We start from the raw sequence: 72089 nt of genomic DNA, 5'->3' as shown, positions 1-72089 counted from the left end.
TTTCAAGTGGCATTCCAAGCCAATATCAAGATTATTAAGATGTTTTCATGAAAAAGAATGTGGATACTCTTCTAGAGCATTGATCCTTGTAATTGTTGTTTTACTTATTCTTTAAATATTACCTAGAATAAACTTGTAAAGGAGAGTTTGAATACAGAAAAAGACTATCCGCATGAGTTTATATATTAGGGCCACTGTATTAATTATCTTCTGATTTGCTAAAAACACCCAAGAATGCTACAATGCCTTTCACATTCTATCAATTCTTCTTCTAACAAATAAAATATTCTAATTGATGATTCTATCTTATGCATTCACTATATCTTCTCTTTTCCAAAATTATAACAAAAATATGTAATATTAAACTATCTTAAAAGACTACATAAAACATTCCATAATTCAATCACTAAAATTCTCCAAAACTAACTATCATTCCTGGTAATCTACTTCACACAATTCTAGACTCTAGAGACTTTTTCTTGTGGAACACTCTCAACTCTTGATAATCAATTTATTATAATTCTTCCATTCATATCCATACTTCATAAACATCGTCAATTCTTGACTTTCCAATTCTCTACTTATAATTCAGCACGCAATAAATTTAATTTTTCATTTGATATCATATAAATCAAATCTTTCTTTCATTACAAAATTTCACTTCATATTATTCAAAACCTATTCATTACCCTTCTTCTATAAAGAAAATAAAAACAAGGGGTAGTACCATGCTTACCCCGGCTCATAACTATCACAGTCTGGCTATTTCTACTTCTTCTTCAACTGATATATACTTATTCTGAAATAAAGATTTCAACCAACATTTCTTATTTAATCACTTTTTATGACTAAATCATCCATCCTACCTCTTGAATTGAGTGCCCTATGGATGATTAATGAATTTTATCAATATCTAATCAATGTCCTACAAAAATCAATTTCTATCCATTTCTTAATCTATAATTGCTTAATTAATCTTCAAAAAGGAACTCAACTACCATTTGAACCAATCTATAGTTTATTGTAAAATGAGTTGGTTGAACTCAAGAAATACATTAATAGAATTTTGGTCAAAAATTTTATACATCATTTAAAATCTCTAAAAGAAGCTCCTATTTTAATTTTAAAAAAAATAAAAATAGATCACTACAAAAAAGTATAGAATATTAAGGACTCAATAAAATCACCATTAAGAATAGTTATCCTTTATCCTTGATATCAAGACATCTTGATCAATTTAATCAAAGCAAAATCTAAACTAAAATAGGTCTATAGAGAGCATACAACTTGATATATATCAAAGAAGGACATAAATAGTAGACAACATTTTGAACCAAGTATGGATATTTGAATATAATGTCATATCTTTTGGATTCACAAATATTTGAGCTGATTTTTAATATCTTATAAATGATATCTTTTAAAAAAATTAAATGATTTTATTCTCTATTATTTAAATAATATCTTAATTTATTCTAAAAATATAAAAAATCATAAATTTTATAATTGGCATATGTCACAAAAACTTAGAGATATATGATTATATGCTAAGATGAAAAAATATATATTTTATACTACTCAATTTAATTTCTTAGGATACATCATTTCAAATGATGGCCTTATAATGAATCCTAAAAAAGTTTAAACTATTGTGGATTGAAAGGTGTCAAAAATAATAAGAGATGTCTAATATTTTTTGAAATTTTCCAATTACTTCCAAATCTTCATTAAAAACTTTTTTAAACTTGTAGCTCCACTTAAGTTGTAGTTCCACTTATATATTTAACATGTAAATATAAACTTCAGTACAATAATGAAGTTGAAATATCTTTTGAAGCTTTAAAAATAATATTTAATTCTATACCAATCTTATATTGTATTGACTTCTCTAAGGCATTTTTTATGAAAATAGATTCATATTAAAGACATGAATCAAGATAAAAAAAAATCTCAAAATATTCTTATATAATTAAAAAAGAATGAATATTTATTCCAAAAATATTATAATATTAAGATAAAAATAGCTATTTTCAAAGATAAAAAGAATATAGACTCTTGAGAGTAAATTAAAAACAAGAAAGATATTAATAAGAGTAAAGAAAGCTTCACTCTTAGCTCTATATATACTATCTATCTAGAAGCTATGTAGCAATATTCTATAGGACCTCCAACATATGTCAAATTTATAAAATATATGTTTTAACTTCTAAGGCAAATTTTTCATATGTGTATTACATTGTTAGCTTATACTATAAGCTACCAATACATCCAACATGTAGTTAGTTTGTTGGCCAAGTTTTTAACCTACTACTTACGTATAGATATGTGCAAAAGTGAAATTACATGTATAAAGCTTCTAAGAAGCTATACTATAACATATTATCAAACTATATTACTTTTATTTATTCATAATATCTATATAAATATTGAAGTAAATATATATATTTGTGACTTTATCTCTTCTTTTAGAAATAAGTTCTATAAAGAGAGGTGATCACATGTTGATGAAATCCAAGATGCGGCAAATTATATTTGCTACATACTTTGATCTTTGTTCCCTTCAAAGATAATTAATAGGTCCTTTCAAGTACTAATAGTATCTCATTCTAAATCAATTAATAATGGCTCCAAAGTTAAATCTCTTGGCTATTAGTTCTCCATCTCTTTAACTCCACAAATACATAGAAACTACAAATAAGGATAAAAAATCAAATAGAATCTTTTTTAAACTACAATTCTTTTATAATAAAGATTTGATATCTTTCATCTTGATTTTAATGGATGTTGTCAATAATAAAGCATCAATTTTTTTTGACGTATTTATAAGTTTCTTTGTTGGATCTCATATGAATTTACTAATATCATATCTATACTAATGTACAAAATATTCTAATCTATTTTACTACTGCCTCGAATCTAAGACTTTTAAACTTCAAACTCTTTATTATTATTCACTTCTATAAGAAGGAGTGGTATTTCTCTTCTTTTTCATATATTCACTACTTTATATGGTTCAAGAAGGGACATATAGAATATGGAGAATGCAGTACTTGAGCGGTATATTATGTACTAGATATTGAACTATTATATTATGACAAAGTAATATTGTATTGAGATAGCAATATGATTTAGCAATGAGCAAGATAGTAAGGCAAAGTTGTGAGGTGGCATTGAAGGACTTAAGTGCACAACTCATTGTTACAACAAAACTGGACTAAGTGCAGTACATTAAGGCAAGATCATAAGAGGGTCATAGGAAAGGCTTACAAGTTGCAGAGAGTAATCGCAAAGAATAGTACAAGGTGACACTATAGTCATGAGGCAAGGATACTATGAGCTTAGAATGCATGATGATTTTGCCAGAGGGGTGCTTAGTATGAAGTATTTGTATTTTGCACAAGGGATGTGATGCAATAATTTGGTACAAAAAGTGACAAGAATAATAATCATTGTAATAGTAGTTGGTAGCTAGCAATGGCCTATGATGATTTGCAGCATTCTTTTGTGGCTCAAGGCATCAAACCATGGCTTTAGAAGTGCGCAATGATGAGAGTGTATAATTATAAGATCCATGGTAACATGCTTTCTATGGTCAAAGGATCTATGGTAACAAAAATATTATAGTTATAGGCCTCATTGTATAATTATATGGCATTAAAGTATATACATGTATATATATATATATATATATATATATATATATATACATATTTCTAAAAATTTAAGTATCAAGTTTAAAAGCTCACTCCAAATACATATGGAGTTCAAATTTGATTATTTTTTAATCAATTTCGTATAGAAGAAGCCTAAAGAATTCATTGGCATATTTAATTTTAAGAGTAAAGATCATTTAGAGTATTGAATTAGCATTAATAAATTTTGATTACTTTCTACGTGAGTTTTTGATTTTTACTTACTTCTCTACATTTCATTTTATTACAATTATCTTTTACTGTAATGATTTTTGTGATTTGTGACCATCCACTGTAGGTGGATGTTGATTGCTCTTGTTCACTTTTGATTTTTTCTTATGTCTTGTTGAGGATAAAGATCCAATGTGGATTTTTGGATTTCATTTTTGATACCTTTTCCTACTTAAGGATATTGTTCTCGAAGGTTTTTTGTAATTATTCCATTTTGTATTTGTACTAGTTTATATTGATAAGCATATTGTAGGAATTTAGTCGGATTGATGACCAATAAGATCATTCTTTTTGTTGGTATGTTGGACTTATAATAATCTAGAAGTGATTACTAGTGAACTGCAAAGCTTGGTGATTTTACAAGCATAGGTTGCACTTTTAGCCTTTAAATAGTTACAGGTATTCAAGTAATTTCTTTTATGGTATATAATAGAAATAAATATTATCAATTTCCTGCACCAAATTACTTAGATAGTAATCACAATGAGGACTTTATGCTAATGATAGATATTAATGAGGCTTTTCAGCTTGTTTCAATATTGGGTACTACTTAGAGGCTTTGAATCCTAAGATTTTGATATAACACAACTAATGAATGAAAAAAAGAAAAAAAGAAATATTATAGTAGAACTTATTTTAAAATATTGTAGCAAATTAGCTTAAAAATATAGATAATAGTCAAAAAGATAATAAAACTAAAAAGTATTACTACTGATTTTTTATAAAATAGACTTCTATTTATTTTATAGGATCATAAATATAACAAAATAAATTAGATTAGAAAATTAAATAATATAGATACATATGAAAAAAAATTTAAAAATAGATTTTAATAAAATTTATCTTAAGAAGCTAGGAATTGATACTCAAAGAGAATTAATTATCAACATGTTTTGAAATAAGTTTCTATGGCACAAAACCATGCACATATGGTGACTCTAAGGTTCTTTTATAGATTAGATCATAGAATTTGAGAGAGACTAGAAAAACAATTTTTAGGCATTGGTTTTATATCATTTAAATCATTATTGAAATTTTGAAGAATTTTCAAAGTTAATGATGTTCTTGATGGGATTAAAATTTGAGAAATAAAAATATGTTTATAAATTTGAAGGTTTTTTTAATTCTATGGTGTATATACAAGTGAAGTTTGAAAAGCATCTTGGTGTATTGGTTATAAATGTGTATGCAAATTTTGAAGTCAATCAAATAATTAGGTTGAAGTATATGAAGGTTTTTGTGGATTGAGGTTTCAATAATTGGAATTTGAGGGACAATGAGTGTTTCTAAGATCTTTAGCAATTTTTTAATTGAATTGAAGTAAAATTTTTTATATAAATATTAAACTTAATTTCTAAGGTTTGGATAAAATTTAAAAGTAATTTAATGATTAAATAAAGAGATATTAGAGTTAAAAATTTAGCATTTGGATTGGAAGAGAGGCCATCCAATATCCGATTAGATTATCTTGTATTTCTTTCAATTAGTTAGTACAATTTATTTTATTTTTCTTATGCTTGTTTTTAACTAAGATACTAAAAAGTGTGTAAATTTTGAATTAATAATAATAATAATAATAATAACATCATTAATTTTTGAGGTTCCATTTTGCTATAGGATTTATTAAGAGTTTATTTAAGATCTAAGATTTGATTTAGAACTTGATTAAGATTTGATTACGATTTCTCTAAAGTTTATCTAGGATTTATTTAGATTTTAGGATTTCATTAGGATTTTATTAAGATTTGATTTAAGATTTGATTAAAATTTAATTAGAGTTTCAATTAAGATTTAACCTAAGATTTAATTAAGGTTCAATTAGGATGTCAATTAGGATTTAATATAGAATTTGGTAAAGATTTAATTAGAATTTTAATTAGAATTATATTATAATTTCTATTTTTAGTATTTTTTTAGGATTATTTTTTTAAGTTTTTATTTTTTATATTTTTTAAAAAATAATTTTTATTTTTAAAAAAATTTATTTTTATAAATCTTTAAGATTTCTTATTATTTTTCTTTGAGGTTATATCATGACTATTTTGTATTTTCCTTGTAACTTCTTTTAAATTTATTTTGATAGATTCAAGTTTGATTGGGTTTATTAGGAATTACTTGAAGTTTATTTAAGGTTCTATTAGACTTGGTAGAATTGTTGTTGCATTTTTATTTACCTTCCACAACTAAGTTTCTAGTGCATTGTCAAGCAAGAATACACATAATACAACATGTTTGGTGAATTCAATGTGAAAAGCTTGAGGTGGAAGGTGTTTGGAACTATTTTTGATTTGTTTGAATTATAGAGAAAGAACATAAGAAAATAAAAGAAAAGGCTTTTGATAGTACTTCAAGTAGAATTGGAAGTGGAATTACAAATAGAAAATAAGGTTTGTATTTTGATTCCAATTCCATAAGCATATTTGAGACTTTTGTCTTATTCATGCTACAATAATAGGTTAAAGATTGTAAAGACTGTATGACAAATAAAGATTTACAAAGAATTGTAGATAAGATTGATTAATTTAAAGGAAAATATATTACAAAATATTTAAGGTGTTGTAAAAAGGAGATGGAATTCAAGTATGTTTCAGAAAAGGAGATGATTTAAACATTTGAATTGATTACTATACTAAAGATAAGATATCAAGTAAAGTCCATTATAAGACATTTTGGAGGTTTATAAGATTTTTTTTACAATCATTGAAAGATGAGTTTTTCTTAGAAGATAGTAATTGAGTTAGAAAAAAGTCATTTTTTGAATGGATTGAAAGGCTTAAAAAGAATATTTGTGAAGGTAAATTTTATCTATCAATCTAAATTAGAAGATGGCCTCAATTAAGAATTGTTTATAATTGGTGGTATAAAATAGAAGTAGTAAGAACAAGAACAAAAAAAACACAACACAAAATAAGTGGAACAAGTATAATCAAGCAATTATAGACTACAAAATAAGTCAGAGTTTGTTTATTGGATTTTTATCTAATAAAAAGTAAAAGTAAAAAATAAAAAATATATTTTTAGATAGATAATATTTTTATCTTTTTAATAAAAAAAAAAACATATGAATTCAAGTTATTATGATTAAGTTATGATGGACTAAAGATAGAAGATAAATAATAAAAAAGTTAAGTGAATAATTTTTAATTCAAGAATAACTCAATTAAGAGATCAAGAGTTCGAGCCTCACCAAGGCACACAATTAGTGTATATGGATTATTAAAAGAGGCCACAAGGCCTTAGTCTTATCTTCCTATCTATATTGAAGGTGCTACAACCTATACGGGACTTAAGCACCTCTCTTTCTACAAAGATTAGAATAGCTATTGGTCCTCCTATTTCTTACTAGTAAAACTAATCTTTTTATATTTTTGACTTTTTATGGTCTTTAAAAATACCTAATTAGCCTAAGAACCTTGTATGGCCTTCAAATCTTGGATTATTTCTTTATAATGGCTCACAAGATAATAAAATTCAATTTTACTAAGATCTTGAAATCTTTTTAAATAATTCCTAAAAAATTCTAAAAAATAATATAATATTTATATAATTATAATATATATATATATTTAGATCTATATTTATCTATTTTAGTAATTTTTAATAGTAATAAAAAAATTTATATCCACTAAAAATCTTATTTTCTATATAATTAATTAAAAAGACATGAAGTCTCTTTTATGCTTCTTCTAACTACTAACTAACATTTATAGTTTTTTTAATAAATAATATATATAAATATAATACAAATACAAAAATTGATCTTAATAAGTAATCCTTAATACTCAATAATAAGTAAAAATACTAAACCAACTAAGATAATTACTTCTAAGATTAACTAAGACTCCAATTCTACAACTAATATTTTAATTTTCTATTTATCTAAAGCTTTCTATACTATTCACCATATATTGTAATTTTAAGCATTCTAAATACATCTTTTTATTCTAAAATAACTAGTGAGTTGATTTAATGACTCACAATCTTCTAGCGGCAAAATTATTAAGAAAATTTGAAAAACAATATTTTTATTTATTAAAGAAAAAAAAATCATTGGATCTAAATAAAGTGGAGGTTTTTCTTCAAGCAGTTAATAGAAAGTTACAAAAAAAAGTTGGAAATCTTACTTAATGATAAAAAAGAAGATGAAGAATTGACAACTAATTTGAAAGAAGTAAAAGAGGCAATAGGATTGCTTACAAAAAGAAAAAGAAGAAAGAATAAGTTAGATATTCAAAGACCATTATAAGCATGTAAGATAAAAATATCTACTACCTATCTAACATCTATAATTCATCTTTCAATGGTTACACAAAGAAAGAAGAAATAAGCATCGATGAAATCATACAAGGAATGAGAGATTTGCAAATAAAACTTACAAAACTTATAGAAAAGGATCAATCATTAAGGGTATCAACAAAACAAAGATTAGGACCAATGAAAGGTGTAGTACATATGTGCATGTGGTATGATAGTATGGATCATTTAAGAAGGAGATGTGAAGTTTTTATAGAGGCATTACACAAAAGAGTTGTTTTTTTTTAAAGATGGTATGAGACACTTAAAGAAAAGTAGAAAAAAATTAGAGACAAACTTTGATAAGAGAAGAGATGAAGGTATTTACAAAAGAAGTATTTAAAATCTCAAGTAATAAAGCATCAACATATTGGATGAAAGCAAATTCAAGTAAATATTTAAACATAAAACTTGAATTTTTTAAAAAATATAATTCTTTGTGATCAGGTATAATAAATTATGCTCAAAAGAATTTTTTTCTATAGATAATTTAAAATATTTTGGCAATTATATTTGATAAATTACTAGATGGAATGATTTAGTAGATGGATTATCAATACATGCTCATATTATAAGGAATCAACATGAAGCATTAATAGAAAAAAAATAAAAAAAGATAAAAATTACAAAAGGTCATCGAAAAGAACTACAAAAAGAGAAAAAAAACACCACATCAAAAGAATCCTATGCATAAAAAGACAATAGAGAATATTTGAAATAAGACCAATCTATCTCAAAACTCCAAAATCTTTCTAATCCACAACAACATTAAGCCTCATTACAAAGTAGAACAAAAAAGACCAGAACAAAATTAAACAAAACTAAGCAGAATAGGATACAAAAGAGAAAACTAAGCAAATGGAAATAGAATAGAATAGAATAGAACTCAATAAAAAGATGCAAAACCAAATTTTACTAAGAAAAAGGATCGAAAGTCATACTTGACTAGATGCTCTAAAAGGCCTTGACTAAACTTATATATACTTTATTCTACCACCCTGGACTTTCTAAAATATTCTTAGATGATGGATTCTACATAAATAACCATCCTAAAATCCATCTAAACGGTTCTACAATGGACCCCACTTAGATAATTGTCCTAAGTCATTTCTACAAGATTCTATAATAGGCCCCATCTAGATAACCATCTTAAGGCATTTTTAGAAGGTAATACGATGAATCTTACTTAGTCCACTAACCTTGCCTGAATTCTAGAAACTTTGATAACTTCTCAAATATGATTCCAACTAACTATTCTTATATGTCAATAATACAATTATCTTATCTATATCCTATTATAATTAATCCTCCTCCATTAATGTGAAATGTCCTTATTTTACTCAAATAGTATCTCCAAATTGTCTCTTGGCAATGGATGAGGTTTTGTGCAGATTTTTATATTATATTGTGGATGGAATAACCTTTTGGAAGAACTTTATATTGAAATTTTGGACGTCTACTCCCACGTCAAAGGTAGCAATATTCCAAAATGTTGTTCACTTCATATTCTTATTAGACTTCAACTACAACCGGTAGTGGTGGTAGTGGTTGGTGTTGATTCAAAAAGTACTTTAGTTCACAATAAAATTCCTTCAATTATAAAATATGAAAGACTAGATGGACTTGAATATGTGGCGAAAGTATGACATAGTGTACGATATCAAAAATCACTAAAAAAATGTAAAAAGATCCAAGCCACCAAAGTACTAGTTTATAGATTAAGATTGATGTAGCAAGCAGCAAGTTGGCATTAGAGAATAATACATCATCACCCTCTCAAAAGATCTTGTATTGCCGTCGGTTATCTCTACATTATTTTTGTTGATTTTATGTAGTAAATAGGTGGTACCATGCTTCTTGTAAGGCCATTATAAGCCATTGTATAAATTTATTTATTGTTAGGTTGTTGGTGTTGATAGAATGATCAAAAGTTGTTGGCACAATCAGATACTTATCGGTGTTGAGAAAAAATAGTGAATGACTAATACTTGCTTGAATACTTTCATTATAAGTAAACTTCAAGGGCATTAAATATTTATCTTAATCATTATAATGAATTACCACAATTGTCTATAACATATCTTCTAAGGTCCGATTTGCATACTTTGTTTGTCCAACTGTTTTAGAATAAAAGGTTGTAGACATGGCAAGTCGTGTATCTAATAGCTTAAATAAGACTTACTTAAAATTTCTTATAAAGCGTAGATTTCAATTTAAAATAATAACATGAGATAATCGATGGTGACAAAAGACAATATCAAAAAAGACTTGTATAAGTATTAAAGCATCAACATCCAAGCACATTGTAGCCAAGTGAAGTTGCTTGAAGAATTGATCTACAAAGATGTTAACTACAGTGTGATTATAAGGCATCTACGATAAATACTTAATGAGATCCATAATCACCTACTCTCAATGTGCCATAGATAGCAAAATTGGTGGCAATAGTCTAAGAGACATTACATTCCATACTTTATTATGTCGATATAACTTGCAAAAGCATACAAAAGCTTGAATATCACAATCCAAATCTGTCCAAAATCATGTACTTTAGATCCATTCTAGAGTCTTTTCTTATTTTAGATGTCCAGATATTAGGATGTTATGTTCCTCTTGAAGTATGTATGTCTCAAATATAGCATTGTCAAGTACATAATTTTGCTTCTTGAAATAGAATAAGCCATCATTAAGATTGTAATTTTGATACTAAGTATTTTCTATCTTCAGTCGATCACTAACCATCTTGAAATAAGTATCCCAATACATAGGTTCATTCCATTTTACCTCTTTGGTTAGGTTTGAAATGACACTACTAATGGTAGAAACTTTTGCCTTGTTTCTCAATTCAGCCTTCAAGTCTGATCTCCTTGATAAATTAATTAGTATAATAGATTGTCGCCCTTGCTTGTATTCAAGCTAAATACCAAAAAAGCTACAACTATTCTTTTCAACGATGATGTCATGATTTCATATTTTCCAAATGTAAATCATATAGCAAGGATCAATGGTCAATCCAAATAACCATTGGCTTCTCCAATAAATAGTGTTGCCACATCTTTATGGTATATACAATTGTTAATTGCTCTTGATCACATGCATAGTAATTACACTCTACCCTTTTGAGCTTGTGTGATATATATGCCATAGTTAAAAGCTCATATCAAAGTTTTGTTAGAGGACTGCTCCAATTGTAAAGTTGGAAGCATCAATGTCAAGTGTACAAAGAATGTTGAGATCATATGGTGTCGTATTGTAACACGATTATATGATGAAAATATAAATAAAAAAGATTTATTAATATTTAGTCAACTTAGATGTTAGAAACAATGGCCAATTCCAGTGCTAATATTTAGGGGCCAGTTAATGTCACCCCATTACAAGCTATACCACCGAACATGACAACAACATATGCTCCACTAATGTCATCGAATCAAGTACCTTCCGTACAAATATGACAATCAAGATTATTTTCTAACCCTACATGGAACAAGCCTAGTAGGTATATACCGATGGAGACACCCAATATGCCTGATGAAGGTAGAAGAAGACCACTTCGTTGTTTCCATTGTAGACAGATTGATCATTATGCTAGTGAATGTTTCAATCCCAGAGCTAGTGACAATTACGTGCTAGTATGTGGAAATAGCAAGCAGTCGGGACATACTTATCAGCAATGTAATACTCCGTTCAATTTCAATAATCGAGATCAACAGATCCAAAGCCAACGAAAAATTGAAGAGATAAATCTAGGTCCTCAAGATTCTCCGATAAATCGGGTGGAATGTGTCCAAGCCGTTCTTACCAAGACTTGGCAAAAGGAAAAAAGACCAATGCAACATTCGGTTGAGCTTGATGTGAAGGGCCAATTTGACCCAATTACAAGGACATCCAATCCAGGTCTTGTTACGGGCCTCTTACCCAATATGAGACCTGACTCGATTGGGCAACCCAATGAGGTCCCGAATACGGAGGCTTTGGTTCTATTTCAAGCTGTTCCGTTCTCTATGCCGTTTTGGGAGAAACGTCCTTTCCGTAGAAAGATTCTCTTAGAGGTGGGAATTCCATGGAAGCACGGTCTGTTGTTCCAATTTCGAGTCCACGGCGGAAGAATAGGGGACCTCACAGAGTTAAAGGAAAAGAAAAAAAAATGAAGAAGGCATTCAAAAATTGGGATTTTTTGGATTGGAGAGCTAGCTTCAAGCTCCTTCGAAAGGTGTAAGACTTAATTTCATAGGATTTGGGAGGACTTACAATCGTTGCTCAAAGTCAGTGTTTGTATTAGTGAATTGGGTTTCATAGGATTTGAGAGGATTTTGCAATCGTTGCTCAAAGTCAGTGTTTGTATTGGTGAATTGGATTTCATAGGATTTGGGAGGACTTTGCAATCATTACTCAAAGTTAGTGTTTGTATTGGTGAATTGGATTTTTGTAATAAAGTAACGGTTAGTACTCTTGACTGTTTTGTGAAATTAAAGAGACATCTGTGGTTGAAATTTTAGAAGTGTCTAGATGGTTGAATATGCCAAGTGCATGCAAAAATTTGTGTTAATCTAATGGTGCAAATAGAGGATATTTGATCATTAGTATAAAGAGGTATCAAAAGTTGGCATATTGAGGTTGTTTAGGATTTTTATAATATCTGGAGTTCTACCAACTGGAATAAGGTGAATTTTGACGTGATAAGTTGAGGACTTAAAGGCGGAGCTGTACACAAAGTTTGAATGAGAATTAACGATTAGAGAAGGAAAAATTACAAGTTAAAGTTTGTCATCAACTTTCTAGGCAGCAGTCAAGGGACATCAATGTGGATTTATGGCGTTTTCTTGCAATTTGTAAGTTGGATTGGATTGAACTTCTTAAGCATTTAGAAGACTTGTAAAGACACTAGTAGTAGAAGTTTTACAACAATCGGATGGTCAAATTGAGAATTACAGCTTGCCGAAGCTCACTGTCAAGGGTTAGGATTTAAAAATAAATAAATAGATAAATATAAAAATAAATAAAATAACAAATAATAAATAATAAATAACAAAAGAATTTGTACTTATAATATCTAAAAGCTATTACAAATAGTATTTTTAAGCACTTTGTATTGAGATTAAGCTTTTACATTGAAATCCGAAATAGTTTGTATTTACATGGTTGAAATCCACTAGACTACTCGGATACTTACAAAACATCATTTTATCTTCCACAATCAAACGCCCAGTGCATTCTCAAGCAAGATAGTATGTAATATGACATAAGTGATGAACTTGATGTAAAACGCTTGAAGTAGGAGGTATTAGAATTCATTTATTTTTATGTTTATTTTATGGAGAACAAGAATTAAAATTTTGAAGGAGCTTTGGGAGGAGCTTCAAGTGGAGCTTGTAGTGGAATTTCTTCTAAAAGATAAGGTATGTACATGGATCCATCCGTTGCTAGTATGTTTCAAGCCTTATCATTATCTATGCAGCAACAGCAAAGCAATGATCGCAAAGAAGCTTTAGCAACCAAAGCATTGCAAGTAGTGGTCAATATAATTGATCAATTTGATAGAAGGGATATTTCAAAGTATTTAAGATGTTATATTTGGAAAATAGAATTAAATCAGATTTTTGAGAAGAAGATGGTTGAATCATTTGGACTTGCTATGATATCGGAAATAAGAGAGCATATTACATCAATTATGGAGCATTATGGAAATTCATAAGAGATTTTTTCACATGCATTAAAAGACGAATATTTCTTGCAGGACTTTAATCGTATTATTAAGAAACTATTTCTAGAATGGATTGAGTGGCCTAATAAGAATTTGTGAGCAACAAAGCTACTAAAGAAATTTGAGAGGCAATATTCTCAATTATCAAAGGTAGAAAAATTGACATTAGAGCCGAAGAAGGTTAAATTATTTCTTCAAGCTACTGATAGAGAATTACAAGGAAAATTAGAATTGCTTCTTAAAGACAAAGAAGAAGATGAAGGATTGACAACAAAGTGGAAAAATGTTGAAAATGTGGTGGGTTTGCTTGCAAAAAGAGAAAGGAGGAAGGATAGGAATAATATTCCAAAAGCAATAAAAGCACCTAAAATTCTAGTACATACAACATGACCAACAATGCCTACTGTTCAACCTTCAACATCTTTATTGAAGAAAGGAGATGTGGGGATTGAAGAAATTATACGTGGAATGCAAGATCTTTAAATCAAATTGATAACAGTTGAAGAAAATACTTCTAGAAATAATTTGAAGAATGTTTCAAAAGAAGGGTATGTACAAAGATGTATCTGGTGTGATGACGCTTCACATACTAGAAAGGATTGCAATGAATTTAATAATATGATACAATAAGGAGTTATTTATTGAAAAGATGGAAAGATTACATTAAAGGATATAGATGATCTCTTTCAAATCAATTTTGACAAAGGAGATATGAGAGCATTGATTCAAGATTATTTAATAGAACATAGAATAGCAACATGAGAAAGTGCAAGTTATGGTACTAGAGTAGATGATGACTTTGGTAGAAGTATAGAAACTAGTGAATTTTGGACTTTTGTCATTTCCACAATACAAAAAGGAAAAATACCTTGGAAAGCATTATTGAGGACTGCAGCTACAATATGAGGTGCAAGAAGTTGAGAAGATCCTGTTGAGTTTCTTTCAGTTCATGCATATATTGCTAAGAACCAATATAAAGCTTTGATGGAAGAAAATAGACGATGAAATTTTGATGATACAAGAGAAGGAAATTCTTCTAAGAGTCAAACTTGAGGAGACGAGGCTTGTGAGGTGGTTTCACAAGAATTGCCTATAAAGGATACTTCAGCATCATTGGAAGAAAAAATAAAGGAGACAAAAGATAAAGATAAATCAATTGCTTATAAGCTACTTTCTGATATTGAAATAGCAACAAATTTAAAAGGGGTACTAAAAGAACATATATTAAATGCTAAGGTGGAATTTACATTAAAAGTAATTTTGAGAATTGCAAAGAAGGAGTTTCATGATGTTAACATTGACAGCATTAAGTAAAAGAGGTAATTAATGGGCGAAGCTGGAATGAGTCATGCTATTGATGTAAGATTATATAAAGATGAAGAAGAGGTTGATAATGGTTACAAGCAATCAACAAATGAAAAGAATGGGTATAATCAACAAGTACATTTCAAAGATTATAGTGATAAGAAAATAGAAGCTTCAAGCCATTATACTCAAAAGCATTGGATAAGGGCAAATACTAAAGTATTAGTGAAAGTAGGAGATATAGAAGAACCAATTGTTGCTTTAGTCGACCATGATTTTAAAATAAATCTTATGTCTAAGGATCTTTATAAGAAGCCGAAATGGCCAATTAATATGGAACATGGATAGACAATACAAGCAGCTAATAACACATGAGACAAATAATATAGAGCTTGTCCAGATGTGAAAATTTGGATTGGAGATGTTGCGACAGAACAACATTTCTTTGTTCAAGATACAACGTCTTATCCTTTGATTTTAGGAAAACCTTATATTATGGCAACACAGATGGAAATAAAAGTACTTGACCATGGTTCTGCTTATGCAAGGATACATAGTGAAGATGGAAGGAAAGTTGTACAATTTCTAACAGTACCTCCTAATCATGAATGAAATCGAGATAGGTTGAGGGAAAAACCATTGCTAAGGGTTGTTGAAGAATTTAAGGATTTTGGAAAAGTACCACTATGAAGCGGGATTATGGAGGTACAAAAGAGGAGGTACTTTTGCGAGATGTAGGTGCCTTTGATGCGAGTTTTATTGATATTTTTGAGAATGGAAATATTATGTATAAGAAAGTTGATGATTTTAAAAGAAAAGAAAGAAAAATATTATATACTATTGAAAGGGAATTACACAAGTTATGAACATTAGAAGATTATGAGAAGATTTTAGGTGTTTATGAAGAAAATGGATTGGAGGATTCTTTGGAATTAATTACATCTATTGAATTAGGAGATAATGATAAGATTGTGGAAATTCATCCAAGGGAGGGTTATACTATACTTGAATCTTTTCAAACACTAGAAGTTATTATAGAGACAAAATATAAAATATTAGATTAAAAGGTAAAACCTGTTGCCGAACCTTTACTAGAAGATTCTAAGGAGCAAATAGAAGAAGCATCAAAAGAAGAGAGTTTAAGAGAACTAAAGAACAATGGACATCAGTTTACAAATGAGACTTTTGAAGAATTGAAGATTGGATGTGATGGTTCTTTATTTCCAATAGAAATTGAATGTTTTAAAAACATACTTGCAAAACGAGGTAAATCATTTTTCTTTGGGTCTTGTGAAATAGAATGTATAGATCCTAATATTATTGCTCCTATGGTTATCTTTACGGTACCTCATGTACCTTGGAACTTAAGGCCAATTTTTGTGCCGAGGGCACATTTACCTAAATTGGTGGAATTATTAAAAGAAAAGATGCAAATGAAAAATTTGGATTCTTCTTTTGCTCCATATTCTAGTCATTGGTTTAAAGTGCCTAAAAAAAATGGATCGTTACTTTTTATTCAAGATATGTAGCCAATGAATGCAGTAACTATAAGAAATGCAGGTATAGGACCTTTAGTAGATGAGTTTGCAGAAGCGTTTGCGGGAAGGGCAATTTATTCAATGGAAAATTTATATTCGGGTTATGATCAATTTCAACTTGTGCATGGGAGTAGAGATCTAACAACAATGAGAATGCCACTAGGATTACTTAAAATGTGTACTCTCCTACAAGGTACTACTAACTCACTTGCACATATGATGAATAAAATGAACAAGGTATTAAGAGACTTCATTCCTGAAAAAACTATATCTTTTTTAGATGATATTCCTATCAAAGGATGTAAAAAAGGAGAAAAAGATGAAACTTTAGATAAGAGAGGGTGTCGCAAATATGTTGTTGATCATAACCAAGATTGTCAAAAGATTTTAATTCAACTTGAAGAGGTTCATCTTACACTATCACGAGCAAAATCTACATTTGGAGCACAGGAAGTTCTTATTCTTGGATATTTCTGTGGATTTTGTGGGAGAAAGCTTAATCCAAGCAAATTTGATGCAACTGGAAGGATGAAGGATTCATGTCACTCTTTAACAGAAGTATGCAGGTTTTTAGGAGCTTGTGTATTTTATCATGTATGGATTCTTCATTATATTCATGTAACGAATCCATTGTATGAATTATTACGTAAGGGTTATTGATTTAAATGAGAAAGAAAATATACTAAAGCAATGTAGAAGCTAAAGGTATTATTGGTGACACCTCCAATTTTAAGAAGAATTGATTATGACTGTAATAGACAAGTAATTCTTACTGAGGATACTAGTCCTATTGCTATTGGATGGGATGTGGATCAAGATGATTCATGTGGAAATAGATTTGTAGTTCAATTTAGAGCTAAAGTTTTAAGTACTCATCAATGTACATATTTACAAGTCAAAAGAGAACTTTGGGGAGTTGTTTCAGCTATGAAAGCTAAAAGAGATTATTTGATTGGTGTAATAATAGATATTGAAACAGATTGCTTGCTATTGCTTGGAATGATTACTAATTGTTCAACGCTAGATATTGCAATGTTAAGATGGATTGCTAATATTAAGTCATTAAATCCAGAATTTAAGCATATTGCTAGAAAAGACAATTTAGTAGCAGACATGCTATCTAGAATAAGATATGAAAGAGAAGACAAAATGGTTGAAGACATTGATGATGTTGGATCAAAATTCTATTCAGTATCAAATCTTAACAAAGAAGACAAGCTATTTCTTAAAAAATTTTATAAAGGAGAATTCTTAGATATTAGTCATTACTTGAATACCTTGACTAAGCAAGAAAATTGGTCTACAGAAAAATTCAAATAAATAAGAAAAAAGGCATATGGATTTTTGCTTCAAGAAGGATTCTTATGAAAGAGACGAAAGAAAGGAATTGGAATGCCACAAAGAGTGATAGGCAATAAGGAAGAGAAACAAAAATTATTAAAAGGGTTTCATGATAGTTTATAGACACGACATAGAGGAATTTGGGCTACTTTTGCTAAACTTAAGGAACGATATTGGTGGAAAAATATGTATCGAGATGTGCTCTTATTTGTAGAGTCATGTAAAATTCGTCAAATATATTCTAATATACGACATTGAGATGGTCTTCATCCTACATATCCTCTAGCTATTCATTTTAAATGGGTTGTTGATTTGGTTATCATGCCAATTGAGTTATGGCAAATGAGATATTTCATCTTAACTCGTGAAGATTTATCAAATCAAGTAAAAAGAAGAACATTGATAATAAAATCTATAAAAGGAATTTGTAGATTTTTGCTTGAAGATGTTATTTGCCACTATGGATGTGTAAGAAAAATCACTACAGATCGTAGAGAATTAAATGTACAAGAAGCTTGTGAATTCTTTGAAAGATGTGGAATTAAACTATCACTGACTACTGCTTATAATCTTGAAGGAAATACAAAAAGTAAGCATGGTCACCTATCGATTGTGAAAGCATTAGTTAAAGCTTGTAATGGGAAGGTTAGAGAATGGCCACGACTTTTGTCATTTGCATTATGGGCTGATCGAATAACTTATAGCTCAGTAACGAGATATATACCTATTGAGCTTATGATAGGTCAAAAATCAATTATGCCAATTAAAGAAAAAGTACCTACTTAGAGTGTGCTACCATGGAAAGATGGATTGACAAGAGAAGAACTTCTAGCTATTAGAATTCAACAATTAGAGCAAAGATCAAAAGATGTGCAAATAGCATTAAAAAGGTTAAAAAGAGCGAGATTATAAAATAAGGCATGATTTGATAAATAGCATCGATTGAGGCCTAAAACAATTGAAGAAGGTGATTGGATTTTGGTCTATGATAGTAGCTTGGACAATCAACATAGTACTTTAAAGAAGTTTTTAAAGTGATGGTTTGGACCGTATGTGGTAATAACTATTCATGATAATGCAACTTACTCATTGAGGGAGTTAAATGGAACAAGGTTAAAAATACCAATTACAAGAAAGTGAGTAAAAATATTTAAATAAAGATAGACATAAATAAATATAGAAGACCTTGGTCAAGACATAGATATTCCTCAACATGAAGATGAATTTGACTTGGATAGAAAAAGTAATGAAGAAGATTTGGATGAAGATTTGGAGAGTATATTATAAATCAAATAAAAACTAGGTTATTTGGTGCATACGAAAGGATGCACAGGTTTAGAGGGAGTGGATGTCGTGTTGTAACATGACTATATAGTGAAAATATAAATAAAAAAGATTTATTAATATTTAGTCATCTTCGATGTTAGAAACAATGGCCAATTCCAGTGCCAATATTTAGGGGCCAGTTAATGGCATCCTATTGCAAGCTATACCACCAAACGTGACAATAATATATGCTCCACCGACGTCATTGAACTAAGTACCCTCCGTACCAACAAGACAACTAGGATCATTTTCTAACCCTACATGGAACAAGCCTAATAGGTATATACTGGTAGAAATATCCAATATGCTTGATGGAGGTACAAGAAGATCACTTTATTATTTCCGTTGCAGACAGATTGATCATTATGCTAGTGAATGTCCCAATCCCAAAGCCAATGACAATTATGCGCTAGTGTGTGGGAATAGCAAGCAGTCGGGGCATACTTATCAGCAATGTAATGCTCCATTCAATTTCAATAATCGAGATCAGCAAATCCAAAGCTAAGGAAAAATTGAGGAGATAAATCAAGGTCCTCAAGATTCTTCGGTAAATTGGGTGGAATGTATCCAAGGCGTTCTTACCATGAGTTAGCAAAAGAAAAAAGGACCAATTCAACATTCGGGTGAGCTTGATGTGAAGGGCCAATTTTACCTAATTATGAGGACATCCAATCTAGGTCCTGTTATGGGCCTCTTATTCAGTATGAGACCTAAATTGATTGGGCAACCCAATGAAGTCCCGAATACGGAGGCTTTGGTTCTATTTCAAGCTGTTCCATTCTCTATGCCATTTTGGGAGAAACATCCTTTCCGTGGAAAGATTCTCTTAGAGGCGGGAATTCCACGGAAGCACGGTCTGCTATTCCAATTCCAAGTCCAGGGCAGAAGAATAGGGGACCTCACGGAGTTAAAGGAAAAGAAAAAAAACAAAAAAAAAAAAAAAAAAAAAAAAAAAAAAAAAAATGACATTCGAAAATCGGGATTTTTTGGGTTGTAGAGCTAGCTTCAAGCTCCTTCAAAAGGTGTAAGACTTAGTTTCATAGGATTTGGGAGGACTTGCAATCATTGCTCAAAGTTAATGTTTGCATTGGTAAATTGGATTTCATAGGATTTGGGAGGACTTTGCAATCATTGCTCAAAGTCAGTGTTTGTATTGGTGAATTGGATTTTTGCAATAAAATAACAGTTAGTACTCTTGACTGTTTTGTGAAATTAGAGAGACATCTGTGGTTGAAATTTTAGAAGTGTCTAGATGATTGAGTATGCCAAGTGCATGCAAAAATTTGTATTAATCTAATGGTACAAATAGAGGATATTTGATCATTAGTGTAAAGAGGTATCAAAAGTTGGCATATTGGGGTTGTTTAGGATTTTTATAATAACTAGAGATCTACCAACTGGAATAAGGTGAATTTTAATGCGATAAGTCGAGGACTTAAAGGCAGAGCTGCACACAAAGTTTGAATGAGAATTAATGATTAGAAAAGAAAAAATTACAAGTTAAAGTTTGTCATCAACTTTCTAGGCTGCGGTCAAGGGACATCAATGTGGATTTATGGCATTTTCTTGCAATTTGTAAGTTGGATTGGATTGAATTTCTTAATCATTTAGAAGACTTGTAAAGACACTAGTGGTAGAAGTTTTACAACAATCGAACGATCAGATTGAAAATTACAGCTTGCCGAAGCTCATTGTCTAGGATTAGGATTTTAAAATAAATAAATAAATAAATATAAAAATAAATAAAATAAATATAAAAATAATAAATAATAAAAAAAATTATACTTATAATATCTAGAAGCTATTAAAAATAATATTTCTAAGTACTTTATATTGAGATTAAGCTTTTATATTGAAATCCGAAATAGTTTGTATTTAGATGGTTGAAACCCACTAGACTACTTGGATATTTACAAAACATTATTTTATCTTCCGCAGCCAAACGCCCAATGCATTCTCAAGCAAGATAGCATGTAATATGACAATGGTTACAATATTAGTGCAATAATGAGTGCTTCCTTTAACCTATTCAAAGCTCTTTGGTGCTCCAGTTTCCATTCAAATAAGACACCTTTCTCCAATAGGTTTATTAATGAGGCAATAATTTGTACAAATTGCCAAATAAAATGGTAATAATATCCAACAAGGCCTAAAAATGAGTAGACTTTAGAAGCATCTTCTACCGCTTTCACCTTATCCTACTCCATGTGCATACCTTTGAAAGACACCCCATGCTCCGAAAAGGTGGCTTCTAACTTCTAAAGTTCACATTTTACTTGCTTGCGATAAAAGCGACTATCTTGTAGCTGACACAATACTTTTCATAGGTATTATTTATATTCTTTAAGAATTTTATTATATAAAAGGATATCATCAATGAAGACAACTATATGCTTGTCCAAAAGGTTCGAAAATAATTTGTTTATGTGACTTATAAAGAGGCTAGAGCATCCATGAGGCCAAAAGATAAAATCAATCATTTAAAATATCCATAATATATATAAAATGCCATCTTTTTTATATCCTCTCTTGCAATAGGTATCTATTAATAGTTTCCTCAAAGTTCAAATTTACTAAAGATGATCACACCTCAAAGTTGGTCAAGAAGATCATCTACACATGGAAGTAGATATAGATTCTTAGCAGTTTGCTTATTGAAGCTTCAATAGTCAATGCAAAGTTGAAGTCTACCATCTTTTTTTAGTACAAAGAATATAGGTGCTCTCCATGGTGATTTAGTTTCTTGAATGGAATCTTTTTCTGAGAGTTCATCCAATATGTTTCATAGTTCTTCAAGTTCTTTAAGTATTAGGACTTAAAGAACTTCAAGAACTATAAATTGGCCGACTTGTTGATTTGGCTCTAAAAAAAAGTTATATTTGAAAAAGAGCATCTCAATTGAAAGGTAAGCCATTGGGTAGGTCAATTAAAAAGACATCATGATATTCTTGTATGAGTTGATCTATCCCTTCTATTCCTTTGCATGTCTTTTCTACTACTAATATAAGATTTAAAACCACCATTTATATCGATTGTTTATTTTATATTTGTTTTTTCATAAAAATTATATCTACGAGTAAGTCTTTAGTTGTAGATTATTTTTCTTCTTCACTTGATGTGGAGGTATAAAGAGTTATCTTGTATCTACCATCTTTGAAGAAGATTGTTCTTATTATCTAATCAACTTGCTTATTTTCCACCTCTAGCCATGGCATATTAAAGATAATATTATATCTTGACTTTGTTACTTTGAATCTCTCTTTTAAGATGTAGGTGTTAGTCAACCTCAAGATTTCTTCTTCACATGTCTTATTTAATGCATTATCTTGATTATCTAGAAGGTATATACTTCTTCTCTTGATTACCTTAATTTTAATCCTCAATCAATTGATAAGTTTAATCAAGATGTAATTTTTTATAGATCTACAATCTATAAGCACTCGATATAGTTGTCTTTTTAGTAGTCATGTTAGATGTACCACTTGATTCTTTTCATAGTTATCTAAGTTCATACCATTTGTCTTTGAGAGATAGTAGCTATATCCAATACTGGCCTTCACAGCCTTTACTAAGGAGTTGTGTTTTCTTGCTTTGTCTCATTATCAACTTGGTGAGTTTCAAGACTATAAACATGCCTTATTTTGTTGATGCTTGAATTTTGATGTTTTAAATAATCTTCAATCTGATGACTTAGCTCTTCATAATAGAAACACATTCCCTTTTGTATCAATATTTGTCGACTTTGTGGTGTCAATGATCCTTGTAGGGCATCAATTTCCATTGGCATTGGTTGTTGTGCCATAGTATTAGATAGCAACATAAGACTTCCTCCTATAAGTTGTATTCTACGATTTTTAAAATCTATATTATTGACCCTCTCTACAATCCCAATTGCTTCTTCAAATGTTTGTGGATCTCTTATTTCCACCTCTCACTAAACTTCAAGTTTCAAATCTTTTAGGAATTAATCCATCATCTGAGCTTTGAAAATATTACCAATTTGGAGATATAAGAACTTGAGTTGGAAAACACAATGTTGCACTGACCTAGATTGTTTAAGATTTACAAAGTGATTACGTGCTATCTTTTCTACATTAATACGCCAAAATTAATTCATATACTCTATCTCAAACTCATCTCAATTACAAAATCCATCTTGAGCTCCATAGCTTTGAACTCAATGTTGCCACCAAATAACTATTGCATCTTTCAAATAGTTGGCTGCATATATAATTCTTTCAATGATATTTGCCCCAACTAGTTAGAAGTATTGTTGCATATTGAAGAGCCATTGACATACAACTTCTTGTCTTGAAGTCCTAAAGTATGTACTAGGCTTACTCAATTTCACCCTAGTAGATATTAACTCCTTTATCCTTGAGGCTTTTATTTACCCTTACAAAGTAGCTATTTGGTCTAAAAGATGTTATATTTAAGCATCTATTTGGGTTTGCTCAATTATATCTCTCATGCTATAATTTCTTCCTTAGACTCTAGTATTGTAATACCTTTTCATCTTTTAGTTGACTTTTTAAGAGTAGCTCATGGTAGCCTCAGCACAATACTCGGTGTGACCACAACAATTGACCTTGAACTAAATGATGACTATCAATATCTTTCCAAAGAATAGTCTAATACTTACTCTGATACCAATGAAATAGAATCAATCTATCTCAAAAATCCAAGACTCTTCAAATCCACATTAACATTAAGCCTCATGACAAAGTAAGACAAAATAGATGAAAATAAAACTGAAAATAATTAAATAGAATAGGACATGAAAGACCAAACTAAACAAGAAAAAAAAATACAATAGAATAGAACTAAATTGACAAAAAGATATAAAACCAAATTTTATTAAGAAAAAAGGTCCAAAGTCATATCTAACCAGATGCTTCAAAAGGCCCTAGCTAGTCCTATTTATACTTTACTCTACTATCCTAGATTTTCTAAAATATTCTTAGATAATGGATTCTACTTAGATAATCTCCTTAAACTCTATTTAGAAGGTTCTATGGTAGGATCTATTTAGATAACCATCCTAAGCCATTCTAGGGTAGGCCCTATCTAGATAATTACCTTAAGCCATTTCTAAAAGGTTCCAAAATGGATCTTACTTTGTCCACTAATCTTGCTTCAATTCTAAAAACTTCTATAACTTCTCAAATATGATTCTAACTATCTATTTTTATATATCAATAATACAATAATCTTATGTATATCGTGTTACAATATTTTTACAAAAGAAAGAAAAATTATAAAAGAAAAAGCAAAGGCTCCTACTTATAAATTACAATTACATATTGAAGCTGCTAAAGATTTAAAGAATATATTGGAGGAGTGGATTTTAAGTAGAAAGGTTATATTCACAATTGATAAAATCTTAGGAATTGCAAAGCGTGAATTTTATAAAGTTCTTATTGATGCAATAAAGAAAAAACAACAATCTATAGAAGAAACTATGACATCAAATAGAGAAGGAACAAGAGCAATAGAAAGCAATAAAGATGAAGAAGATGAAATATAGTTTTTTGGAGATGTCTTACAAGTAAGTTTTAATGAGAAAGAAGATATGATTTAAGCTTCTAGTCATTATTTTTAAAGTCATTGGACAAGGGCTATTACAAAAAAATTGGTAAAATTCACAGATTTAGAAGAATCAATTATAGCATTTATTGATCATGGTTTTAAAATCAATTTGATATCAAAGAAATTCTATAAAAAGAAAAAATGATCTATTAATATTAAATATAGGTGGATAATAAGAATAACAAATAATTCAAAAGAAGATTTATATAGAACTTATTTAAATATTAAGATAATAATACAAGATGTTATTTATAAATAAAATTTCTTTGTGCAAGATATGTTTACATATCCTATTATATTAGAACAACCATATATTAATCGTATACAAATAGAAACAAAGATAATAAATGATGGCTTAGCCTATGCAAGGATAAGAAGTCAAAATGATAAGAGGGCAATGCAATTCTTAACAATTTGTATAAATCTTGAAAGAAATTGAGATATTTTGAAGGAGCATCCATTGTCAAGGATATACAAAGAATTTAAAGATCTTGACAACTTAAAGGATTTTTACTAGAAGCCATTATAAAGAAAAATTGCAATAGTAGAAGGGGTGATGGCTTTTTACTTAGTAGAAGAAATGAGGCTATTATAGGATTATCTTAAGATGGATATATTTCATTAAAAAATATACATAATTTAGAAAAGATAGAAAAAAAATTTCAAAAATATGAAACATGAATTTAAAAAATGTGGAATAATTGATGAAGATGAATACATATTAGGAATATTTAAAAAATCTTATTTTGATGATACTATAAATAATTTACAAATATTATTGAATTTAGATTTTAAAAGTGGTAATAAGGTAATAAATATGTATTCTAAGCAATTTTATGATAGTAAAAAAAATATGTGGATAAATATGAAGTAAAAGTAAACAAAAAAATATAAGATCATCACAAAGAAGGTTAAACTAGTGGCATTGCCACTACCATTGGATTTTGAGGAAAGAATTGAAAAGGCTTCTAAGTAACTTAATTTAAGAAATCTAAAAAAAATTAGGTTATGAATTTAAGGATAAATTGACATTAGATGATTTGAAAGTTGGATGTGAGGAATTTTTAACAAAGAATAAGAAAAGATATTTCAAAGAAATGCTTTCACAATATGGTAAGGCATTTGTATTTGAAACTTATGAAATAGGATGCATTGATATAACACATATTTATCTCTTAAATGACACATCATTTAGGAAAGACATTATTATATTTGAAATAAATTCTCTTAATACTTCATGCATTCCATTCATCATGTGTGCCACAAAATTTGTAGCTTCTTGTGATAGAGTATACATTTTGACCAATCTTAATCATGTCTTCATAATTATTAAATCTTTACTTTGTATTTTCAATTGAAATTAATTATATTTCAAATAAAGGTTCTCCATAGAATAAATTATTTTTTCTAAAAATTCCTCTACAAATTTATCTACAATTGGACTTAAATCCATATTTGTAATAATTATTTTATTCATTAGTTGTATATCTTATATAAACGTCAATATCTCATATTTCTTAGGTACTATGAACTACCAATTGGAATATGATACAATAGATGGTTCTAAAATTCCTATCTTAATTTTTTCATTGAATAATTCAGATAGCTTTGGCAAATTAGCTTTTGAAATTGGAATTAGTGTCAAATTCCATGATTCATGTAGAATTATAAAAATAACCATAGGTGCTACATCTATTACATATAGATACCTTATTTTGTACATGTAGTAAATCTATTATATGAATTTTTAAGAAAGAATCAAATTTTTTATTTTATGTATGGCTTGATGAAGTTAGGCACATAATTCTAAGGCCAAATCAAAGATCTTCTTTAATATAATAAATACGTGAAGAACTTGGATATTTTGATGTATATAAGATACATTCCATGTTGTATAATCAATATTAATAGAATGGTATATTTCAACAAGTGGCCACATATGTTTCTCAGTGTAAAGTATATGATCAATTTATATCAAGTTTTAACACTTTATCACCTCAATTGAAGCCATTATCTATTATATGTTTTCATTATTGTTGATTTTTGGACTTTGCTAGATTACTTGTTGTTACTTCACATGGAACTAGGTACATGTTAGAAATGGTAGAGAATTTTAGCAAGTAAATTGAATTTGTGGCTTTACTACAAAGCTCTTAAGAATTATTAACTATGGCCTTTTTTTGATTGAATATTAGCATGTTTTGAAGCACCTACTAAAGTCTTAACAGATCAAAGAAGAAAGTTTCTTAGAAGTTTTGAAGTATTATATACTAAAACCTTAAAAGATCATTGTACTACATTTAAAAATCATCTTGAGGCAGATGGCCTAACTAAGTGGATTGTTTAGACTATCAAATATGGATTTTAGAAATATAGATTATTTCATAGTAAATATTGAGATTGGAACTTCATATTATCATAGATTATAATGGATTATTACTTTAATAGATAAATATCTTTGATATCTTATAGTATTTATTAATTATTGTATAAACAAGAGTCAATTCTATCTAACTTAGTATATAAAAAACTACCTCCAATTGTAGATATAGATGATTGTGATGTTTAGACTCAATGTCTATATAATCAAACAAAGTTCTTTAAACAAGTTATGCATATGGCTATAAAAAACTTATCTATTACTCAACAATATGACACTTTGTAATATACTTGCATCTTAGTAAAGCTTATCGATTCCAATTGTTAAGATTTTTTAAAAGAGATTGTATGTATATGCAATATGAAGTGCCTACAATATTTAATATTAAGATAAGGCATAAAATTCTACATATAAAGAATATATTATTTAATAGAATTTTATTATTAGAAAGTAAAGATGGACAAGAGTAGCAGGAGCATTCATAAAATTATGCTCTTTATTATCTTTCTATTGATGACTCTATACATCTTGAATTAATGGTTGTGCCAATTAATCTTCCTTGTTTTGTATGTAGTAAAAAAAAAGGGATGCTACTATACTTTTTATATGATCATTGCCAATGCAAATAGTATATAGTATGTTTGACACCATCTCTTTCAATTCTTCCATCAAGAGATTGGATTTGTTCTTGTTGTAAGAAGTCTTCTAGCCATGCTTTACCTCTTGATAAAGATTGAAGATTTCTTCTATTATGTGTATTACATTCTTTAATGATCTAACTACTAAAATATTAAGTTTTAAGGAATATAATTTGGCATTCACATCATAGTAGTATTTCTCTTTAACGATATGTATTTGTAATTCTAGTTGATTAAAAGGGCTTCTAATCACCTAAAAGAGGTACTTAAGAATGTATTGGATGTACATTTTTATTTTTTTTAAATTACATATTTTATAATTGGTTAATAGTACTCAATGTTTTGTGTATAACAATCTTTGTTCATATTACAAATGTCACATAATATGGCATCGAGTGCCAAATTCCATCAAATACATGTAATTTAGTTTAGTTAGTGTTTTTTTTTATCTATGGATAGATTTTTTGTTAGTTGACTTATTCATGTCAATTAAGATTTGAATACTTAAGTAGAAATAAATCTTTGACTTGACATTCTTCTCAAGCCAAGTCTTATAAGTGATTTTAAGAGTGAGAGAACTCATTGTAAAGGTTTGCTTAGCTATGGTGTTTTAGCCATTTTAGTAAAGCTTTAGTATTTCTCTTATTTTCATCCTTGCATTCTTAGATTTTTTCTTTATGGTGTGAGAGATAACTTGATTTAGTTTGATATAGATTTCTAATCTATTTTTAAGAGTATAATGGCTACATATTTATATTTGGTTTAAATTACATATTCAATGATTGATTGTTAGTACTTAATTTATTGTATATAACAATCTTTGTTTATATGATATTAAATTTATTTAATAAATATTGAATCAATATTCAATATTGATTTTATTGCTCAAAGATGAAATTACTTAAGCTTCAAGATGACCATTCTTTGTTGATCAAAAGCTGCATCTCTTTCTTTTGGTATGAGATAAGAATATCTAAAAAGTGCAAATAAAAAAAATTATTATATTTTAAGTCCATATATAATCTTGAAATCAAATCTTCATAATGCCATGCTCCAACAAGCTTGGTGATAATTCAACATGACTATTGATATGAAGTACTGAAAGTTTTTGTGATCTGTATACATAGTGAGGATTAGAAGTACCTTCTAAATAGTGATGCCATTCTTGAAAAGAATCCACAATTGCAAGAAATTCTTTATCATAGATTTTGTAGTTCAACTCTGCTATTGAAAAAAATTTAAAATAAAAAGCAATTCCATGGAGTTTGTTATTTTTTTCTATTTATAATAATATAAAATCCAAGGTAAAATTTGATACATTTCTTTTTATAAAAAATGCCTTAAAAAATTAATACAATATAAGATTGATACAAAAATAAATTCTTTTTTCAAAGCATCAAATAATATTTTAGCTTCTTTATTATATTAAAATTTTTTCTTATAAATCAAATGTATAAAAAATGCTACAACTTGAGAAAAGTTCTTGATAAAGATTTGATAATAATTGACAAAGTCCAAAAAGTATAGTACATCTCTTACAGTTCTTAAAATCTTCTAATCTATAATAGTTTGGACTTTTTTAATATCCATTATAAGGCTTTTGTTGGAAATGATATATTCTACAAAGGTAAGTTAAGTAAAATGGAATATATACTTTTTTACCTTAGCATATAATCCTACATCTCTAAGTTTTTGCAATATATGACAAATATGAAGTTCATATTTTTATAAATTCTTAGAATAGATTAAAATGTCATCTATATAGCATACAACAAAATTATCTATAAAAATTATAAAAAATGTCACTCATAAGATGTTAAAAAGTAGCTAGTGTATGTGTGAATTAAAAAGATATGACATCATATTCAAAATATTCATATTTAGTTTGAAAATCAACCACAATGAAAAACAGATATATTATGTATAACAAAAGATATTCTTTCTTTTCTTCATAAACAAAAGCCTTTGTACCTATTAATAAGATTTTAGATGTATTAAACTTATATATTTCTATTTGACTAAAAAATTTTGTGATTAAAATTTTTAAAAATCAAAATTATAAATAATTCAATCTATGTAAGAATCATATTTTTTTTAACTATGATAATCCTAAAATAATTGGATTGAAGGGAGATTTTATTACATTAAATATTATTATGCTATTATGATCTTTAATTGCTACATCTAAAAGAACAATCTCATGAGTAATATCTCTAAAAGACAATAAACAACTATCTATGGCTTCTATATGTATGGATTTAGTTTCTTAACTAAAGATATTTTTTGTTTCTTGATAAAGTGTTTGTTTATAAAATAAGTTGAGGCTTTTAAATTTAATAAAGAAAAGATCTTGTAATTTTTAGGTCCTAAATATACATCTATTATGAAATAAAATAAGAGATTTGAGAAGAAAATAAGATCTTTATTAGATGTTGCTTGTAATTCCAATCACACAATCCCTATTATAGTAGGAGAAACTTATTTTCCAATGCATTGTCTTTTCTAGCAAAAATACTTCTTATTTTACGATTGCATTGCTTCTTTGAATAATATTGAATAATAAACTTAGCTTTTCTATAATATAGGCATAAATCTTTCTAATAACATCAAATTTTTTCTTGCTTAGTGAAAGATTTCAAATATATTATAAGAATTTATAAAAACTTAAGAATTTTGATGAATAAATTTCTAAAAACTTAAGAATTTTTTTTATTACTTGATTTAATCTTTTCCAACAAAATTTTTATTCTTTATATCTTTCAAATAATTGATTGTTGCATGTAATAGCTTGAATAATAAATTATTTCAAAGATTTACTTTAGGCATTGTCAATAATAAATCTTTGACATTTTTCTTTTAATCCACATCAAAATTTATTAATAAGGGTTTTATCATTCTAGTCTATATCGCAAGTAAGGTTTTGAAATTCAAGAATATATATGGTGGCTGATTGTAATTCTTATTGCAAAGATAAGAACTTAGTCTCTGCTACTCTTTTTCAATCATTGTCTCTAAATGTGATTATAAATACTTTTAGAAATAAATTCAAATCATAAACAAGTGGTGAATCTTTTTTTTATCAAAGATGCAAGTCAAAAGAGAGCACTTTCAAATAGAATTGTGCCTAAGAATCCAATTTGAATAAATCCATTAAGATATTGGAATAGATGCAATCTTAAATAAAGCTTGACTTGTTGCAAAAATCCTCAAAATTTTGATCTTATTCTATTAAACTTCTTAGGCATATTAATCCTTGCTTTTTTTATTCTTGTAGAAGTAAGACTTCTTAGATTTGATTATGAGGTCAATCTACTTGCTTTCTTTTATTGCATAACTTCTCAGCATAGATTTTAGACTTCTTTCATATGTGTAGGAATAGTGTTTCATTGATTGACATTGGTAATGTATGAAATTTCTATCTTAAGAGTATTGACAAACTTGTAAAGATCTGCAATAGTTATAAATCTATTTTTATTTCTACTAAGTATAATATCCATGATTTTTTCTTCTATTTCAAACAACTTAATAAATCCACAAGTTAAATTAGAGATGAATAATCTACATCCTCTAATGTCAAATAAAAATTTCTTCAAGAGAGATGATCTATTCTTTTTAAGAAAATAATCAAAGTTTATAAAATAAAGAATATTAATTTAAAGGCGGATAGTTTGTAATCTTTAAATACAATAATAAAAGTGAAATAATTCATTGACTTCTAAAACACAAAACAAAAATATTGAAATTTTTACTCTTGTCAAATTGTCAAGAATATAAATCAAGATAAGAAGAATTTCAAAACATTCTTATATAATTCAAGAAAATAGTTATTTACTCCAAAAGTATTATAGTATTAAGATTATAATTTATAAAACATGTGTTTTAACTTCCAAGACAGCTTTTTTTATATGTATGACATATTATTAACTTGCACCACATGCTACTAATATATAGAACATGTGGCTAGCTTCTTTGTCAATTTTCTAATCTATCAATCACCTATAGATACATATAAAGATGAAATTGCATCTATAAAACTTCCTTAAAAGATATTATAAAATTAATCTATTTTTATCTATTCATAATATTTAAGTAATTATTAGAGTAAATATGTATGTCTATGATAACACATCAGACTTTGCTTTGAATATTGTATTCTTAGAAATTGGAGCAAAGGACAAACTTCAGCAAATAGCTTTTAATTCCATAAAAATTTTAGTATTTGAAATCAATTACAAGATCCATAATAAAAAAATAAAAATTATAATTGTGGATTCATTTCAAAAATAGCATCATTACATAAAAGATGTTTTTAATTCAATTATTATACATACAAAAAATTAAAAAATTAAATATTTCAAGCTTATAATAACTTTGTAATGATATGATATTTTAGATACAATAAGACTTTGGAACTAATATCCAAATATTTTTAGTGGAATCAAATGTATAGAGCAATTAAAGACTTTATACAATCATATGATGTTTGTTCAAGATTAAAAACTCTTTGTCATCAATCTTATAGACTTCTTTAACGATTATCTTTTTCAAAACAATCATATTTTTTTGTTACTATAGATTGTATCATAGATCTTCTAGTCTCAAATTCTTATGATTCTATATTTGTGATAGTAGATTATTTTACCAAGATAGTACATTTTGTACTATATACAAAAATTATCACAAATAAAGAAATAATTAAGTTTTTTCTTGATAGTATCTATTACTATCATAGATTGTCTAAGGATATTATATTGGATAAAGGAATTCAATTTGTATCAAGATTTTGAAGAATTCTTTTTAAGATTTTAAAAAACAACATAAATTTATCTTCAACTTTTTATCTTCAAATTGATAGAAAAATGAGGCACATAAATCAAGTTTTGGAGCAATATTTAAGGTATACCATCAACTATCAATAAGATGATTAAAAAATTCTTTTGCCATAGATAAAGTTTACTTACAATAAAATGATATATTTTTTTATTTAATAAATATTTTTTATATTAATTATGATTATTATCTACAACTTGATGCTTTTGAATTTTCAAAAGTTGATAATTCTATGGCAAAAGATTTGAAAAACTATTTATTTGAGTTACATACAACAATGAAGGTATAACTAAAAAAAAGCTCAAAATAACAAAAGATCAATGCCAATGCTTATTGTTAGAAACTACCTTAATTCTACATTAGCAATAAAGTATAATTACTTCATTGCAATATCAAGACTATTTGTCTTTATGATAAGTTAGATTATTGTAGACTTAAACTATTTTCTATTAATGAATAAATTAATTCAATTGCTTATTAATTACATCTACCAAAGTCTATAAAGATCCATCATGTATTTCACATATCACAACTTGCATCAAAAGGTGTGATATCAACTTGAAGAGACTCTTGATATTTAGTGATTTTATTAGAATTTAAAATGACTTTTGATGGTATTATAAATATTTTGTTTAAAAACAGTTATAAAGGCATCAACAATGATCAAATATCACAATGGTCTTCTTGCCCTAAAATAAAATGTTATTAATGGCTGAGAGGACCTATCAACTACCATTGAAGAGAATAAAAATTGAAATACGTAACAAATACAATTCATTGTATTTTAAACTTCATCAATATATAATCATTACTTTTTTTAGAACTTAACTTTAGAAGAAAGAATAATATCTTAGACATAGTATCAAAGATAAAAACTTTATGAAAAAAATAAATAAGTGAGATATTTTTAAAAAATAGATTAAAAAATAATATATATATATATATATATATATATATATAAAAAAATAAAATGGCTATTGCTAAAAGATAAGGATATTAAAGATCTTTGAAACTAGACTTAAAGCAAGAAAATAATTGACAAGACTGAAGAAGGCTTCACTCTTATCTCTATATATATTATATATCTATGAGCTACGTGGCAACATTCTATAGGACCTCTAACTCTTGTCTTACAAATTAGACACATGTTGGAGATCCTATAGAATGTCACCATATAACTTCTAATTAGATAGTATATATGGAAGCAAAAATAAATTCTTCTTTATTCTTTTTAATTCATTTTTTGTTTCTAATATAGTTTCAAGAATCTCTAATTTTTTTATCTTTTGGCAATAATCATTTTAGTTTTTTTTTATTAAATATATTTATTTATTTTTATTTTATCATCTTTTTTTTAAAAAGTCTTATTTTTTTATTATCCTTTACTGAGTTCTTATCCTTGACAAATCTTCTTTTTGTTTTACAATAGATGTTTGTATAGAACCTAAATATTATTATACTTCTACATGTTAGATTCAAGAGCCTTAACTTGTTTTTTAAATGAAGAGTTTGTTAAAAGACATAGCATACCTTTTGTGAAGAAAATTAAATTTGTATATGTAAGAATTATAAATGATCATTTATTATCTTTTAAAGATATTACCTATAATATCTTTCTTATAAAAGTAGCAATTAATGGTAAAAAAAAAGCTTTGTATTGTTTCATATCATTAGATCTAAAAGACTACATTTCAAACTACATATGGACATTTCAAATATAATATCATACTTTTTGGACTTACAAATACAGAAGTTATTTTTTAATATTTTATAAATAATATTTATTGAAAAAAATTAGATAATTTTATTATTTTTTATCTAAATAATATTTTAATATATTCTAAGAATGTAAAAAATATAAAATTTATATTTTTTTTATGTTATAAAAACTTTAAAATATAAAATTCTATGTTAAGATATAAAAGCATATATTTCATATTACTAAAGCTAACTTTTTAGGATATATCATTTCAAATGATGATCTTATGATAAATCCTAAAAAAGTTTAAATTACTATAGATTGAAAGATTTTAGAAAGAGTAAGTTCAATATTTTTTTAAAATTACTAATTATTATTTAATCTTTATTAAGAATTTATTTTAGATTATATCTTTACTTACACATTTGAGTTGCAAAAAAAATTTGAATAGAATAAAGAAATAGAACCATCATTTAATTTTTTGAAGAGAGCTTTTATTTTTGTAATAAACTTCTATTGTATCAACTTTTTTAATACATTTTTAATAAATATAGATGCATTAGATTTTACTTTAGATGTAAAATTATCAAAAATAGGAATAAATGACAAACTTCACTTTTATTAATTTTTATTTAAAAAAATATTTAGCACCTAAGTTCAACTAAGAGATCCACAACAAATAACTTGTTTCAATTATAGATTCATTTCAAGAATGGTGCCATTATCTAGAAGGTACTTTAAACTCAGTGACTATTTATATAAATAACTAAAATCTTAAGTATTTCATGTCAACATATGTTTTAAATCATTGTTAAATCTATTGAAGTATTTATTTATTAAAATTTGAATTTAAGATTATATATTGTCAAGAAAAAAATAAGATTTATTAAATTCTATTTTTAGACATTTTTATCTTGTACCTAAAGAAAAAAATGTAACTTTTGATCAATAATAAATTAATTTTTTAAAATTAGAATAATTTTATCTTTGAGCAATGAAATCAATATTGATTAATTATTCAACCTTTCAATCAAATATGTCATTTAATCAAAGCAATATTAAGCAAGTTCATTCAAATATGTCATTTAATATTTTTTTATAATATTAAAAATAATTTATTAAAATTTCATGATACTTTCAAATTTAAATTTAAAAATAATCTATTCTATTTCAAGAGATATCTATATATTCCAAAAAATAAAGTAAAATTATGTATTCTTTAAATCCTTCACGACTTCTAAGCTATAAGATGTTTTGAATATAATAAGACCTTGAATTTAATATCAAAAGGTTTTTGGTTGCTTCAAATGTACAAGACAGTTAAAGACTTTTTGCAATTGTGAGATATTTGTTCAAGATCAAAATTCTTTAATATTGACTTTACAAACTTTTTCAATCACTATCTATATCAAAACTACTATGATCATTTTTTTCTTTAGATTTTATCTTAAATCTTTCAAGCTCATATTTATATGATTATATATTTGTAATAGTGATTATTTTATTTAGATGGCTCATTTTTTATTATGTACAAAATCTACCACATATAAAAAAAAATAGCTAAATTTTTATTTAATAATATTTATTACTATTATAGATTATCAATTAATATTATATTGGATAAATGAGACTAATTCATATCAAGATTTTAGAAGATAATCTTTTTAATTTTAAAAGTGGATATAATTTTATCTTTAATTTTTTATTTTTAAACTAAAAAAAATAGAATAATATTTAAGATACATCATTAATTACCATTAAGGTAATTAAAAAAATTATTATGAATAGAATTTTTTTATAATAATATAATACATTCTTTTACTTAATAAATATTTTTTTGTGATTATGGTTATTATCTATAATTTAATATTTTTGGCTTTCTAAAAATTGATAAACTTATAATAGAAGATTTAGCAAATTATTTATTAGAGCTAAATATAACAATGAAGGCACAATTAAAGAAGGCTCAATAACAAAAAAGTATCAATGCCGATATCTATTAAAAAAATCAATCTTAATTTCATATTGACAATAAAGTATGGTTACATTGTCATAATATCAAGACTTATTGTACTTGTAATAAATTAAATTATCATATAATTAGATCATTTTTTATTTTTGAATGAATTAATCTAGTTATTTATTGTTTATACCTACCACAGTTTATAAAGATCCATCATATATTTTACATATCTTTTGTTGAAGCATACAAAATTGTAGATATATTGAGAAGAAGACAAATGTCTTTTGTTCCTATAGAATTAGATAATAATCTAGAATTTGAAATTAAAGAAGTCTTAGAATCAAGGTGGCATTGACTTAAGTTGAAATATTGTATTCATTGGAATTTATTTAATATTAAAAAATAAATATAGAAGCTTGCAAATAATCGTGTATATACAGCAAAGAAGGTCAAAGCTTTTCATTAACATCTATCAAAATAAAGATGAAAAATCAAGCAATTTTTTGCTATAAAAGAAATGATATTCAATGAAGATTAAATCCCATCTACTATCTTTGATTATAATTTCTTTGTATTTGTAATGCTAAAAAGATGAAAAATTAATAACTAATAGATTTAATTCAAAAGCTATCATTTATTAAGTTAGTAGATAAGATATTTCAATTATCATAGTCTTTAAGATAATATAATAAAAATGAAGATATTCACATATAATATGTTCTTTTATAAATAGATGGCAAGATACAATACATTTGATATCACAATCTTAGAAGAGACTTCCAATGTTTTGTAATATTATTAAAAGTAGAATCCACTCATGATGGTATTCTAAATTTTTTGTTTGAAGGATGTTATAAAGGCTTCAATGTAAATCAAATATCAAAGTAATCTTCCTATTCTAGTATAGAACACTATTAATGGTTGAGAAGACCTATCAACTTCCTTCAAATGGAACAAAGATTAGAGTATAAGAGAAATATAATTTATTGTATCATGGACTTCTTTAATATGTGATTATTACATCTTGAAGAACTTGTTTTTAAATAGAGATGTAATGTCATAGACATCCATATTTATTCCAATAATTATCTAAATAAATTGAATATTTAGAAATAAAATAAATTAAAAAAAATTAATAATATCTTGTAGAGAAGCTTCATATTTGTATCTTTTCTTTCATATGTATCTATTAATGATTGGTAGATTAAAAACAATTCCAACAAAGATGTTGTGTATTATACATATTAGTGAGTTGTGATATAAGTTGGATATGTAGCGCACATATATAAGGCTTATCTTTCTAGTTAAACATGTGTCCTACCAATTGGACATGTGTTGGAGGTTCTATAGAACGTTGCATATCTACCATCTTTAATTATGGTTACAAATACAAAAAAATATAATTAAAAAAATCATAATTATATCATTAATTTTCTTTGTATTTGTATTTAGAATTCTTAATCAGATAGTATATATAAAACAAGAGTGAAACCTTCACTCTTGTCAATTCTTTTCTTACTTCTAGTCTAGTTTTAAAAGTCTCTAATTTTTTTGTCTTTTGGCAATAGCCATTCCAATTTTTTCTTGACTATATATATATTTAAGTTATTTTTTATTTTTTTATTTACATTCTTTGAGTTTCTATCTTTAACATCTATAGATTATTAAATATTTTGATAGAAATTTAAAATTTTAATATTTTTTTATATCTATTTTATTACATTATAGAAAAATAAATTGTTGCATAGTTGTTGTTCTATCTTTATAAATAATTTGCAACATCATGGAACCATATCCTATACTATTAGATCATATTAGTGATTAATTTAATATTTTTTTTATTGTCATCATGTTTTTATTTTATTATATTTATGATAATTTTGTTTAACTATGTTGATTTTATCAAAGAAAATCAATTCATTAAATTTTTTTATTAGTTCTAGCATCTTATAATGATTTAATTTGGTATTATTTGCTATATAAAAATTAGAAAAAAATGTTTTTTATTTATAAAAATAAATTTTAAAAAAATTATCTAAAATTGTACTGAAAATATAATCTAGGAAATAAAAAAATAAAACATAATAGATTTAAAAATATATTTTTTGTCAAATCAAAACTAATGTGCAGAGGTATAATACACACAACAAGAACACATTAAGAAAAATCTACATTTATTTTAGAATCACATCAAAGTCAGTTTTTAAATTCATAAATCAAACCTACTAAAATAAAATAAAAAATTCGATGAGTCCAAAAAAATCTACAATGAAAAATTAAAAACCAAATCTTAAGAATAAAAGAAACCTTTTTAGAGTTTTTAATAATTTAAAAAAATGAAGTATTTAAAATTTTACTTTTGAAATTCCTATTGATTAGAAAAATAGATTCATTTTAATTGTAAAAGTTAGTGATTTTGATTTTTTTCATAAAATAGATACTAATATAAATATATATATATATATATATATATATATATATATATGTATATATAAGAAACAATTAATTTTAAATTTTAATCCTTCTGATTTTATAATATATTTTATTTAATCTAACTCAAAGAAATGTTAAAATATAACTAAATTATGAATTAAGAATACTTATCTATTTTAGAAAAGATACGTTTTTTATATTTAAATTTAATACTACTAATTTTTTTTACTTTCTTATTATCATTGAGAGTAATGTCAATAATAAATATATGATTATCTATTACTGATAGAATTTAAAATATATATTTTAAACTCATGCTCAAATAAATGTGTGTATATTAATAAAATTAATATTTTATAATACTCAAAAAAATTGTCTTTAAGTTTATATTATAAAATTTATATTTTCTATTAACAATTTTATTTGTATAAATTTTTTTTAGTATATATATATATATACATATAAGTATAAATGTATGTAAATGAAAACATTAAAAAAATTATTTTGATAGTCTTTTAAGTTACAAGTTTGTTACTTATTCAAGTACAAAGACATATTTATTAAAATTTTAACCTTTTATGTTTCTTTATGAATGGAATTAATAATTTTTTAAGACTTTAAAACCCTCTTTTCAATCCCAACTTTTACAAAGACAATATCTTTATTTAAAAAGCAATACAAAGCAAAGATGCATTTGATATTTTGGTGCTTGTGATTTCTTATGAATTACAAGAAAAACCAATAATATAATGTTAAGATGAGTTAAAAGAAAAAAATTCCAATTTTGAGGAAGATCAAAAATATAATCAATATATATTTAATATTTCATAATAAAAAACTATATATATGACTAATATTCTTTATATTACAAAAAATATTTAAAATATATACATTAATTCATTAAAAAAAATTAAAATATATATATCATTTATATCAAAGTATTAATATTTGTAAAAAAAACCAAGACATTAGTCTAATCTTGTTCATAAGAAGATGTTATTATTAATTTTATTATTATGATTATATTTCTAATTTTATATTTTATATTACATCTAAGTATTGCAAGTATCAAATAATTAATGTAATGAATAATAATTGTCTAAAATTATCAAGAATCATTCAAAACTTTCCATATAAAGCTCATAGTTGGATTAACTCACTAAACAACAAATGCACTAAGCAATCTATACATCACTTAGTGCTTCTAGTTGTGTTGTTTTGTTTAATTGAAAACCAGATTGTGTCTTAAATTTTGGTCTCATGATCTATTTTAATAGAGATAATTTAATCCACTAATAAAAATAAAATAAAATTTTAATTTTATATAAAGAAATAGAAAATTTAATATTTTTTAAAGTTATATTAAAATCAATAATACTTATAGATCAATAATTAAAATAACTTTAAAAATGCAACATCTATTGAACATATAGAATAAATATAGTCTTCTTAAAAAAAAATCAAATCTTTATGTTGATTAAGAACAATATGGTAATTTGCTAAAAACATTAGATAATACTTTTAAGACAAACATGTAAGAAAATTTGAAAAAATATACATATTCTACTAAAACAAAATACAATCTTTAAAATAAAATCTAATAAAGTTAAAATCAATACCAAATATATACTAATTCTTTTTTGATTGCTTAATTGAAAAAATATATGAAATTTTAGTTGAAAACTTTAAAAATTAAAAATCTTTGTAATACTCTGATATTTGAATTAGAAAAATCTGCTAAAATATAATTGATGTCAATATTTACATCAAACTTCAATAATTTTATCATTTATAGAGTTCTAAGTATACGAATGGATATCCAAAACTATACTTCAAGATATAAAGATATAATAAATAATAAGAAGTTGCTATAACAATATCCCTATATTGTTAATGCAACACCTTCTTAAGTTCTCATGATTAATTTAGTTTATTGTTAGTCATCTTTTCCTATACCTAGCTCTTGTCCTTATTATCAATCCATGTCTACCATCTTGATCCCCTCGTCTCCATTTTCTATTTTCCATTCTTAGCTTCTATTTCTCCTCTTTCCCTCCACGTCTCTATTCCGAATGCCTATCTCTTGTTTTCATTCCTTATCATTGTAGATGGCAACATAACCTTTATTTATTCATAAAATTATTTTTTGACTAAAACATAGTTGATGTTGGATTGCAATCTTCTTATTGCAATTAAAAGATGATATGTATTGTTTAATTTAGACATTGTTGGATTATTTAAATTGTGTTTTGGGTACATATAGAATCTAAAATTCCCAAATGAAATTTAAAATATATAAGTCTTTTAAAATAGACATTATGTGTAAAATCCATGACTAAAAGTTTTGGAATTTATGGTTGGTTATCCAAGTAAGAAACATGAATTGCTTTGAAATTTGTATATCATTTTCTTTAAAATGAGAATGGAAACGTAGGAGGGGCGCTAGGAACAACAATTGTCAAGAGTTAGGACAAGGAAAGGGCACTAGGAACAAGGACTAAGAATAGATAGAGGAAACTAGAGATAGACTAAATTAATTATGAGAAATTAAGGTGATGTTGCATTAATAATATAGAGGTGTTACTTTAGCGACTCTCCAAATGATATTAAAAATAATAATTAAAACTCATATGTATATATCATTTACAATAGAAACATCAGTAAACTATATAGATGTATGATATAGATAGTATAATTATCTTTCATTATTAATTGATTTTATAATAATGACTAAATAAATTACTTGAGAATGATGCAATATATATATATATATATATATATATATATATATTGCTATAATTTATAAATTATAATTACTATCTTATAAATATATATATATATATATATATCTAAACCTACATATATATACATAGAAGTTGAGGCATCATTGTTGTCAATTAATATATAATATATTGACTTTAATTTAAGCAATTTGTAAGTATAAAAAGCAATTTATGTACAAACAACATTTATAAGATATCACAATGTCTCTTTCTTTGTATTTGTGAGCATATATATATATATATATATATATTCACATTCATTCCTATATACACATTTATAAAATATAAAAAAGTAAACACCTTCACATTTAAAAAAATGAAAAATAAATGAAAAATAAATATCACAGAAAAAAAAATGTTCACCTTTATAACAAACAATAATCACAATCAACCACGACAAAACATGCAGCAGTTACATTTATTTGAACCCACTTAAAATTAGTAAAATTCATAAATTATATCTCAATAAAACTATAAATAAAGAACATGTCATAAAGAGTTGAATTATTGCTTGAATATCCAAAAACAAACAACTAAACTTAAGTTAATAATCTTTCCACATTAAGTACTGAGATGTGCTTATCAGCAAAAAACATCTTCGTCCCACACAAAACTACAGTACAACTCAGCTCATATCCGACTAAAATCCTATCCAGGATGAATCTAATCAAACGTTTATTTCAAATACAGCATTAAACGATATCGGTAATTAACAGAATTCTCCTTGAAATAATTCTTTGAACATGATATAATCGTCATCGTGTCAATTAAAACCGCCACCACAGAAAAGACCTCAAATATTAAGAATTGCAAACCCCACAATGCGACATAATACTTCCCACCACAACTGCATTGCAAGATCCCGTGGAACATGAACCCTAAACCATGGCCAAAAAAACACCATTACCGGAAACCACGCAATGATCAATCAATACAAGATTTCGCAGTCGTTGCTGCGATTCGAAGCTTGAGATCGAAGCTTTCTCGTTGTCCATCAGCGTTCTCAAAACGACGGCGGGATTGTCAGAGGATTTGGGAAGAGTCGCTCCCTGAGCTCGGAATCGTTGCTGCAACGGGAGGTTTCGGGCGGAGATTGGCGCCTGGGCATTTGGGACCGAGGGTCGACGATATGGTGCAGTTTGCGAGTGAAGAGGCGCGGGAATGGAGAGAAGCGCTGGATGCGTACGAGGACAGGCTGCGAGCCATAGCGGATCCGAAGCTCGTGGAGCTGGATACGTTTTATCGTGTGGAGCTGCCCGCGGTGGTGGCCGAGCGGCGGCCGGAGGCGCACATCTCGCAGCCCGAGCTCGCGAAGATCATGGACTGGAAGCTGAGTCGCGGGAAATGGAGGTACACAAATGTTATGCTGGCGATCTTTGCTCATGTCTGCTTGATCTGAAGGTGCATTTTCGAAGCTTCGGGTTGAATTTTGCGCCCAGTGCGGCGTTCGCTTTGAAATGCTATCTGGACGCACCCGAAGGAAGACTCCGCGTGTTGCATGTTGGAACCTGTGAACGTATTGCGACACCCGAATAGAATTTGAGAGGATCGAACTCCTCGCGAACGTTGTCCCATTTCGTTACAGTCATGTTCGAATTTCGACGGACTCTCATCTTCTGTTTGCAAATGATCGCGAGCAGGGCTCGACTGCAGAGCTTCGTGGCGGGCCTTAGCGATGACGAGGTGCGGGCGGCATCGCGGAAAGCATTTGCGGCACTTCCGAACCTGAAAGAAGCCATCGCCCAGCTCTCTGTGCTCAAGGGTGTAGGACCTGCAACTGCATCGGCCGTGCTGGCCGCATATGCGCCTGCTGAAGCCCCATTCATGTCCGATGAGGTAAGGCCCCGAGACCTCGTGACGGTCAATGTCGGAACATGACCTCGCAATCTAGCGAAAAGTGTGCCTTCGATTATAATTGTCAATCTCCTCTCTACATGTTACTTCTCAAGCTCTGGCGAGGCAGACATCAGCGAGATCCTGCGATGGTTAAAATTGGATGATTCACCACCGTCTAGATGCCTTGGAAGTCTGAATTCTGGAGCCATTTCCCTCGCGTCTCATCGTGATGTGTACTGGAGAGAATTGGAAGCCGTGACACCCTTGCCATTGCAGGCTATGGTTGCTGCGGCAGGGAGTACCAAAGACTATACGCTGAAGTCGTACCTTGCCTTCGCAGACAAGCTCCGGGAAAAAGCGCATGTACGCCTCCACGCATATTTTTGTTGTGATGAGTGCGCAATTTCAGTTCACTAGACGATCGCGGAATGCGGCGTTCCTTCTGAGCCACGTGGATTCCTGCTAGAATACATGCCTACTTTGTGAATTCTCGAAATGGAAGCACAAGCTTGGCTTAAAATGTGCATCTTAGACTATTCACATGAACCAGTGTGCTGATTCTCACTAGACGTAATCTGCCTTCAGGAGCTCAGCAAATCAGGTGAGACTATGGAGAACTTTACGCCCTCGGATGTCGAGAGAGCTCTGTGGTCGACTGCAGCTGCGAGCATGCCAAGAAAGACCTCCAAGTCCGCCACGGCAGGTGCTTCAGCCACAACCAAGAGCGTGAAGAGGAAAAGAGGGACCTAATGGATGGCATCGATGTTCTGTCTCAGTTCTTTCCACGCGCAGCGTCCCAGGGATCTACCACTGGTTCCCTCAGGTCCTGTGGTCTGCGAGTTGCGTGATGTGAACATAGACTCGTCGAAATCGGTACCTGCATGAGAACAGGATCATGCCGTGGATCGAGAGCTTCGGGAGGGGACGTGATGGCTACACCAACCTCAAGGCTTGTGGAGTCTATGTGAGTCGAAGAGGGGCTTTTGCGGAGCATCTCTCATTCTGTGCAAGTTAAATCGATCTGCGCCAGACGTTCCGCTGAAGCCTGCTCGATAGGCCAAACTCAACACCCAGTACGATGAGCACGAGTGAAAGTAAATAGCAAATGCGGATTGTTATGAACTACCTAGCCATGCGTGTACTCTCATCACTGGTTGGTAACATGTAGCTAACATATGAGGCCTTAGTTGCGCCAGGCTTGTGATAAACCATTTGCTGCGTCCCGAGTGGTCGTCGCCCAGTAATCGAAACAGTTTTGCCTCACAATGCCACAGAAATTTCCAAATTAGACAAAGTATGTTAATTAAGCTTGCGTTGAGCACAACCAACGCCTCCGACCACTTGGAACGTCCCAGTGCGGAAGCGCTATTCGACAGGCCAGCGTGGCGATAGCACGGTGATGTATGCGACGCTGTTGAAGGCACGTCAACGGCCTAAAATTTCCACATATCAGAACCGCGGCGAGGCCAATCTGAGTGAGTCCAAGCAATGCGTATTTGGCACACGAAGAAGTACTACGGTGCAATCTATTTCACTCTCGTGAAAATGCTGTACATAGCCAGTGATTCATGCAGTTCGCAAAAGGCCTACTCGATCAGCTAACTCATCGTGTTGCTTCTTCAAGCAAGCTTCTTTTCCATCAGCAGACTGCTAGCAAAGTCGAGATCAAAATTCTGAGAAGGTGGATCCCCGATGCAGGGGAATACGGCATCGGCTTCGCTGAAGTCCTCGTTCTCGGTGTACCCGCTCTTGGTCACTATGCACACCATGCCGGCTGCCTTAGCAGACGTCACCCCGATGTGGCTATCCTCGATCACCACACACTTCTCCGGCTGCACATTCAGAGTGGTCGCAGCGAGCTGATAAATGGCGGGATCCGGCTTTTTCTTGGGAACCACGTCGCCGGCGAAAATCTTCATGGCGGCCGCGCGCTTATCCCCGAGCATCACGCGCACGATTGCCGACACAGCCCTCTCGTTGGAGGTGCTGCACACCGCAACCTGCACGCCCTTGTCCAGAGCTTGATCGATCAGCGACGCCACCCCGGGCCGCAATGGCAGCTGCCCGGTCTCCACCAGATCCATAAACAAGTCCGTTTTCCGCTTGTGCAGGCCCGCCACGAAGTCCTTGCGCTGCGCTTCCTCCACGGACGCGGGCCATCCCACGCCGTTGAAGTAATGCGTCATCCGCTCTTTACCACCCCCAATCTCCAGAAGCTTCCCGTACAGCGCCACATCCCACGCCACTTGCAGTCCCTTCTCTTCGAACGCCTTGTTGAAGCTGATTCTGTGCCCGTCGCGCTCCGTGTCCACCAAGACGCCATCGCAATCGAACAGCAATGCGTCAGGCAAAGCGGACACCACCTTCATCCGCCATGCGCCATTCCTCTGCAACCTCCCTGCGTGTGCGACCAATCTGCAGCTGCTAAATTTTCCGCCGCGGAAGAAGCCACAATTGGAGCTGGAGGAGGTGGTGACGGCCGGCGAGGCGAACAAAACGGATTGCAAGGTCGCCATCCCCGCCATGGACATTGCGGAATTGCAAAATTGCTTCCAGAGGCGCAGAAGACAGACACAGCGTTGTGCTTGGGCACAGCCAGTGCCACACATGCGTTGGATGATTCCTGGCGCGTGCATTCGCCGAACTGGATAAATGTCGTGGATGTTGTGTGTATGGTGGGAACCCTGGCCTCCACGCAACTGGCGATGCCCAGGCAGTACCTGATTGATATCCGTCTCTGATTCAGTTTGGGCCTTGTCCTCCAGCCACGAACTCTGGTGACTAATTCACATTCATTGTTGGATGAATGTTTTGAAACAAGAGGCGCAAAACACATTGATTCGTATTTCTTGCCAAATTTTGTTGATGTTAGATTATTTGCATAGCCTTGATCTCATCTAGCTGCGAAACGGCAAGCGCGACACCGAGCGAAGGAAGAGATAAATGCTTCAGCATTCGCAGACGACAGTGAGAGGTCGAAGGAATGGAGCTCTCTAGCCAAATAAACCGACGGCGAGACGGCATTGAGTTCGGAACGACTCGCAATCTTTGAAACAAGCAGATGTGTAAGCATAGCAGTCCGAACCGCGACCAGTTTTCCTGGTCTATTTATATATTTCACCGATTTGACAATTTCACATCACGACGTGCAGCGATGCTTGTGAACATGCGGAGGTCAAGAAATACCTGTTGAGTGATAATGATTATGTTGAATCACCTAATGTCAGAATTATTGAAGTTTAGGGGATTGTGTGTTGTTGTTTGAATGTACGGTTGTTACACATGAGCACTTCTTTGTGTACATAATACCTTAAAACCATTGCCGCGGAGATTATTATAGAGATTTGTCGCTTGCTTGAATTGCAGGAATTTGTTCGCTGGTGCTTAATTCGCCAGTTGCTGAGTCTCTCATCTCAAATGTCTTAGGCAAAGCTTGGTAATTGATGAAGTTGCGGTCTCTGGATCTTGTCCTCTTCCAAAGCATGATGTTGAGAAGCTTATCGGTTTCCTCTACATTCAGGTTTGCAGCCAAAGCTCAGGCTCTGCTCTGAGAGTATAACGATGTTTGATGTCCATTACATCAACCCAATTTGTGATCTTTTAAGCGCGCAAAATGTTCATGCGAAATGTAGATGATTATATGTCGATATCCCCGGCCCGCTGAAGCTTACTATCCAGTCTATTTGCAATCAGCAATGTGGCTATGTTCTGATTCTAGGGGTTTTAGGGAGAAAGCACTATGTTAGTTCTGAACATCACCCACTCTAAGTCTCTGGCGATCTGGCCACAGATTGTAATCGTATTTGTAGTAGTAGGGCAGTGATTCATGAAGGAATCTTTGTCGTCATTTCACTGACCATCTTCTGTTGGTCTTCCGTTCGCACCTTCGCTGTGATATAATGAGTCTTTTTGATGTGGTTTCCAGCAATGTCTAACTGAAAATGACAATGTGCAGGCCGTCATCCTCTTCACCGTTTTAGTATCAGGTATCCGTTGCATGAAAGCAGTCAAATCACCTGCTCGTTTTGAGGCAGCGAAGGAGCAGCGAGGAACCCGGCCTTGACTTTGAGAAGCATTCCTCCTAAATTAGAAAAACTTAAAACCAAAGAAGTTCTCAGTTAAGTTTCAGACCGATAGCTCAGCCCATACTGTCAACAGTGTGATTGCAAATGAGAACGCACTTTAGATTGCAAATGAACAAATTTAGTGTATTAAGCAAACCCTTTCTCCATGCGTGCACAGCGTTTGAAAAATGTACAATTTATACACCTTGTGGTCTCATGAGAGTCGGCTGCTGCACAGCTGGATTCCTATTCCAATCTGGAGCCTGGTCAGAACGTTTTGGAAATTATCATCTATGGATTTCTACATCTGCAGTTGTGAAATGCGTGTTTCTTCCTCTCACTGATGAGATAAGTCTGTTGCATTGCATGGTAAAGACCTGTTTCATTCCGGTCATGAATCAAAGTCTACACTTTCCCAAGAGGATATCGCTTTGCATTTATACTCCGAAGATGTCATGTTGTATGGCCCTCTGTCCCGTTATTTGCATGTGCTAAATTTTAGACCCGGTTCGAGAAATTAGAATGTAAGCATCGCAGCATTTAGTGTGTTCAGCAAAATTAGTTTTAATCATTTTGTTGAAACATCTGCCGAGCTAACCTAAAATGGCTAATTCGGTCCCATATCTATCACTTTGAGCTCATTCATCGTGTCGCGAGGTTTCTTCTTTCATTCTACAGCCGAATTGTCGAGCGGTGTGAAGCAGCTTGCAAGCAGGTTAGGGCAACAATTTTGAGCTTGAGAAGGTAAGGATTCCTGATACATTTGCTGACAGTTCGTGCGCTTAAGTCGTCGCTGACCCATGACAAAGCACAGTGTTGAGGTCGCAACTGCCGGAGTCACTCTTGTTGGATTCAGAGTGAAGAAGATTAAGGGTGCATTGGGCATTACGCATTTTCGTTTGTAGCTTGGCCCATTTCGAAGATTGTGAACAGGCGGTGGTCGGTGTGCGAAAACGATTGAAGCAGCGGAGAGCAGAGGTAGATTTTGAAGCTTTTGTGATTTTGAGGTCACTTGCAAGAGCTGGAGTTCTCGGGCCGCAGACCTCAGCTTCTCTCTTGGGTGTTTGGTCATCGCCGCGCATTGCACCAGCCACGCTGAGACATAATTTCCAATAATATCGAGTGGAGTTCGTGGGAAACTAGCTTGTTCGTGTCGCCATTTTTTGTTTCGTTGTTGACGCAGTAGTTGGGCATGTTCCAGTTTCGGCTCCCCTAGCTCGCATCGATTTGAAGCTTTTTCCCCATATGAAATTTGTGGGATCCAATTACTTAGATCTTGTGGATCAACTAGCGTTAGCATGCTATGCATACACAACCTCGCGAACGTAGTTTATTCTCGGATTAAGTGTGTGTTTGTGTCGACTCATTCTGCAGGTACAACCTTTTTTTGAGCTTTTAGTTCAACCGAGCATAATCTCGAGAACGGAGAAGTCATGATCATGATGGTTTTCGCTGCGAGCGGTTTGAACCGATGTCTCGCAGCACCAAAGTTCAGATAGCTGTGAATTCTAGGGTTTCAAATGTGGTGACAGGCCTGGAATTTAATTAAAAAATTCAGATCATTTGGCGCTGAAGAATCCAATTTTTGAAGAGCTCATGACGACGCTGCTTACGGAAGCCATTGCAAACCCTTTCAGATGAAATAGTCAACATACTACTTGGAAAAGTTGTAAAGATGCTGGACCAAGAGCTACAGATCGTCGCAGGTCGTAGGGCTACCTCCGCTGACAGGAGCGCCTTTGCGTCTATTTCACCTGAAGCTTCGACCTCCATAGACGTTACGAAGATGGGTGTGTATTTTATCCTCAACCTTTAAAGAACTTATCAACACTTTTCAAACATCTGTAGCAGCATGTGCGTTATGGTTGCGTTTTAGGTTATGACCTTGGTATTCCAATACTTTGTTGAATAATTTGTGACGCTGCATCTTTTAGCTAATTTGTTAAACGTTGGATCTATGTGCAGATGAACCTGTTTTGAAACCCCAAGACCCTGAACCAGAGGGGGAAGAAGTAGGTCTACTTGCAGACACGAATAACGTTCCTCAGTTTCAGAGGAAGGTACTTTCAACGAGGAAGAAACGATGGCAGCTGTTCGGAGTGGAGATGTCGCCGGACACCATCGCCATTGCCATGGTGTATTTTGTTCAGGGCATCCTGGGGCTGTCTCGTCTAGCTGTCAGTTATTTTCTTAAGGACGACTTGCATCTCGATCCGGCCGAGGTAAAGTTTTTGTACTTATTTCAGAGCCATGACGGCTGTATTATGTCAGCTTCAGTTGGACAATCGACGACCAGCTAATAAATGAAACGTTATCGTTTTTTCTAGCTTGCTTTCTCCACACACTATTGTGAGAGAATCGCATACGAGTGTTAAATGTAATTTTTCTAATTTCTACTGAGGATAGCATTATTTGCATTGTGATTTGTAGTACAAGTAAGGGTGTTTGTTTCAAGGTTTGAATTTATGTTTTGGCATATGAGCTGCAGGCAGCACTTTTGCAAGGCCTCTCTGCTCTTCCTTGGCTTATCAAGCCCCTATATGGATTCATCAGGTGCCTGAACCACTGGCTGAGGATTTTGCTGTGTGTGTGAGGCATGCATCTGTCATACATTTTATTTCAGAGACTACAAATTGCTATTTTACTGTAGAAGTGAGTGCAGGAATTCTTTTGTTTAATCAAAGCATCATACGCTCATGTCAACTTGTTTGTGATGCAGCGATGGAGTACCTCTGTTTGGGTATCGAAGACGATCATATCTTGTCCTATGTGGCTTGCTGGGAGCTTCGTCTTGGTTCGCATTGGCTACTGTAGTGAACAATAAGTATGCTGCTGTCTCTGCAATTCTCCTCAGCTCTCTATCAGTAGCCTTCTCTGATGTTGTAAGTATGAATCGACCATTGTCCATGGCGCTAGGCCGGGTGTCTATGCAGTATCCATGATACTAGTTGGTCAGATAAACTGTGTGTATAACCAGTTTTATACATGTGATTGCGTTTTACGGGTTCTTTTTACCTACTGATAATGAGCTAACGTCCTTTTCCAATCACATAACAAGGGCAATTTTCGACAGTGAAATTTGTCTTTCGCTGTTTCTTAGTGCATCTTTCAGAAGTTTTATTTTCAAATATGTTACTCTATATTTTAATTAGCTCCCAGAATAATTTCTTTATAAGACCTTTCATAACAAGTAGTGATTTGTGTAGGTGGTGGATTCCATGGTTGTCGAAAGAGCCAGAGGCGAGTCCCAAGTAACATCTGGCTCTCTTCAATCACTTTGCTGGGGTTCGTCTGCAACAGGAGGCATTGTAAGTGCGTACTTCAGTGGTTACTTCGTCGCCACATATGGTGTAAGGTTTGTTCAAAACAATCGCAACGCTTTCTTTGCTTTTCTTTTCTTTTCTCTTTTTTCTTTTTTTCTCAGTACTGTAGCTATCATGAATGTCAAGGTCGCTGGTTCAATACATCAGTTTTTGTTTACTATTGCTTAATCAGGTTAGAAGTTTTGAGTATGCCCTATCCAAAGGCGTTGGAATATTCATCAGCAACATACGAGCATAGAAAGCATTGTTAGATCAAGCTTCCAGCGTGATCATGTGTCCAGAATACTTAGCAAAATTATTGCGCTGGTTCTTTGCAGTTACACGTGCCAAGATAACATTTTAAATGTCGATCAATTCACAATGTATTGGCAGTTATGGTTACCTAATGATTGAACATCAGTATATGTCATATTTTTTGTAGGTTCGTGTTTGCTATTACAGCTCTCTTGCCCTTGATAACGTCAGTAGTGGCAATCCTCGTAAAAGAGGAGCGCCGACGCGCATCTACTGTTGTGGATCTAGAAGCACTTGAATTATCTGGAGCCAGTCCACGTCTGGGATTTTTGGAAACGTCAAGAAGCCAATTAATCTGTCTGTGGGCAACTGTAAAAGAGCCGAACATATTCATGCCGACTATATTTATCTTCCTTTGGCAGGCAACTCCAACGTCGGATACAGCTATGTTTTTTTTCACGTAAGAATTATTTTTGTCTCCTCATAGAACATTTCTTTAACTTCTAGCCGGAAAGGATTGACCGCATCATATAGCAAGCTTAACTTCATTTTCAAAGTTCAAATTCATTCTCGGTACTAATTGATCTTGTACTGCCATCGACCATGGCCCATGCTACATTGCTTTTTGGATGCAGGACAAACCAGCTTGGGTTTGGAGCAGAATTTATGGGCCGTGTTAGACTTGTTACAGCAATTGCATCTCTTGCAGGCGTTGGTGTTTACAATGCCTGCTTGAAACATGTTGCGTTAAAGAAGATATTTTTTTGGAGCACCATAGTAGGTACTCTTTTAGGTCTCACGCAGGTTAGTCCTCCTTCGCGAGCTCTTTTTTTGAAGTTATTGAAATTACGAACCAGCTGAGTTTTCATTCTAAAGTCTTAGCTCATGTATTTTGAGGTTCTGCATGCAGCTGCTCCTTGTCACGGGGATTAACCGCAAAATCGGAATTGGAGATCAATGGTTCACGCTGGGCGATACACTGGTGTTGACAGTTCTGGGACAGGTATTATATAATGGCTTCATTCACGAGTCTTTCTTTTTTGAAACCTAAATTTTCCTATCATGTACTTAAAACTAAGCGCCTACTCAAGATGATCTGCATGCTCCACTCTGCACTCGGTGAACCGGGACCTTCTTTGTACAGGCCGGGTGAACCTGTTCAGTAGGAGCAGATCTGTCAGATATTTGTAACAGAACTGCATACATCACTGAACCCAAAGTGTTCTAAGATTCTTGGAACTATCATGTCGTAACCCTCTGACGTGTAAAAGATAAATTCAGCAATCCTCGTGAATTATACCCTAGAGTACGGAAGTAGAAGACATTAATTAGGGGTATTAGGTTCTACAACACTATTTATCACATATCTGCGTATGCTGAAGGTTCTCGCATGTAGTTTGTTACCATCCACTACACCTATTTATTCCATACATATAATGCTCTGTTTGGAGTTCACCATATTTGCGTCTTGTTTGAAGATCAAGTTTTTATTTGTTTTATTTTATTGTTTTATTAACTGTGCTAGTTTGTAACAAAAACTGTATGTGTTGGGGTGGGCTTCAATGTTTGACAGGTTTCATTCATGCCAATTCTCGTCTTGGCGGCAAGGCTTTGCCCACCAGGAGTAGAAGCCACTCTATTTGCAACCCTAATGTCCATCTCCAATGGGGCCAATGTGACTGGCGGCTTTTTCGGGGCAGGACTGACTAAGCTGTTGGGAGTGACCAGCCAGAGCTTTAAGCACTTGGCGCTACTGTTGGTTATTTGCAACTTGTCATCTCTATTGCCTCTGCCCTTCTTAGGCCTTCTTCCCTCAGAAAGTGACATGGATGCTGCAGTTGAGAAGGCAGAGAAAGCTCTTCTAGGTACCGGAATTTCAAAGAGAGAGTGACTAGCCTGTGGTCTGTTTATCTAGAATGAACTCCAGCCTTGGCACATGGCATAGTTTCACACCGTTCAAATTAGGCCACCTCATGTATTGAGATTTGACCCTTCTCGTGGACTTACTCAAACTTGCGTGGAGTTTCAAATGGATGCCATCAAGTTCACTGCTGGAAGTCTTGTTTGTATTTTTAAAATTTGTTTTCACTCACTTGTCTGTGTCTTCTAAGCAGAGAGGAGGCCAAGCTGGGTAGCTTTAGAGGAAAGGAACAGCAACCCCACCCTGGAGCCCATGAAACATTAGGACAAGTAAGCTCGAAGTAAGCGAACCCAAAACTTGCCCTTCTCTGCACAATGCAGAAACCTTATATTCCACAGTTTCGCTTCCAGACCTCAATCTCCATCTATTTATTAAATAAGTTGGATGAGCGCAACATCATCTTGATGTTGCCATTAGTAATAGCGTTGAGCATGTCAAGCTCGTTTTCATAGCTCTACCCGCATTAATTTATGTGCGTTCCTCCGACAAAGCATTGGAGACATTCTCCATCTCTTAGATTTGCAAGTAATAGGTCTGCAATGGATCCTGCTTTGGCCTTTGCATCCACCCACAGAAAAAAGACGGCAGATTGCCTAGAGATTGATTCATTCGTTTTTTCGTGTTTAATAAGCTACCAGGTGCATCTTGTGGCTGGTGCAAATTCTTCTCCCATCTCTTCCCTTTTCCTACAGGAGTGCCTTCCATTGGGACCCATTATTATGCTTATCTTTAGCTTACCCGTTATTTAGTTTATCTGCTAGATTGAAAGTCTTGTTGCTACACCGCGCTCTATGCTTGAAGCAAGCTGAGCTCCTGTTTCAACTTGAATGGTTGAGGCATTGATGATGAATTATTTTACAGACCAATAGTCTTCCTCCACGTTCTACCCACAATACTCACAGAAATAAAGCGAGATATTTGTGTGAAGATATTTGTGTTAAGATGGTGGTTAGTCCTCATAGCTCTTTAAGCACTTTCGTACATTGCAAAGATATCGTCTTTTATCCCATTTTGGATTAACTCTTTGAAGTAATGCTTACATATACACATGTGCTCCAAAATGACCTTGAACTTCCAAAAACTGACAGAAGTAGCTGCCTAAAAGATAAGCAATCTTACCTCTACAGAAGCGAGTGTCTTGTCTCTCAAATGCAAAAACATCATTAGGCTGGATGTCAATGATTTTGAGAAATTATGTTATTTAAAATCGAATTTCTGAGGTTGAACGGGTGATTAAATCCTGATATAAAAGAGTGCCTAAATCATGAAATATTGGTCACTGTGAAACTCATGATCTGCAGTCCAATTTTTTTAATGTCATAGTAATAGTTCTGAGCTCTTGCAGAATGCAATGTTTATGATGAAAAAAAGAAAAAGAAACTCTAAAAAAGATAGTAAATTAATGTTGCTTTACACTAGCATGCTCTAAGAAGAGAATTGCTAATGTTACATCTCCACTAGATATTTATGCACCCCTTGTTACCTCCACATGACTTGAACTGACTAAAAAGCATGCTTCTATGCTTAGGATGCATTTGGCACTCCAATATGGGCCCAAAAATAAACCAACTAAAAAAATAAAAAAAATAAAAGCAAAATTTTGAATTATACAATTTTTGAGGTAAATATTTTTATATATAAAGAAAGATGGCTTGAGACCTATTTTTTCATAAAATATTCACAATCTCCCTCTCAACCACCACTCTTTCTTAAAACAAAGAAAGGAAAAATTACACAAAAGATAAAGGCATATTATTAGTTAGTTGTCTACAAGGTCACATGAGTTGTAGTGATATAAATTCAGGATGTAGCATTACTAATTCTCTCTCAGAATCGTAGATAAATATGTATACATGAATGTGTTTCAACAAACATAGAAAGCTTATGATTCAAACTATGATTCAAATCATGGATCTTTTGAGAAAAACACAAGTATAAAATTGAAAAGGCAACCCACGAAACAAGATGGATCAAAAAACTTAGACACATTAACACTTGCTTTGACACTGTGAGTGCGGACGAGGCTAACTGCGTTCACATGGGAGAGAGGTTGGGCAGTGGTAGGGACGAGCGATTTGTGGCTCTCTCGTCGGAAGTGTGTGAAGAAGAGGATGATGGACATGGCCGAGCTGGGATGATCGGAGCTGCTACTTGCTGCTGCTGTGGGAGGGAGGGAAGGAGACGATGGTTGGAAACGTGGTGATTGCTAGATCAATGACTGTAGCGAAGGCGATGGCGCCAGCGCCCACGAACTTGAGTTGGCACCATGGATTTGTGGAGCGGAAAGAGAGGCAGGGTTTGTTGAATCAGAAAGGGTGCGTGGTGTGGATCACGGGGCTGAGCGGAAGCGGGAAGTCGACTGTAGCGTGCGCTATCGATCACGCTCTGGCGCGCATGGGGAAGCTGTGCTACGTGCTCGACGGCGACAACGTGCGGCACGGGCTGTGCAATGACTTAGGGTTTTCGGTGGAGGATCGGGAGGAGAACATCAGGCGCGTCGGGGAGGTGGCGAAGCTGTTCGCGGACGCGGGCCTCGTGACGCTAGTCAGCTGCATCTCCCCGTACAAGCGGAACAGGGAGTTCGTGCGCGGGCTGCTGGATAAAGGAGAATTCGTCGAAGTGTACATGAAAGTTCCAATTTCGATTTGCGAGAAGCGGGATTGCAAGGGGTTGTATAAGCTGGCTCGGGCCGGGAAGATTAAGGGCTTCACGGGGATTGACGATCCTTACGAGGTGTCGGATAGGCCGGAGGTCACGTTGGAGGCTACGAATGCTGCAGGAGAGCTCATCACGCCGGATTGCATGGCCGAAACCGTGATTGACTATCTCCTGGGCCGTGGCTTGCTTAACGGGCCGTGCTTATCAAACATGTAACGTCGATTGTAAGGTTTTGTGTCGAGAGCTATTTTAGTAGCTTTGTGAAGAATGCTGGTTTGCTGTCCTAGCGACTACGTTTTCCAGCGTTGAAGCTGCTGAGCGAGGCTCCTGCGTCAATGGCACTTGAAAAGTTGAAAGTAGCTTTCTCGTAATTTACAGCCAGATGTAAGTATAGGCAGTGCATGTCATGTTATAACGCCCTTGTTATAATGACAATTAGGCAGCAAAGGATTTAAGCATGTTCAGTACATTATTGCCAGGTTACAACGCCTTGTTGTAACGGCATTTAAATAGCAAGGGTTGCAAGCATATCCAATAAATCATTGCCAGGTTCCAACGCCTTGTTGCACCGGCAATCAGATAGGAATTGTTGTAAGCATATTCAGTTCATCGTCGCCAGATTACAACGCCTCGTTGTAACGACAATTAGACAGCATGAAAAATCTGCGCTTTGTGTGAAGGGAGGATAGTTATTTCGAATGATGTTTTCTTTAGGACTCAAGCGCAAGCTCGGATTGAATCATGTGTTTTGGACCTGCTCTAAACTATCGTGTAAGGATTATATTTGGGATAATACCACTCTATGGAGTATGAGAGTTTGCCCACTTCAGGTCCAGGGTAGAAATCTGGCCCCTATACTTTGTTTTGCAGCTGATAGTCCTACACTCATTGATACTCTTCATACGCAGCTCCGGCTCCAGCAAACTGATCTCCGGCAGAAATCGATCCCGATGAAGGTTTCTGGAGCTCATTCTAGACATCCTTTACATTCAGCTCCATGTTTCTAGGTTATTGTTATCATTATTATTATTATTATTATTATTTTGTATTTTTCTCGAACAAGAAATGCTTAACTACAGAGCAAACATGAACAAGTCGATGACTTGCTGGCGGTTTTACGCTAAAGGTGTCAGTTAACGCCGTAGACCTAATCACGGATGCTTTACGGCAGTTTATTTTCTCAACTTTCCTCCAAGCTTTGGTTTGCCAAGGAAAACACCTCTTGGCTAAATATCTCGACGGTGCATGAAAGTGAATTATTGAACACTTGCTCAGAGCTTGTTTCGCAGTTCAGACCCATTTTAGAGCTTCAGAACAAACAATTGTTTCCTACCCAAACCTTTCTCAGGACTCAGTAAGGGTCGCAGTGTGAGGTTCCTGTTGCACAGTGTGCAGGTTGGCGTCCTATTCACTTTGCTGAACGAAATCTTTGAAAGTTTTATTCTGTAACAATCTATTTAATGGTCAGACAGGTAAACCTACTTTTGACAAGTCTGTGAACGGCACACGCTAAGCACCGCTCCAGAGACACCCACGACATTTCCGCGCATTATGATCAAGAACACGTCCATGCGAGATTCACGGACATACTATTCACTTGTACTCGTTCGTGTGTTAACAGTTCTTTTAAATCAGTTGACGTCCGATTCAATCTCTGAACCTCACAATTGCTTGTAGATTCTAACCCTATTTTTCATGTGCCTAGCTTCAGAAACAATAATTTAATTGAGGCAATGCATTAAATTATGCTCAGGTACACTTGTCCTTAATTCAAAGTAGGGATAAGCCCACGTGTTGACCTTTCATGTTTCTGTCTGAACAGTGCGTCTTCCCTGAAACTCTGCAAGCTCGGATGCAGCCAAGCGTAATCTCAAATTTCGAGATGTATCGATCGCTGAGTAGAATTGTCCGAACCTGGACCAAAACCCGAGACAATTTCCAAATTTATTTTGATCTAGTTTAAGGCACGTGCACCTACTTTCAATGAATAACTACTGCAGAGTGGTGTGCATGATGGTGCTTGTTGATGAGTGACTCCTCTTCCAACTCTATCTCATCTTTATCATTGTTTATATATCTCCCCTCCCTGAGGTCATTCATGTTCATGTAGTTTACTACGCTACATTATATACGATGACCCAAATTCTTGGCCCTCTCAATCTAATCTACTGGCAATTAAAATTGTTGCTTACACTCCGTTAAAAAGAAGCCATTTTGTAGAAACATCGAAATTCCTCTGGTTCCAAAATTCATGAAAGAGATTTAGTTGGGTTCTGTGCAAGCTTGAGTGAGCCCTTTTTAGTGAAAGTACTTAGAAATTTGTAAAGCTTATGATTGGTTGAAATCAAGAAGTCTATCTTAGTTGGTTTTATAATTAACAAAATAAACCAAGAAGTCATTGGAGGAAATAATGAGGTGAAATGTATTTATTTTTCTACATTGCATGAGTAGTATTGTTCTTTAGAATTTGTAATAGGTCCACTTCAATGAATGCTTTTTTACAAAATTTTGAGAAGTTGGGTCAAATTTTACTACTAAAAATCATAACAAAAAAAAATCATAACAAAAAAATAATTTGGTGCATGTAATGGTTTTTTTATTTTTTTATTATTTTAATACCTTTTCAAAAACTAGAAATTTATAAAGAACAAGATTTCTAGAATTTAAAGACCTTCTAAAATATGTAGATTTTTATTGTGAAGATTGTTGTGTGTTGAATGCATGATGTCAATTTTTTATTATAATAATATTCTATAAATTATATAATGCATGATTATATGGCTCATAAATCTTCTTAAAAGATATATTTTAAATGTATTGATTTTAAAAAACTAAAATTGATATTTATTATGCATACTAAAAAGTAATTTTTAGTTTATTTTTATATTCAAAAAAATGATAAGTATGTATAAGAAGTATATCTATTTATATATATAAGAAAATGATAAAGCAACTCAAAATTTTACTAAATTGACTCATATGTTTAAACTATCATTGTGTTCTTTCAACTATGTCTCCATTCCCAACGATTTCCTTACTCCCAATTATCGCTCTTGTTTCCAACATTCTCAGCACCTCTGCTCCCTTTCTTAGCAATAGTTGGAAGTGAGGAACAGTTAGAAATAGAGATGGAGGCTATAAGGGCGCAATGATGGTTAAGATAGAATAAATTGTTTTAGTATAAATTTGGGTTGCTTTATCATTTCCCTAAATATATATATATATATATATATATATATATAAATGTTAAAATGACCCAAACTTTTGTTAAATCAATCCACCTATTTAAACCATCATTGCACCCTTTGTTTCTATCTTCATTTCAATTCTCCCATCTTCTACATGTTTGCTTTATTGTTATTAGCTTCTAAGAATTATAAAATTCCACTCGCAATAAGAGAGGAGGACATGAATTTATCAGAGCATATTGTCCACAAGTCTACAAATGCAATTGCTTCAATAATGCTCAAACAAAGCCTTGCGAGTTCTGAGACTTCATTTGGTGTTTGTAGCGAGTTTTGATTGTTTGCTAGTTAATTTGCTCAACAACTTCGTAAATGCTCATAATCATAAGATGTAATATGCAAGCTTGTAGGGTGGATTGGCTCATATCATATTACAAGTTCACAACATTAGTCCAATAAATTCCTTGAGGATATTGCTATACATCACTTATAAATCTCATTTAAATTGTAAATGAGATTTACAAGTGATGTAAAGTTTTTTTCTTTTGTTATTGAATTATGTCAAGAAGCTCCAACAAAAGCTCCTACATAGATCACTATTATGCATGTGTTTCTAATAACTTTGACAATTGTTTGATGTGTGTTGATCTCAATGATAAGGACATATATTTAAAGCTTGAGTGATGGAATGGCAGCCAAAATTAGTTTTTGCAAGTGAAGTAGTCCATGTATTCTTTCTAAGCAAGAAAGTATGCATCACAAAAGGATTACGAAACTATTGACATTGTTGAGTGCTACTACAAACATATTTGTTTGACCAATATCAAAGCACAACCATGAGTTGATTAGGAAGAAGCTCAAAATGTTTACAACCCGAACATTAGTATATCTCGAGACCAATTGAAACACAATGAATGTCAAGGTCCACACAAGGTGCTAGGTAAGGCAAGTCAATCAGAATTTTAGAGGGCCTTGCTTCACAAAGTTTGTAGTTTTAGTTTATTGAAACATAATTTGCCTATTGGATCAAGCGAGATCATGAATAGGGTTAAAACGAAGCGATGATGCAAGAGAGATTGGTTGTTGAGATGCTAGGATTGCTCTTGATTGTGGCTCTTTTCATTAAAACTTTGATGACCTTTTCACCATCAATTGCTGAACAATTGCAGTCAGCAAATCAATGCACATTTTTGTCTTTGAACTACTTTCCATAATTCTCTTTTCAAGTCCGATTCAATAAGATTTCTAAGATTATTCAAATATGAATGAAATACTCAAAGAAATGTTGTACAAGTTTCAACCAACAAAATTACCACATTTAAGAATCATAATTTTGTATTATAAAAGTGATAAAAGAATAAAAGAAAAAAATAATATTTTTAATATATATATATATATATATATATATATATTTATATTGAAGAATGTTAAATATATTGAAGAAATACTATAAGCATAACACAAGTAAGTAAAAATCAGCAAGGTTGCACATAAGAGAAGTGTGGAATGAGATGACTCTTACTTCCAACACCAATTACTTATAATTAGAGTTCACATCCAATATGTATAGAATTCATCCACATTCATCTATAACTAGCCGCCACTCGAGATCCTAAACTTAACCGCCTCTCGAGACTCTAAACCTAGCCGTCTGTCAAGACATTAAACCTAACCGAGTGTCGAGACCCTAGCCGCCACTTAGTCCTTAGTTGCCTTTGACCATTAGCAACTTATCTAAGAGAATATTCTCTATAAGATAACTTATTTTACTTTTACTATTACCTATTTATCTCAACATCTTTATCTTTTACCTCAACACTCCCACTTTGCTAATTGTCAAAGCCCTTCTAACCTAATGCCTTTGTCAACATATGATGTCTATCTTTTATCAATGCCTTCGTTAACAAATCAGCAAGCATATCTTCTGTTGCACAATACTTCAAGTCAATCACTCCCATTTCAATCTTCTCTCTTATAAAGTGATGTTGAATGTCAATGTGCTTGGTTCTTGAATGATGCTTTGGATTCTTTGCAAAAGCAAGGCATCCTTGATTGTCACAATTCAATAGAGTTGCTTCCAATTGCATAAGTCCAATGTCCTCCAAAACTTGCCTTAACCATGTTGCTTCCATTGCACTATGGCTTTCTGCCATGTACTCCGCCTCCATTGTGGACCTTGCAATTGTGGGTTGCCTCTTGCAATTCCATGAAATTTCTCCCACTCCAACAAAGAATACATAGCCCATTGTTGACCGCATATTATTTGTATCTCCTGCCCAATCCGCATCACAATAACCATGCAAAGCAATACTTTCACCTCCAAGGCACAATTTGAAGTCCAAAGTGCCTTTCAAGTACCTCATGATCCTCTTGATGGTTGCCCAATGAAGTGGTCCTGCTTTTGACATGTGTTGACTTACGACACTCACCGCATAAGCAAGATCCACCCTTGTGCCAACCATTGCATACATGAGTGACCCAATTGCTGCCTTGTATGGAAAACCTTGTATTTGGCTTTCAACTTGTGCAAACTCTTCATCCTTGAGCTTCTTCAACTTCAAATTGGACTCCAAAGGTGTTCCAATAGGCTTGCAATCCTCCATGCTGAATCGTTTCAACACTCCTTCAATGTACTTCCTTTGGCTCATTGTGATGGTCTTGTTAGCACGATTTCTTGCAAATTCCACTCCTAAGCAATAGTGAAGCTCTCCCAAATCACTCATCTCATATTCCTTTTCTAACTTTGCCTTCAACCAATCCATCATCTTTAGAGTATTGGTTAAGATGATTAAATCATCTACATAAAGAATAACAATCATCAAGAACTCTTTTGATTGTATCACATACATAGAATGGTCAGCCTCACTTCTTTGGAATCCTTCATTAACAAAGAATGTGTCAATTCTTTGATACCATGCCCTTGGAGATTGCTTGAGTCCATACAAGGATTTCTTCAACTTATAAACAAGATGTTGCTTGCCTTCTTCTACAAATCCTTGAAGTTGATCCATGTAGATGTCTTCTTCCAACTCTCCATTCAAGAAAGCCGTCTTCACATCCATTTGATGCATCTCCAAGTCCATTGCTGCCCCAATTGCCACAATAGTTCTAATGGTGGTGAACTTAGCCACGGGAACAAATGTCTCATTGAAATCAATACCAACAACTTGTGAGTATCTTTTGGCAACTAGCCTTGCCTTATATCTCACAATATCACCCATTGCATCCCTCTTGGTTCTAAACACCCACTTACAACCAATTGAAGATCGATTTGGTGGAAGTTGAGTCAATTCCCATGTTCCATTGCTCATGAGAGATTTGTACTCTTCTTCCATAGCCTCCTCCCACTTCAACGCATTCGTAGACTTTATAGCATCACATATATTCAATGGATCAGCAAGGAGTGCAACATTTGCATGTTCTTCACTTACTTGAGGAAAGATGTGGTCCTTCCACCATTCACCACGTTGTTTTCTTTCTCTTGTAGGATATCTTCTATTATTTGAAAAAGATTCACCTTGATGCTCTCCAACCTTCTTTTCTTTTGAACCTTGTCTCTTCTCACTCAAAGGTTGGTATTCCTCATCATCATCATCATCTTCAACTTCTTCATTATTTTTCATACCAATTGTATACACTTTCTTCTTCTTCTTCTTGATCTTCTTTTGTTCTTCATGTTGATTCAAATCTCCACTATCTTCATTATCTTCATCTCCTTCTTCTTCTTTCGTTGCTGAAATTGAAGATGTGTCCACAAACACACCATTACTTCCACTTGGACACATCTCCAAGTGCTCACAAGCACTTTTATGCTCCATAAATTCAACATCACGACTTTTGATAATCTTCTTGGTATCCAAACACATTAGCCTATATGCCCTGGTACCTTGACAATATCCAAGAAACACACATTTTGTACCTTTTGCATCAAATTTGGACCGCATACATTCTGGTACCTTTGCATAAGCAATGCATCCAAAAGTCCTCATGTATGAAACACAAGGTTTCCTCCCACTCCAAGCTTTTTGTGGAGTCATTGATGTAAGTGCATTTGTAGGACACCTATTCCTTGTATACACTGCATTCACCACAGCTTCCGCCCAAAATTCATGCCCAAGGTTTTGAGCATGAATCATACTCCTTGCCATCTCCATAATAGTTCGATTTGCTCTTTCAGCAACTCCATTTTGTTGTGGAGTATAAGGAGTGGAAGTTTGTCTTGCAATACCATGAATCTTCAAATACTCATCAAAGTACTTTGACAAATGGTCACCTCCATTGTCTATACGCAACATCTTGATCTTGCACTCACATTGCTTCTCCACAAGTGCCATAAATTCCTTAAACTTTGAAAAGCATTCACTCTTGGATTTAAGGATGAAAATCCACACCTTCCTTGAAAAGTCATCAATAAATGTAACAAAATATCTTGATCCTGCCATTGATGGTGTCCTCATAGGTCCACAAACATCAGAATGCACAATCTCCAATGATTTGGTTGCACGTGTTGCAACTCCACTTGGAAATGAGGCTCTTTGTTGTTTGCCTTGAATACAACCTTCACAAGTAAGATTTGTGCATGATTGACCAAGATCTAAGCCACTAACCATGGATTGGAGCTCTTTCATACTTTTGGCGTTCAAATGATCAAGGCGTCGATGCCAAATGCCAAACTTGACTTGATCTTGTGGAAATTCAGCAAATGCCGCCACTTCAACTCCATTCACCTTCTTACAATTGATGAAGTAAAGATTGCCATCTCTAAAGCCTTTCAAAAGATTATCTCCATCCATTGTCTTCACAAAGCATCCATTCATATCAAATTGCACCTTACAACCATGAGAAACAAGTTTACTCACCGAAAGAAGGTTTTTCTTCATCTTTGGCACATGTAACACTTCCTTCAATCTGATCTTCTTCATTTGATTCTTCACAACAATCTCCACCACAATGGAGCCAATTCCAATGACTTGCACCATGCCATTATCTCCTAACCATACTTTTGTTGTTGGAATAGTCTCATAAGTGTCAAATGAACACTTGTATGGAGTCATGTGCTTGGTAGCACCCGAATCAATGATCCATTTGGACATGGCAGCCATAGACGTGCCTTCATTTGCCATGAATGCATAATCATCTCCACCAACTTCATCACATGCATTGTTAGCATTTTCTCTATTTTCTTTCTTGGCCTTGTAGCAATTTTGCGCAAAATGACCCGGTTTTCCACAAATGAAGCAAGTTCTTGCATTGCTTCTCACATTTTCACGTTGGTTGGAATAGGTACCTTTGCCTTGTCTTGAGAAGAGAGCTGAATCTTCACTTTGATGCTCCTTCTTTTTCCTTTTAGTTACTTCATGTACAAGTCTTGATGTCACATAGTCCATTGTAAGCTCTTTCAACCTCAAAGACTCCAATGCCACAATGAGGTAGTTGTAGGACTTTGGAAGACTCATGAGGAGAGTCATGACAATATCACCATCCTCTAAAGGCTTGTCAACAATTGCGAGTTGATTTGCAAGAGCCTTTACCTTATTAACATGTGCCATGAGATCTTCACCTTCTTCCATCTTACAAGTGAAGAATTTCCTTCTTGTGAAGAGGATGTTGGACAAGTTCTTGCTCTCATATATGTTGCAAAGTGTCTTCCATGCTTTCGCTGGTCCTTTGCAATGGATAATGTGAGAAAAGTTGGTTTTATCCAAATTGGTGGCAATCATGCCAAAAGCCTTCTTTTCACGTCTTTTGAAGTCCTTGTGGTCCTTAGAGCTTGCATCTATGCTTGGAGGGTCTTCACTCTCATCTACAATGTCCCAAAGGTCCAAAGACGCCAACAAAAGCTCCATTTTGACCTTCCAATGGTAGAAATTTTTGCCTCTAAACTTCTCAATTACTCTCAAACCTTCACCCTCACTAGAAGCCATGTTTAAGGAGGAGTGTATGAAAAAATATTGAGAGAAGGAGTCTCTAAAAGCTTAAAGTCACCAAACAAAGTTTGCATTAGCAGAATCTCAGAATGCCCTGTTATGAACAAAAGAGTGGTATCTCACTAAAAACACTTTCAACTCAACTTGTGAAGCTTTCTACAAGTAATTGCACCCTCATGGAACTCACAATCACTCGTCTTAATCACTTTCTCATCAAAACACTCAAGGATAATGAAGAAACTTCACCAACTCAAAAGACACTATCAAGGTCTTTCTACAAAGTCTTAACCTCACAAAGCAAGGAGATAAGAACCCACAAATCAATGTTAGAGATGTATAAGTTTAATACCAATAGCCTCCTTATACCAACAAACCTAACATCAACAAATACCATAAGATCTAATCCACACAAAAGCAACAAAGAGAAAATGACTTCAACTTACTTGAATAGCACAACAGAGAGTGAGTGGGCCCATAACCTATTGAAGAAATACTATAAGCATAACACAAGTAAGTAGAAATCAGCAAGGTTGCACCTAAGAGAAGTGTGGAATGAGATGACTCTTACTTCCAACATCCGTTACTTATAATCAGAGTTCACATCCAATATGTATAGACTTCATCCACATTCATCTATAACTAGCCGCCACTCGAGACCCTAAACTTAACCGCCTCTCGAGACTCTAAACCTAGCCGTCTGTCGAGACATTAAACCTAGCCGAGTGTCGAGACCCTAGTCGCCACTTAGTCCTTAGTTGCCTTTGACCATTAGCAACTTACCTAAGAGAATATTTTCTACAAGATAACTTATTTTACTTTTACTATTACCTATTTATCTCAACATCTTTGTCTTTTACCTCAACAAAATAGATCCAAGTTTTTATCCATCCTAACTATTGTGAAAAAAAGAAAAAAAGAAAAAAAGAAAAAAAGAAAAACTCTACATTCATTTCTCTACTTGGATCTACAACTAATAAAAACCAACCACAATCATCATGATTACCATATTCTTCTTGGGTCTATTTAGTAAAAGCATGGGTCTATTCAATATTTCCTTATTTGTATATATATATATATATATATATATATTGTATCTAGAGAGACACAAATACATAAAATATGTTCTTGTCATTTTTTATTTCTATTGGAGAATTATATAATTATATACATACTGAGATTGTAATGGGAAAACTAAAACTCATTAACCTCTCAAATTAGTCCATTATATTTTTTGATTAAAAAAACATAAAATAAATAATATTAAAACAAAAATCATCCGAATTTCATCCAGGAAACAAACAAACCATGTGGAGGTTTAGGAATTAATCAGAAAAAATTCCACAGCAGGACAAATCCAATGACTGGTCTAATCCATATCCATCCCGCGCAGAATTGTAGACCACACGAAGAGGAACTGCCACCTCACTCACTTTCATTCTGACGTGGTACACTTCTCCGCCCAGCTGGCACACGATCTCTCCACGTCACTCTCTCTCCCCTCTGCGTCAGTCCCCGTTGGCCCTTCCTCGTTTGCTCAGCGTGCCTCATTTCAATCTTGATTGTGCACGAACCGCGAAGCTTCGTGGATCCCCTGCCCCACTAAAAGAATTTTCCTCGAACGTGGTGACGATGCCCTGATAATGGACCTTGTGGTCTTGATTCATGGGTAACTTCCACATCATTCCCGGCCAAAGTGGCGGGAAGGAAAAGTAGGGCAGCGCCGTGCAGTTTGTTTCCCCTGGTGGTGGATCATGATGGGAGTGGCATATTAATTAATTAGTTAGTGTGTGGGCCCCAAATACACATAAATTCCAAAAGGGATGAACGAATGGAGGGGAGAGAGAGAAAAGAAAAAGAAAATGCTCTACTATGTATGTTTGTATATATATAAATGTATATATGTGTGTGTGCGCGCGCATGTAAACATATGAACATACATGTATACATGTTCAATTACATAGAACAATACAAAGCAAAATTGTGCCGACTAATCTTGTTTAATACTTGACATATGGAATGAACACTTTCATGATGGCTACCCTCTTTTTTTTCTTTTCCCTTATTAACAAAGACTAGAATAATGCACGTAAAGAAATCTAACGGTGATACCCAATTATTGTTGTAGTTGTCGTGGAACATCAAAGAGCTAGCCTCACGAAAAAGAAATAGAATGTATTTTCATTGTTATTATTATTTGAATCTAAAAGGCACACCAATTTCATTTATTTTTTTAGGGCACAAACTTGGTGAGATGAAATCATGTGGGACAAGGAAGAAGGCCATGAAATTACAAACGATTTTTCAACCAAGGAACAAGGATGGGGAAGCAGGGAGAGTGCCACTCTGGCACGGGTATACTTGCAGATAAGCATGATCCCGGTAGCCGCTGCCTGGGACGCGCGTTGCGGCGAGGGACGCTTCCAATGGCCAGCTGCGTCGCGCTCAATGCTAGCGGTGTCGGCGATCGCGGCACCCGACGACGACGAGGACGACGCGGGCAGCAAATCCGGGAGCCAGAAGGAGCTCAGGTGCTCCAATTTCCCCAGATCGTGACGCTGTGGGTCTCGATGCTCCATTTGGGCGGGTACCAGCCTCATTGCCGCAACCTTTCCTGGATTTTTCCTTTCTGCGATTGAAGGCAAAAGGGCCCAGTGACCCGAGCACTTGCCTCGCAACGTGGCTCACGGGCTCTTTCGTTCGGCGGTCTGTGCGAGATTGCATCGACTGTGAGTGAGCTAGTTTACGGTTCTTGAGCTCGTGGGCGCAGAACCAGGATGTGGGATTTGTTGGCAGATGAGGGAGCTCAGCGTTTTTTGGATCTAGATTTGGCTGCCCTCCATGGCCGCTGTTGCCGAGCTCGTCGGCACCAGGAGATGATACATCCATGTACCAAGAGGGAGGGCTGGTGAGAGTGAGAGAGGAGACGAGAGATAGAGAGGCGACAATGGTTGTCATCCCCCCCTTGCCCTTTTGCAAATTCCTGGATCGTGCTGGGATTCTGTTGACGGGGATGCGAAGCTTTGGCAGCATCAGCAGCAGCAGCTCAAATCATGTTCACGGTGACAGTAGACATGCTGATCTTTTAGCCCTTTCGCGAGGGGAGAAAGCAGTCGATCTCTCCTGCTCCGGGTGGTGATTTTGGTGACGCGGATGTTGATGAAGCGGATGCCTTGGCGGTACCATTTCAGTTGAGTGTCGGAATTTTGAAGCGTTGCTTTTGTCCAAGGTTGTGTGCGGCTCGTGCAGCAGCTTGAGCGGTTGGTGTCGGTATGGCAATGGAAGCTAGCATGATTGTCGACTTGGACTGGAGGGCTTGCCTGTTTTGTGGATTTCGCTCACGATCTTTCTGAAAGTGTAGAAAGGGGATCTGGTGACTTCAAGGAAAAAACATATTCCTTCTTAGTCCGGCGAGGTACCATCCGCAGCTTAGGATGCCACAGGATCGCTGGCTTGGAAAGAATTGACGAGGTCGGGGCTTGGTTTCTAGCTGAGAGGAGGGAGTTTCAGCGAGGATTGAAGACGTAAACTTATGGTTTTTCGAAAGACAATTTTCCTTCGGGGTCACAATTATGACCAACTGGGCCATGGTACGGTGGCTTCGGTCCCCTCGCGCTTAGTCTGATCGCATTACCACCTCCGGTGTAAAGGACCAAATCTTCACCCAAATCTTCACTGGAAGGCAAATGTAGTATGTAAATTTGAAGGGGACAACGGTTGTCTGAACAAAGCAGCTCGTTGCCTCCTCCTAAAGATTTGATTCCGTATTCCACAATCGTCTCGCATCGTAGCTGCAGATTGATTACATCGAGACTCCAGGTGCTTCCCGCGTGCATTTAGAGCTTGGAAAATGGGGTCAGTCGCGGAAAATTACCAAGCGGTGCCGAAGATCGAAGTCCCTCATAGTGATCACAAAGATCTCGAGGTAAATTGGATTCTTCAATGCTCCTCCATTCGCATCTCTCTCGAGCGTCGCTAGGCATTCTGAAACAAATGCAGAATCTTCCTAGAGCCGCAGCTGAAGTTTTTTTTGGGTTCGTGTGGAGACACCTTTTCGGTCTCTGAACATTGTGATTGGATTTTAGACAAGATCCTGGATATGACGTCTTGATATTGACGGGCCTTACTAATCAGTCTCATGTATACAGGGGTTCACTGAGTGCTTCAGATATCCGGTGAGTGTACACTTTAGTTTCAGAGCATGAGAGGGTTTTCACTACGTTCAAGTTGAATATTTCATTTCTTCGGCGATAACTTATCTCACTTCGGTGCATTGTTTGTTTCCTTCTTTCTGTCCACGCAGCTCAGGGGTCTAGTGGAAGAGAATGCGCCACCTTCGGACTCAAGGCTACATGGAAACGATAGCGTCAAGAGTGACCTTGCGCACACGCCTGGAGCAATCTGCTGCAACACGAGATGCAGGCCGAGAAGCCGGATTACGAAGCTGCCAACATATGTATCGCGAAGTATGTACCATGTGCTGTTTGGAACTAAGCTGTGCTGGCTGCTGCTCTGCGTCCCCGTGGCAGTGATCGGCGTTTCCTTCGGAGTGCTTGGACATGTAATCCCAATGAACGCTTCTGCTTGTGCCACCCATTGAGTTTTTGGTCTCTTCCCTTCACAAATTTATGAGAGCTGTCCCATTTGCCGACTTCTATCCTCCAATTACATCACAATGTATCGTAATGAGTAGTATTTGATTTTGGTGGGGGTTTGCAGGGCTGGATATTCTTGCTTAGTTTACTAGGAATGGCGCCCTTGGCTGAGCGACTTGGTTTCGTTACAGAGTGAGTTGCTCTTGGCTTTTTATGGATTAGTTTTCCTTATTTCTCCATCGCTATTCTTGTCATTTCACAACAGTTTTTTTTTTTTTTTTTTTTTTTTTTTTTTTGTTTTTGTTTTTGTGTGGATGAACATATAACTATGGTTATGTTGAACCTAGAAATAAAGTTCTGCCTTGGTAGTGAGAAGATACACCCTGTCTGCTGCAGCTATCGTCTACTTTTCGCTCACTTCAGGTGTTTACAAGTTGGTAGTGTATTCTGGACCTATTGTTAATGTTTTGGTTCGAGAAAGGAGACGCACAAGTTAGGAAACTTGATGCGAAGGAACTAAAACAGATAATCGAAGTATTTTAACAAGACGTGTTTCGACATTTGCAGGCAACTATCATTCTCCACCGGTTCAACAGGTATTTGCTGACGCTAAACCCTCGCAGCATTGTGAAGCATGTTCGATCGAATACCTTGCAATCTGAGCTTCATTCTTGTAGGAAAACAAAACATTTTGCTGATCTAGTTCTCTCTTGCTAAAAAGTAACCTTTGTGACCTTTGTGCAGTTGGAGGTCTCCTGAATGCAACTTTTGGAAATGCAACTGAAATGATTATTTGTATCATGGCCCTGCGGAAGAATATGATACGAGTTGTACAGTTATCACTTTTAGGTTCCATATTATCAAACATGCTCCTTGTTCTAGGCTGCGCTTTTTTCTTTGGCGGTCTAAAGCATACCCATCAGGATCAGAAGTTCAACAAGGTAGTTCCCGACAAATTCTCTCTTCGCAGTGTCTGTCAGAACACATTAGGGTTTTCTTTCATCAGTTCGTTGGAGACAAAACCTTGTGGTTTGTTGCTATTGCAGGTTACGGCACAGGTTAGCTCAAGTCTGTTATTAATGGCTGTCATGGGTCTCCTGTTTCCTGCTGTTCTCCATGCTACTGGTACCGAGCTCCAAATGGGGAAGTCTGAGCTGGCTTTGTCGAGATTCAGCAGCATAATCATGTTGGTGGCCTACATAGCATATTTATATTTCCAACTTAAGACTCACAGAGAGCTTTATGACTCGGAGGAGGTGAGAATCATTTTGCCTGCTGTGTCCTTTAACATTGTTATTCACATGGGGTCTGTCGGCCCGAGTTTAGCTGTGTTTTCTTGCTAGTGAAAGGATATCTGTGGATTCAAGCTTTTTTTTTTTTTTTTTTTTTTTTTTTTTTTTCTTTCTTTCTTTCTTTCTCCTTGTAGGATTCGGATGAATACGATGGAGCTTCTGACGACGACGAAGTTCTGCTGGGTTTCTGGACCTCAATTGGGTGGCTCACCATTTTGACCATCTTCATTTCTTTGTTGTCAGAGTACCTTGTCGATGCTATCGAGGTATGGGACTGCCCGACTTCCTTACGATGCGTATGAACCTGCACATGGGTCGAGGAAATAGAATTTTAATCTGGACGCAATTCATCAATACCTGCATTAAGAAGATGTTTTTCTATACTACAACCTTCCGATTTCTTCTAATTAATTAACTAATAAGTTTTTGGTTTGATTCTGCAGGGCGCTTCAAATTTATGGAATGTGCCCATTGCTTTCATAAGTGTTATTATATTGCCGATTGTTGGAAACGCCGCAGAGCATGCAAGCGCTGTTATGTTCGCCTTGAAAGACAAGATGGTATGTCCTCTTACGATGACCATTCTGTCGACACGTCGAAATAACATAACCAGCATTGCAGTCGGACAATTCTTCTCTGGCAAGGTCTTGCACATCAGAGTGAACGATTCCTTACATTTCGGGTTATTTGTAATATGGTGTCATTCTAACTTATACCACCACATCTCTTCACTCTCGGCAGGATATCTCGCTGGGAGTAGCTATAGGCTCGTCTACTCAAATCTCCATGTTCGTGGTGAGTTGCGAACTAGCCTTTCATCGCCTTACCTGGGAACTGTTATGAACTTTTCTCAATGGGAAGCATTATGATTTAGGATTCCTAACACGTTACTTTGATGTTGCGCAGATTCCTTTCTGTGTTGTCATTGGGTGGTCTATGGGGACCCACATGGATCTCAACTTCGAATTGTTTGAAACGGCAACTTTATTCATAACAGTTTTGGTGGTTGCCTTCATGCTTCAGGTGGGTGGTTTTCTCCATTTCCTTCGATTAACTGACAGTATAGGGGATTATGTCTGCGTTGTTAGATTTTCTTAGTATTCTCAATCTTCCTCATTCCGGCTCTAAACTCACGACCTTGTGGTTGTCACAGGAGGGCACATCAAATTACTTTAAGGGCTTGATGCTGATTCTTTGCTATTTGATTGTGGGAGCCAGCTTCTTCGTGCACGTCGACATTCCGGACGCGCACCGTGCGTATCTTCCTCACATACGCCTTTGAGATTAATACATTCTTGTTTGAAGTTATATG

The 72089-nt window shown here is 33.0% G+C and overlaps 5 protein-coding genes and 1 long non-coding RNA gene across 11 annotated transcripts in view; 5 read left to right on the top strand and 1 right to left on the bottom strand.

The window, feature by feature from the left end:
- The first annotated feature begins 42197 nt into the window (after positions 1-42197).
- LOC112287665 (uncharacterized) lies at positions 42198-44847 on the top strand. The gene is made up of 4 exons (XM_024530920.3): positions 42198-43095; positions 43386-43581; positions 43858-43944; positions 44167-44847. The coding sequence occupies exons 1-4, from the start codon at positions 42617-42619 to the stop codon at positions 44329-44331; spliced, it is 927 nt and encodes a 308-aa protein (XP_024386688.1). The 5' UTR covers positions 42198-42616; the 3' UTR covers positions 44332-44847.
- A 210-nt stretch (positions 44848-45057) lies between these two features.
- LOC112287664 (CBBY-like protein) lies at positions 45058-46195 on the bottom strand. Its single transcript, XM_024530919.3, has one exon. The coding sequence runs from the start codon at positions 46188-46190 to the stop codon at positions 45201-45203; it is 990 nt and encodes a 329-aa protein (XP_024386687.2). The 5' UTR covers positions 46191-46195; the 3' UTR covers positions 45058-45200.
- A 313-nt stretch (positions 46196-46508) lies between these two features.
- Positions 46509-47669, top strand: LOC149988192 (uncharacterized). The gene is made up of 3 exons (XR_016504941.1): positions 46509-46646; positions 47008-47101; positions 47537-47669. It is a non-coding gene; the product is annotated as an uncharacterized LOC149988192 (long non-coding RNA).
- A 582-nt stretch (positions 47670-48251) lies between these two features.
- LOC112287663 (folate-biopterin transporter 1, chloroplastic) lies at positions 48252-54050 on the top strand. 3 transcript variants are annotated; one of them, XM_024530918.3, is made up of 11 exons: positions 48252-48389; positions 49020-49435; positions 49611-49867; positions 50134-50198; positions 50365-50527; positions 50852-51000; positions 51390-51662; positions 51838-52006; positions 52113-52205; positions 52776-53067; positions 53317-54050. In XM_024530918.3, exons 2-11 carry the CDS (start codon positions 49321-49323, stop codon positions 53385-53387), a joined length of 1647 nt encoding a protein of 548 aa, XP_024386686.1. In that variant the 5' UTR covers positions 48252-48389; positions 49020-49320; the 3' UTR covers positions 53388-54050. The 3 variants fall into 3 exon arrangements, with proteins under 3 accessions (XP_024386686.1, XP_024386685.1, XP_024386684.1); XM_024530917.3 differs by having other exon boundaries at positions 48312-48623; XM_024530916.3 differs by lacking the exon at positions 48252-48389 and adding an exon at positions 48421-48791.
- Positions 54051-55107: 1057 nt separating this feature from the next.
- Positions 55108-56574, top strand: LOC112287666 (adenylyl-sulfate kinase 3). The gene has a single exon (XM_024530921.3). It carries the CDS (start codon positions 55308-55310, stop codon positions 55995-55997), a length of 690 nt encoding a protein of 229 aa, XP_024386689.1. The 5' UTR covers positions 55108-55307; the 3' UTR covers positions 55998-56574.
- Positions 56575-67449: 10875 nt separating this feature from the next.
- LOC112287349 (vacuolar cation/proton exchanger 3) overlaps positions 67450-72089 on the top strand; it is a 5548-nt gene continuing 908 nt past the window's right edge. Inside the window, exons 1-12 of one of the 4 annotated variants that reach the window (XM_024530273.3) lie at positions 67478-68815; positions 69039-69065; positions 69194-69451; positions 69610-69677; positions 70053-70081; positions 70230-70426; positions 70532-70741; positions 70912-71043; positions 71221-71337; positions 71519-71572; positions 71684-71800; positions 71931-72030. In XM_024530273.3, the coding sequence (XP_024386041.1) occupies positions 68741-68815; positions 69039-69065; positions 69194-69451; positions 69610-69677; positions 70053-70081; positions 70230-70426; positions 70532-70741; positions 70912-71043; positions 71221-71337; positions 71519-71572; positions 71684-71800; positions 71931-72030 (1384 nt within the window). In that variant the 5' untranslated portion in view covers positions 67478-68740. Of the gene's footprint in view, positions 68816-69038; positions 69066-69193; positions 69452-69609; positions 69678-70052; positions 70082-70229; positions 70742-70911; positions 71044-71220; positions 71338-71518; positions 71573-71683; positions 71801-71930; positions 72031-72089 lie in introns of all 4 variants that reach the window. The other 3 variants (XM_090253393.1, XM_024530270.3, XM_024530271.3) reach the window with 3 other exon arrangements.

The sequence above is a fragment of the Physcomitrium patens genome, chromosome 10 (genome assembly GCF_059467195.1).
Source record: "Physcomitrium patens ecotype Gransden chromosome 10, ASM5946719v1, whole genome shotgun sequence".
In the NCBI taxonomy this organism is placed as follows: domain Eukaryota; kingdom Viridiplantae; phylum Streptophyta; class Bryopsida; order Funariales; family Funariaceae; genus Physcomitrium; species Physcomitrium patens.
The sequence above is the reverse complement of the archived record's forward strand: the minus strand, read 5'-3'. Positions and strand labels throughout refer to the sequence as shown.

What these genes read in the sequence shown, in the direction of transcription:
- LOC112287665 (XM_024530920.3), top strand. Translation starts at nt 42,617, where the DNA reads ATGAACCCTAAACCATGGCCAAAAAAACACCATTACCGGAAACCACGC. An exon ending in CTGAGTCGCGGGAAATGGAG is followed by an intron (nt 43,096 to 43,385) that starts GTACACAAATGT and finishes GATCGCGAGCAG; the next exon opens with GGCTCGACTGCAGAGCTTCG. An exon ending in AGCTCCGGGAAAAAGCGCAT is followed by an intron (nt 43,945 to 44,166) that starts GTACGCCTCCAC and finishes ATCTGCCTTCAG; the next exon opens with GAGCTCAGCAAATCAGGTGA.
- LOC112287664 (XM_024530919.3), bottom strand. Translation starts at nt 46,190, where the DNA reads ATGTGTGGCACTGGCTGTGCCCAAGCACAACGCTGTGTCTGTCTTCTG.
- LOC112287663 (XM_024530918.3), top strand. Translation starts at nt 49,321, where the DNA reads ATGCTGGACCAAGAGCTACAGATCGTCGCAGGTCGTAGGGCTACCTCC. An exon ending in GTCGCCACATATGGTGTAAG is followed by an intron (nt 51,001 to 51,389) that starts GTTTGTTCAAAA and finishes TATTTTTTGTAG; the next exon opens with GTTCGTGTTTGCTATTACAG. An exon ending in ACAGCTATGTTTTTTTTCAC is followed by an intron (nt 51,663 to 51,837) that starts GTAAGAATTATT and finishes TTTTGGATGCAG; the next exon opens with GACAAACCAGCTTGGGTTTG.
- LOC112287666 (XM_024530921.3), top strand. Translation starts at nt 55,308, where the DNA reads ATGGTTGGAAACGTGGTGATTGCTAGATCAATGACTGTAGCGAAGGCG.